Source organism: Medicago truncatula, chromosome 1, assembly GCF_003473485.1.
Source record: "Medicago truncatula cultivar Jemalong A17 chromosome 1, MtrunA17r5.0-ANR, whole genome shotgun sequence".
Classification (NCBI taxonomy): Eukaryota; Viridiplantae; Streptophyta; class Magnoliopsida; order Fabales; family Fabaceae; genus Medicago; species Medicago truncatula.
In genome coordinates this window covers 32,261,923-32,334,011 of record NC_053042.1, presented here as the reverse complement: position 1 = coordinate 32,334,011, position 72,089 = coordinate 32,261,923, and the positions used below count along the sequence as shown (strand labels likewise).

General features: G+C 32.2%; 6 protein-coding genes and 2 non-coding genes across 11 annotated transcripts; 4 read left to right on the top strand and 4 right to left on the bottom strand.

Moving 5' to 3' along the window:
- Positions 1 to 2,751: 2,751 nt before the first annotated feature.
- LOC25484009 (uncharacterized) lies at positions 2,752 to 3,954 on the top strand. The gene has a single exon (XM_013612750.1). It carries the CDS (start codon positions 2,752 to 2,754, stop codon positions 3,952 to 3,954), a length of 1,203 nt encoding a protein of 400 aa, XP_013468204.1.
- Positions 3,955 to 4,891: 937 nt separating this feature from the next.
- On the bottom strand, positions 4,892 to 7,672 carry LOC25484008 (serine/threonine-protein kinase-like protein CCR1). Its single transcript, XM_013612749.3, has one exon. The coding sequence runs from the start codon at positions 7,501 to 7,503 to the stop codon at positions 5,197 to 5,199; it is 2,307 nt and encodes a 768-aa protein (XP_013468203.1). The 5' UTR covers positions 7,504 to 7,672; the 3' UTR covers positions 4,892 to 5,196.
- A 13,549-nt stretch (positions 7,673 to 21,221) lies between these two features.
- On the bottom strand, positions 21,222 to 24,211 carry LOC25484007 (V-type proton ATPase subunit G). Of its 2 annotated transcripts, none has more exons than XM_013612748.3 (4): positions 24,104 to 24,211; positions 23,264 to 23,358; positions 21,667 to 21,767; positions 21,222 to 21,565 (listed from the first exon to the last, which is right to left on the bottom strand). In XM_013612748.3, the coding sequence occupies exons 2-4, from the start codon at positions 23,355 to 23,357 to the stop codon at positions 21,422 to 21,424; spliced, it is 339 nt and encodes a 112-aa protein (XP_013468202.1). In that variant the 5' UTR covers position 23,358; positions 24,104 to 24,211; the 3' UTR covers positions 21,222 to 21,421. The 2 variants fall into 2 exon arrangements, with proteins under 2 accessions (XP_013468202.1, XP_024634287.1); XM_024778519.2 differs by lacking the exon at positions 24,104 to 24,211 and adding an exon at positions 23,924 to 24,064.
- A 12,137-nt stretch (positions 24,212 to 36,348) lies between these two features.
- On the top strand, positions 36,349 to 36,420 carry TRNAK-UUU (transfer RNA lysine (anticodon UUU)). The gene has a single exon. It is a non-coding gene; the product is annotated as a tRNA-Lys (tRNA).
- A 2,833-nt stretch (positions 36,421 to 39,253) lies between these two features.
- On the bottom strand, positions 39,254 to 40,032 carry LOC25484005 (60S ribosomal protein L12). Its single transcript, XM_013612746.3, has one exon. It carries the CDS (start codon positions 39,923 to 39,925, stop codon positions 39,425 to 39,427), a length of 501 nt encoding a protein of 166 aa, XP_013468200.1. The 5' UTR covers positions 39,926 to 40,032; the 3' UTR covers positions 39,254 to 39,424.
- Positions 40,033 to 41,173: 1,141 nt separating this feature from the next.
- LOC25484004 (uncharacterized) lies at positions 41,174 to 43,881 on the top strand. Its single transcript, XM_013612745.3, has 4 exons — positions 41,174 to 41,615; positions 42,529 to 42,640; positions 42,963 to 43,031; positions 43,402 to 43,881. Exons 1-4 carry the CDS (start codon positions 41,488 to 41,490, stop codon positions 43,480 to 43,482), a joined length of 390 nt encoding a protein of 129 aa, XP_013468199.1. The 5' UTR covers positions 41,174 to 41,487; the 3' UTR covers positions 43,483 to 43,881.
- A 1,928-nt stretch (positions 43,882 to 45,809) lies between these two features.
- Positions 45,810 to 46,005, top strand: LOC112418826 (U2 spliceosomal RNA). The gene has a single exon (XR_003008906.1). It is a non-coding gene; the product is annotated as a U2 spliceosomal RNA (small nuclear RNA).
- A 16,932-nt stretch (positions 46,006 to 62,937) lies between these two features.
- LOC25484001 (auxin response factor 18) lies at positions 62,938 to 66,664 on the bottom strand. 3 transcript variants are annotated; one of them, XM_039827576.1, is made up of 4 exons: positions 65,926 to 66,664; positions 64,631 to 65,797; positions 63,453 to 64,333; positions 62,938 to 63,271 (listed from the first exon to the last, which is right to left on the bottom strand). In XM_039827576.1, the coding sequence occupies exons 1-4, from the start codon at positions 65,935 to 65,937 to the stop codon at positions 63,217 to 63,219; spliced, it is 2,115 nt and encodes a 704-aa protein (XP_039683510.1). In that variant the 5' UTR covers positions 65,938 to 66,664; the 3' UTR covers positions 62,938 to 63,216. The 3 variants fall into 3 exon arrangements, with proteins under 3 accessions (XP_039683510.1, XP_013468193.1, XP_013468194.1); XM_013612739.3 differs by having other exon boundaries at positions 64,631 to 65,791; XM_013612740.3 differs by having other exon boundaries at positions 64,631 to 65,780; positions 65,926 to 66,663.
- Between the last annotated feature and the right edge of the window lie 5,425 nt (positions 66,665 to 72,089).

The following is a 72,089-nucleotide window of genomic DNA, read 5'->3' as shown; positions in this document are numbered from 1 at the left end:
TCCTAATTTGAAAAGAGAGCACTGAGTCAAGGGATTGACTTAACCCATTTTATCAATTATCTTAAACTAGAAGAAAACTTACACGGTTTAGGTTCATATTATCAATTAGCGGCAAATGAGTGATTTGAAGGGTCTGGTCCTTTTTTTTTTTAAGTTTCTTATATCAAATCTTCATCTTTCAGTTATTTATACTAAATTTCAAATCAAGCCAATTGCCTTGGTGCACCCCCTGTTTAATTATATCCTGAATATTTATGAAATTGCTAAGTAGAGATTAGAATAGTCCCGGTGGATACGAATTTAATTATTACTTCAATAAGTATTGTTTATACATTTTATAAAAAAGATTGGGCTTTTTATACCTTTTTTTAAGCTTGGAATACAAAAGTCGTTTTATACTTTTTTTTAGACGTTGATTAGTTGAAAATTTGTATGGACTTTGATGGTGTATGTGCTGGCAAGTGCACCAAATCGTAGTCAAGTAATAAAGTAGCATCTCCATAAGGATTGCCATTCAACTCGTTAATTAGCGGAATTTATTAGAAATAACAAAATTAAAAGAGATGAAGTGGTTTGTAGTGTTTTAATTGTTGTGCCTAATGCAAAATTAGATTTTATGATTCAAGAGTATAATGACGATCAGTACACTTGCAAAAAAAAATAAAAAAAATTGAAGAAGTTAAATGAGCTCATTTAAATTGGCACCAGAGAGAATTGAATCTGAGACCTCAAAGAGGAGCACACTCTCATATCCCAAGTCAATACCACCAGGCCACTTGCAAAAATTAGTACTCCCTCAATTTCAAGATGAGTGTCACTTTAGCAAAAATATTTTCTTTTAAAATGAATGTCATTCTCACTTTTCAATGTAATAGTAATTGCTTTTTTTTCCAATAGTACCCTTAATTATTAGGGTTAAGAGGTCTTTACCCCCCTTTAATATAGGTCATTTCTGGTTTTTCCCCTGTAAAATTTTTATTTTGATTCAACCCCCTGTAAAATATTTTTGTTTTGATTTACCCCTCTAATAGGCCAGACAAAAACCAATTTTTTATTTTTTTTAAGAAATTTTCGTTTTGGTTTGGCCTATTAGGGGATAAATCACAACAAAAATATTTTACAAGGGGGTAAATCAAAATAAAAATTTTACAGAGGGAAAAATCGAAAATGACCTATATTACAGGGGATAAAGACCTATTAACCCTAATTATTATTATGTACACAACTTCCAAAGTTTCATTCTCTACTTTAATTTATAATGATGGGAAATGCACCAATAGTTAACAATGTTATTTTAGTAAAAGTGACATATCTTTGGATAACATTATTGCATTTCTTAATATGTGTGTAACAACTTTAAACGACATTCATTTTGAAACGGAGGGAGTAGAATAATGTTTGAAAATTCAGCAATCTTTAGAAACACTATTATACTTTCACCATTATAATGTGCAAGATCTTATTGAAAAGAAAAGTCTTTGAATTTTTTACTTTGAGATGAAACAAAGATTCTTGTTCATGGAGATAACCAATAGAAATAACTTAAAAGTGATGGTTTGGTCGTTATTATGGTGACAAAAGTTTGAGAGTGTTACCTCTCAATAGCACAGCACTGCTATAAAGAGCATCATGCTACTAAAATACTCATCTTTGTGGATCCAAAGAAGTGTTAGCTTTTTTTGTAGAATCTGTCATAGGAGAAGCTAGTGTTGTAAATTCAGGTAAAGCTTTTGATCAACAATTTTGGGTTAATAATTGTTGGAAATTAAGTCAAGTAAAAACTAGAATATTATGGAACATGACAAGGTATATTTTTCATCGTTAAGGAAGTAAATCATTTGACCAAGTGTAATATAATAAAATAACCGTTTAACCTTTATACTCTTCTTAACACTAAACACAATAAAAATGACAAGGTAAATCATATAAGTGGTACTTTTATTTCTTAATCACAATTTGCTCCAACCAAGATGCAATATCTATTGTAGATGGACGCTCACTTTAAAACAGTCAATTTTTTAGCTACATGGCTTCTTGACATAAAAAAAAAAAGTAATAAAAATATCTTGCCTCATAATTCAGTCCAAAAAATTGGCTTCTGATTATATACCAACGAAAATTTGGATTTTGATTATTTAGTCCAAAAATAAATTTTGGCTTCTGATTTATTTTCTTTTTACTATAGGCTTTTAAATTAAGTCATACAAATATTCTGCCCTCATGATTCAGTCCAAAAATATATTTTGGCTTCTGATTTATTTTATTTTTATTATATGCTTTTAAATTAAGTCATAAAAATATTTTGCCCTCATGATTCAGTTCAAAAATTTGGATTCTGATTATAAATATACCAACAAAAATTTGGTTTTTGATTATTTAGTCCAAAATTAAATTTTGACTTCTGATTTATTTTATTTTTATTAATGGCTTTTAAATTAAGTCATAAAAATATTTTTCCCTCATGATTCAGTCCAAAAATTTGGCTTCTGATTATACCAACAAAAATATGGTTTTTGATTATTTAGTCCAAAAATAAATTTTGGCTTCTGATTTATTTTATTTTGATTATAGGCTTTTAAATTAAGTCATAAAAATAGTTTGCCCTCATGATCAGTCCAAAACTTCGACTTCTGATTATAAATATAATATATCTACCTCTAACAACATACTTCTTCGTTGGTTCACAGTTTTAACCTCTGTTCCCCTTGTTTTTTTTTTACTGTCTGATTTTTAATATCTAACTTCTTGTCAATGGAGGTAGATTGTGGAAATTTAGAAGCTCTTCCTCTTAGTTTGATTTTTGAAAAGTTGGTAGAGCGTATCGATCACATCTATTTCAGCGTGGTATGCAAGAATTGGTATTCCATCGCAAAGTTTAATTACCAAAATCGGCAAGTCAAAAACAACGTATTGCCCATGCTCATGATTCCCACTAAGAGAAGGTGTAAAACAAAGAGAGGTTTATATGGGATTTCATTCGACAAAATTTACAACTTTCAATTATCAGTCCCTCATAACAAGAGGCTTTGTGGTTCGAGTCATGGTTGGCTAGCAAAGATGGATATTACTATTAGTTCCAGACTTGCAACTATAACCCTACTTAATCCCTTCAACAATATAGCTTCCATCATTCTACCAACCATCTACATGAAGAATATGCTTGCAAAGAATATGCTTGGAGGAGGTAGATCAGTTCCTGAACGTAATGTTCATAAGGTTATTTTGTCATCTAATCCTACAACTAATCCACGTGATTATGTTGTTGTAGCAATTTATGGTGGGCGTGCATGTCTTGCTTTCATGAAAGCAGGAGAAAATTGTTGGACTCATATTGATCCTTACCATCATTGCTTCACCGATGTTATATTTTATAGAGGCCTAGTCTATGCCGTGGGAGGATGGAATCACATAGTCTCTTTCGACATTTGCAACTCGAGGGATTCATTCGATCCTGAGAAGATCAATGTTGTTTCACCTCTTGCGTTTGATACTGATTATGCTCATCGAGCATATCTTGTAGAATCATTGGAGGGAGACTTGTGGCTTGTTAGAAAATTTATTGGTTATGGAGATGATGACATTGATGAAGATATTAACCCGCCTAGTTGTGGTACCGAAAGATTTGAAGTGTATAAGTTGGAATTGGATCTTAAAAGTGGTAAGCTTATACATATGTTAAGACTTGATAGTTTGGGAGACAATGTTTTATTTTTGGGTGATAGTGATTCTATATCTATGTCGGCTTCGTATTTTGCTAATTATCTACAAAAGGATTCAATTTATTACACAGATGATTTTTACGAAGAGGATCCAATTTCTTACCCTAATGGACCGTTTGATATGAAAATCTTTAATGTGAAAGATGGAGGCTTTAGTCAACATTGCCGTTACCAACATTGGTTCACAAGGATGCCACCTTCACTATGGGTTATTCCACCATTTCGGTGGGATTGATATTTGTTAAGAGTCCCACATCGGTTAGAAGTTGGTCTGACAATTTGTTTATAAGTGGGGACAATCCTTACCTCACAAGCCGGTTTTGTGGGGTTGTTAGGCTAGGCCCAACCACGATTTCAAATAATATTTAAACTTGAAGTATGTTACTATGTTTTATTTTAATCAGCTTTTGTCTTATCTTTTTAGCGTTTGTTTATTTAACTAGTATTGTGAATGTGTGCAACACACATGAAGGATATTGTTGAGACAATTAACGTTGGTTACAATTTACAGTTTATCATCATGTTTAATAAATGTCTATTGTGCAATTGATCTTACTAGAATTATTACTGCAATATGAGTTTGTGTTTATCTTGATAATAGTAATTTGTAGAAGGTAACTAATATTGAAAATTCAGCCATCTTTAGGAACATTATAATACCTTCACGATTTAATACACTTGCTAAAATCGATTTTAATAAGATTATCACATATAAAAAGATGAACTGAATAAGTTATTATTTCAACAGAAAAGACCACATGCATTCACATGTTGAAAGTGTCATTAATTATAATGTGCAAGATCCTATTGGAAAGAAAAGTGTTTGAATTTTTACTTCGAGATGAAACAAAGATTCTTGTTCATGGAGATAACCAATAGCAATAACTTAAAAGTGATGGTTTGGTGGTTATTATGGTGACAAAAGTTTGAGAGTGTTACCTCTCAATAGCACAGCACTGCTATAAAGAGCAACATGCTACTAAAATACTCACCTTTGTGGATCCAAAGAAGAGTTGACTTTTTTTGTAGACTCTCATCATAGCATGAGTATTTTAAGTTTAGTTGACAATTTTGTGTTAATAATTGTTGGAAATTAAATCAAGTAAGAACAACAGTTATCAACTAACACATGATTAGACTAGTGGTTGCAGATTTATTGAATCAACAATGCCTGACCAAAGAAATTCATGTTGTGACTTTTATTTTTGCCACTGATATACATGAAAATAATTGTATCTGTATCTTTAAGATGATCTCAGGCTTATATCAGAAGAAAGAATTGTAGATCAACAATGTACAAATAAACAATTTTGTATAGTGCAACAATGCAATGTTCTTCACTTTGTGAAGTTTATGAAAAATGAAACCAAAGAAATTCAAATGATAATTAAGCAATCTACAACAAAATCAAAAAACAATTTACAACCGAAGAAAAGCTTTACTCACATGATCAAAACAAGCAATGAATTGATCAGTGTTATAAGATCAATCCATCCTTCACAATTTGCTCCAACCAAGATGCTATATCCGACATTGATGGACGCTCACTCGGATTCTCTCTCACAGCAAGCTCTGCTATATCGCCAAGCTTAAGCAAAGGCTCGACATTTCTCGGAAGAGCGACATTGCGATCAATTACGGCAGCTGCCTTACCTTGTTTGATCAAAGGCACTGCCCACTCAACAACATTAGGTGGATCAAAATCTCTATCATAGGCCTTCCTTCCACTTAGAATCTCCAACAACACAATCCCGAAGCTGTAAACATCGCTTTCCAAGTCACTGATAAGATCTTTATCACTCGAAGTAAGAAGTCCAAAGTCTGAAACTCTAGCCCCCCACTCTGAATCCAAAAGAATGTTGGAACTCTTGAGATCCTTGTGAACAATTGGAGGCAATAGTTCTTTGTGAAGGTACTCGATACCCTTTGCAGTTTGCATAGCTATCTTAAGCCTTAAGCTCCAATTGAGAGGAGAAAGACCACCGTGAATGTGATCAGAAAGTGTTCCATGAGACATATACTCATAAACAAGCAACCTCTCACCCATCTCAGCACAGTAACCCAACAAGTTAACAATATTAACATGCCGAATTTTGCACAAAATTTCCAATTCCATTTCAAAGTCACGATTGTTGGTGTGAATTATCGTCGCAGCGTTCGCTCTCTTAACAGCAACAATCCTCCCATCAGCCAAAGCAGCTTTGTAAACAAACCCATAACTTCCTCGCCCGAGCTCATTAAACTCCTTGAAACCATTAGTAGCATCTTTCAACTCCGAAAGCCTAAAAACCTGAGGCAAACCAGGACAAGACGCAGCCGAAGAAGCCGAGTGAAGAAGACCATTACCATTACCATTGACCTCATCATCATTCTCTTGTTCATGTTTACCAATACAAGACTTGGATTGTTTCTTTGTGCCATGTTTTCTCCTTGAACCCGTCGAACATCGAAGAATACACCCACAAGTCAAAATCAACAACAAACACAAAACAGAAGATCCAATTATTAGAACCCATCTACGAATATGATGCCAATGCCAAAACCCATTTGAAGAATGAAGTTTACAAACATTCAAACAAGAACTGTTCTGACAAAGAGAACAGGCTGTGCAAACTCTATCAGAATTTTGTGTGCAAGGACTAGACAAAAAGAAACCTTGTGAACAATTATACCCACAAGGTGAACAAATCCTCAAATCTTGTCTAACACATAAACTTGTCAAATCTGGTTGATTAAGAACACTAACATTGAAATCAAATTCATTAGCTTCACAAGAACTTGACCTACAAAGACCAGGACTTGAAAGCTCTAAAGGTGGGTCAAAATCAGGCTTTGAAGCGTTGACCAACCAACAATCTAAAAGAAGATCAGCTTCCCTTATACCACAAGTAGTATAATCAGAAGAAGCAATTGCCATAAAGCCATAACCTTTAGGAACCAAAGATGAATTCAAATTACCCCAACATTCAATCACATGATTATCCTCTCGAACACCACAAAAATGACGCGCCCCTCCAGAAAGGGAAACAAAACGAACCTCCGTTTTCAACGGAGGTTCAATATCACCCCAACATCTCAAATCACCGGAAGCATTCAAAACTCCGCATACAGCGGTCCTCCCTGCTGCCAAAACAGCAAAACTATCAGAAACATTTGAAACTTTCAAATTCTCCGAATTAGGCCCCCAACAAACCAACCCTCCATCTCTAACCTCACCACAAGTAAACCCTTCACCGGAAACAACCCGGTTCATTTCAAGATTAGTAACAGATTGATCGTCAAAAGACTCATTGATCACCGCCATTAATGTACCATTCTTACTTCTTTTCGCGATTTCCCAGCAATCCACCGTTCCTGAATCACGATCCGAATAGTAAGATCCTCTAACAGCACAGACATGATTCTGCCCGGCTGCAACGTGAGAGTAGGCGGTGGTCCTGTATGCCGGTGGAACCAAAATGGGATCTGCGTTTTGCTTAGAAGTTGCAGCCCAACAAAAAACTTGGGAAGTGTTGGCTAAAATGCCGCAAAGAAAACCTTCACCACCAGAAAGTGCTGACATGGCAGGTATGTTATTAACATACGAGGAAGAAGAAGGAGTTTGTGGTGAAGTTGTGTTTTTTCCCCAACAAATAACGTCTTGTTTTCCACTTGCGTCGATGGAACAAAATAACTCGTATTCTCCGAATGAAGCAGAGATTGGTCCCATGGTTCCAAAAGAATTAGTACCATGAAAGAAAAAGAAGAAAAGAATGAATAAGAGTGGTTTAAATGGAATATGCATGTTTGGTTTTGGGTTTTTGAGGAGAGAGATGAGGTTGTAGTGTCATGGATGTTTAAGGAAGAGAAGAGGGTGTGTTTGTGGGTTTTGTGATGAAGAAGAAGAAGTGAGAATAGTGTTTTGTGTTTATGAGTGTTTGATGATGACGATGAAACAACGTGGGTTTCGTTTTGCCACCTTTTTTACCTTAAATTTCCCAATTTGACCGTTAAATTTAACTACCTTAAAAGTACCGAACAAAGTTTAATTGCTTCGTACTAACGAATATAACTGGTTTACTGTCATCAATCTTCAATTTTACTGCTACTATATCAGATTTATTGTTCAATTTAGTCTTTTGAAATCAAAAAATTACTTGAATTAGTTTTGACTTTTCTAAATCATAATAAATTAGCCTTTGACTCATTGTAATAGAATTAATTTGTTCCTAAAAATTGCAATAGGAAATAAAAGTTGGGACTAACAACAAAGGAAATATTAGTTTTGACTTTTCATAAAAATTCAATCTCAATCACAAGTGTTGACTAACGATTAATGTTCCGCAAATCGAGTGTTAACTCTTCGAATTTACTGAGTTTACATTTTTAGGTACCAAAATCGTGTTAACTTGAAGGTAAATTCGGTTTCTAATAAAATCGAAATGTTTGACGAATTTGACCGAGTTAACACTCGGTAAACTCATGTAAACTCGACCGAGTTTACTGAGTTTTGCGAGCTTACATCCAAAAAAATGGCCCTTGTTTTGGACTATTTTTTTTCAAAACTCAAATCCATTTCTACAACATTACAGTAACACGTTGTTCCTCAAATGAAACGTTTCTTTTTATTTCTTCACTGAGTTCTCAAACCATGAACAGGGGAGCACATAAAAGTTAGGGTTATGATTCCGACTATGAAAATTCAGATTTCAACGCCGGTTAGGATTGCGGTAGTGGTGTTTGTTGACCTTTTGAAGAAATTAACTAGTTTATTTTTTAAATAGTTTTATTAACAACTTTAGGAACTTGTGAAACTTGATTTTTTTTGGATGGTTTTATGGATGACTTAAACTTAGAGACTTATGAAAATTATGATTTTGTGCGTTAATTTTTGTATTTTGATGCTAAGTTGAGCATAAAGTTTTTTTTTTCGTCAGGTGAGCATAAAGTTTTATTATGGTAGTTTGGTATAATTTTTCTTTGTAATTAAGTCATATTTTGCACTATTGACATATTTACAATATTATAATTAGCTTATATATGTCATGCATATAATAAATTTTATATAATTTTAATTTTAGGTAAACTCGTACGAGTTTACCTAGACAAAACGCATTGAGGTAAACTCCTGAGTTGCAAAACTTGGCTAACAACAAAAGAAATAAAATTGTATAGAAAAGTTGGGCAAAAAGAGCCGTAAGAAGTAAATTTTTATTTATAATTGACCGTTTATTAAATAGATCAATAATGTCTTTTTCAATGTAAACAAATAGGTTATTTGCATGAAACTCATTGTCTACTCATTGTCTATTTCTTCTCTATAGTTGTTACTGAGACAAGAAATATCAAATCATTTCAAATAAATCTATCAATTGTGTAATAGTGTTTTTACATTCTTTCTTTTAAAAAATAATAATAATACATTGATGCTTATATTATTTCATTAATAATAATTTGTTCAATACACCGAGGTATATTAGTGTAAATAGTATGACTAACTGACGAGTGATGGTGAGATGCCTAATTTATATTTGTTTCTTTGTAAATTATTAACATCCTAGTAGAAGCTTCCTTAACATATGTTTAATGTCCGATATGTTTCAAATAGAAACACCTTAGTTTAAGAGAATCTATAGAAAATTAAAAATAAAATAAAAAATCACCAGTTATGTTACGAAAATTTAACAATCTGAGGATTTATAAAGGTGTAGAGGTGATCCACGTAATGTGTTTTCTTTTCTCACATCCCTATGTAGAATGACAGTGAAATTTTCGAAGAAACAAATAATAGATGCGAGATGTCGTGTGATACTGCCCTATTTTGGTAGCTTTTCAAACAGACACTTACTTACTGCATGCCTTTGGTAGATTTGGTTGTATCCATGTCCTAGGCATTACATGTGCCTACCAATGTTATTAATTTGATAATTTTGACTTAAAAGATTTGAAGTTTTTCACACTAAGCACATATTTTATCTAATTTTCTTCAAAAGAAAATATTTTATAACACTAAGCACATATTTTATCTATTTTTCTTCTTTATCATGACACTTATTACTTCTTCAATAAGAAATGTCAAATTGTTTGTTGTTTAGCACAATTTTATCATGACACTTATCACTTCTTCGATAAGAAATGTCAAGTTATTTATCACAATTAGCACAATTTTATTGTGACATTTATATCACTTCTTCGATAAGAAATGTCATGTTATTTGGTTGTTCATCACATTTAACACGTATTTTAGCAAAATTATTTAGATCTTTTATTTGTCTTTTAAGATCTAAATTAATCATCAAAATTTATTAAATTAACAGATAATCTTCAATTTTATATACTATGATTGCATAGTTTTACTTAACAGATTTGATAGTTACATTCTTATGGTTTCTACTAAAGTCCAAAAATATGGTTAAAACAATAATAAATGTATTCCATATTTGTTCTAAAATAATGATATTTTTTTAGGGATAAAATAATGATATATATATATATATATATATATATATATATAATTTTCCATATATACATTATTTTATTTTAGTTTGGTACAAATTTTTCATATATGCACTCTAACACCTCATTTTAATTTTTAGTTTTCTCATCCTATCCTACCACATCACTTTTTCTATCTTTTTTCTCTCACGATGTCATAAGATTTTGAGTGTCCATCAATCTTTTTCCTTTGTTTTATTATTAGATAATTTACGCTTGAAAAAAATTGTAACTAATTTTATACACCAATTGTAAAAAGAAAAGCTTGTACATATGAGTCAACTTACTTATTAAATTTGACTTTTAAATTTCAAGGAACAGGGTTCGAATTCTTTTGAGGCAGTTGTAAATGATTGCTATTGTTATTAATTTTTGGAAAAAGATTGATGAACAATCAAAATAGTGTGACACCTCAGAAGAAAAAAATACATAGATAAATTTACATGATAAATGTGATATATTGTTAATGTGATAGAACGAGAATAAGTATTGAATAAGTGTATAAAATTTAGAGAAGTTTTTGTTGTTAATAAAGTAATAAGTACATAATTGAATATTTAAATGTTGTTTTTATGTGAATATATGAAAAGGTTCAATGTAAGTGAAGTAAGAATCTAAGAGATTTTATATGTAGGAAAGATATGGGTCCCGAAACAAGTTAAGGGAGAAGAAAGTGGCGTGGGTGAGTGTGACTGTCCACTAGGGAGAATGAACAAGACAGCCAACTTCATAATCTATTGCACTTGTGGGCACTTTATAAAAGGACAAAGGGATCTCATCTCATCTATGTCACTTCTTTGGTGTGTTACTTACTGTACTTTCTACGTAATTATGCACTTGTACTTGAATGCGTTTAGTGCAATCAACATAACACAATTTATATCAAGTTGAATTAATATATAGTCAATGACTTTTCTTAGGTGTTTACTTTTTTTCTATCTTTCTATGTTAGGTTTAATCGTACTTTGACCTTCAAACATCGTGATAATATTATTTTGATTTTTCTTTTAAGCGATTTTGGTTTTTTATCTTCTTTTTCGTTGTACTTACGCTTAAGGTATTTTTAACTAACTCTTATAATCAATATGGCTTTTTTAAAAAATTAAAAAGCCAAATTATCAACTACACGCGAGAGTAAATAATTTTATTTTTTTTTTAAGAAACTAAAATGAGATATAATACCACAACAAAGGCCTTCCTAGCACAAGGCGTGCAAAGGAATAAAAGCCTTAACAAAGATACAAAGTATGGTAATTACAAGAAAACACAAAAACAAGCACCATACAGCTAACCACCAAAAACAACCATTATCCTATGCCAAGTAAAGTGAATGGACTAAGCCACCACCCATGATAGTTAAAAGGAAGAGTGACAAACTTCACCTTCAACCACCGGAAAGTTAACAACTTAATCCTATCCACCACCTGTTTAATAGAGCTCACTTTGGCATTAAAAATCCTATTATTCCTTTCCTTCCAAATCTCCCACATAGTCGCGAACCAGATCACCTGAAGGATAGATTGCTTCATCTTAGAGACACCGCATAAATAACTGAACTGCTTAAAATGCCTTTGGATGTTATGAGGCACGACAGTAACTAAACCAATCCATTAAAAAATAGCACTCCAAACCGAACCAAAAAAATTACAATGAATAAACAGTAAATAAAATTTCTTAATTAAGATTTCAAACGTTTTCACTCTTGCTAATGTTCTAATTTTTTTTTAAAAAAAGTTACACTAGCTAAATGAGAGTTGAGTGTCGCACCAATAAGTGACATTCACTTGGAGAAAATAGAGATAAGATACCAATTTACAAAAGATAAACATATAAAAGGGTCAAAATCTCTATAAAAAATGGAGGGTAAAAGATACTTAAAAAGTCAAATGCAAAACTAAAAAATTTTCAATCTTATTAACGACTGTCTTGGAACACTGCTGATTAAAGATTGAAAATTAAAAAATTATTTTTTGAAAAAAAATTCAATTTTTAATGAATTGAAGATACAAATTTTTGTAAAAACATAACGTTTAAAATTCTTAAAGAATGTCCTTTAAACATTTGTTAAAATTTCTCAATTTTATGGTATGGAATTTAAATAATCAAAGGGCGGCATTTTTTAGTAGCATATATGGTGAGTGATTGAGTGATGTATGAATTATTTAATACTTTAGTTAAAAAAAGTGCTCATAAATTTACGTTTGACAATTTGATCTTTTGTTTTCTTGAAAGGCGTTTGACAATTCGTTGAACTTTAACAATTATATTGTTGTTATTTAAATGTAAACTATAATCCCCACATTCACTATAAAAATGTATATAAGGTGATTTACGTTATCAATATCTTATAATTTTGAATAAGAGATGTGGTGTATTGTCTTTAAACTCTCCATTTTTGTCTCTTCTCTCATTCTCAAATCCTAGATGACAATCTTTTTTCTTCTTGTCTATCCAATAGGGGTGATTTAGAGTTAATCTTACCTAGAATCGCTCCTTCGAGTTGTTTTTTTTCCTTATATCATAATTAAATAAGTGATTTTCACATATTTTTAGTTTTCTTTCGTTTGTTTTTGTGATTTCGTCGTGACTCTGTTTATTTTGATTTCCCGACTTTGTGCGGTGTGTTTTTTATTTCCTGTCTTAATGCGGTATTTATTTGATTCATGTTGAAATATTAGCTTTGAGCAAGTGCAGATCCAATCAATGACTTTTGCATTGTCAACATTGCAGATCTGAAGACCTAAGTATTTCGGAGACTTGAATATAGTCATATTTGTAAGCATATGTACTTTGCCGTTTTATGCTATTAACATGGATGATGTGAGTTTGTTCACATTATTTTTGGCGACTTTGAATTTGAATTGTATCGATATACTCCATCAATTTAAATAAATGAACATTGTTTATTGTTGTAAAAAAATTAACTAGTAATAGACTCTAATTCAGCTTAAAAGAGGTTGTTGATATTTCAATGTTTACGATAGTCTCACATCGGTTATAAATAACTGAAATATTAGATACGGTCTCCTCTGTTTCTCCTTACACTTCTCCAAACTCTCCACCACATAAAATATGCATCTAAATGTTTAAGGTTCATTTTTAGCCAATGAAAGTTACCTCATGTGTTATTAATAAGTAAAATACTCACTCTTATGACATTAAAAATTGAAAGGTGGTTTATACTTTCAATCGAAATTGCGTGTAAAGTTAAACGAGAGGCTTTTTGTAAGTTTGTTTCATTTGGCTTTAGCAGCCAAAAGGTGACTAATACCTTGCATATTCAATATTCCCCGGCACTCAATTTGGCTTCTTGCATCTTTTCCTTTTTGGTTGCTCATGTGGATTTGTAAAGTACTTTGTCCTGTTCAAAATTTATGAATGGGCATATTATTGTTTCTTTTAAACAAATGGGAAATTTATACAACAGACGGTATAAAAAAACCAAAATGTATTTAGGTGTAACTAAGGAGTAGGGCGGATCCAAGATTATATTTTTCAGTGTCGGTAAACATCTTTATGAAACTTGTTAGCATTTTTCTTAAAAAAAGACATGATAATCGCATATAGACAATTACACTTATGAATCAATCAAAGGCGTTAATCGATTAATATGATAATTAATTAAGAGATTATGTTTTGACGATGATTAATATATAATTCTTAAGTATATTTTTTATCCAACTCTTGTGTATTTTTATTATGGAGTTTGTTCAATCATAACTCAAATTAATCAATGGAGATAAAGGATTTGATAATCATGACACATCAGAAAGAATAATGCTTCAAGGTGGAGGTTTTTGGTCGGAATCCCTAACACAAATGATGTCTAATAGTAGGGATGTACATGCAAACATTATGCTCAAGTCGGTATATGATTGAGGTGACTAGAGGGTTTAGAATGAGGTGGTATTGGGTATAGGTCAGTCCAAAGAAGCCATTCACAAATAGTACATCATGAATAAATTATCTTCACATAGATCTTAGTTAGTTTTGATTAGAATGTTGACACCGCTATGGGATGAATACTCCACAAATAGAGGTTTTTGGCCAAGATATATGTCAAAGATGATGAATGGGGATGAGAATAGGTTAGACCGTCTTACATGGACCTACAATCTAGCCTACGATAAGTTAGGTCAGGTCAGACTTTTTCTTAAATAGAGAATGCCTAGACTCTTTTAAAAGATTATTCATCTTAAAAGATTAGGCCATAGACCATTAAAAAGTCTCTTAGACCTATTAAGTATAAATTAATAATATTTATTATTATATTATATTTTTTACATTGAATTAAATTATAAATTTCTTAACCTTTTCAGTACTTTAAGCTTATTAGTATACATTAGTTTTTTGCATATTTAAATTATTATAAACTAGAATTGAAATATATATATATATATATTCAATTTATCTAAAAATTCATGTTAAATATAAAATAAAATAAAATAAAAAAAAGTTTAATCTTATTGATCTATAAGTTCGCTAATCTATTTAAACTTATACTACATTACTTATTTAAAGATTTTTATATGAAATAAGTTTTTAAACATGCTAGCAGGTCATGTCTGTTTTTCAGAAGGTCAGACTTTATCTTTAAATTTTTTTAATAGGTCAGGCTCAGGCCTTACAAAGGTTAGCTCGGCCTAGCCTATTCCCACCCCTATGCCCTAATGATGTCTGATTGTGTTGTACCTTCAAAAACTATGGTACTCAAGTCAATATATGATTGAGGTGTGTGAAAGATTTATAATGAGAGATAATTTGATAGGTAATGATGTGAAACTTATAACTCATGATGGAGATGGTATCAAGTTTGCATCAGTCTACTTAAACACAATAGTCCCCGGTGAGTTATCTTCTCTAAAAAAAATCAGGTTGGATAAGAAAATTGGAGTCATTCGAGAGAAGAATGGTTTATGAATATAGGTTTTGGACCACATTTTATATCATGCATGTTGATATATGGTGAGATGTGGGTATTGGACCAAATTTTATGACATAAATGTTGATCTATGATAAGATATACATGCAAATATTTTGACGCTCAAGTCATTTTTAAAACTTAAATATGTAGCATAAGATTTGGGAACTGCTAAAAAGTCCACTCTAAAAGTGAGTACTATTTGTTATTTGCTTTGTATTTTAAAAAAAATATCACATAAAATACATAATTTTGTGTTTGATTCATATAAATAGATCAAGTAGCAACAACAACAATCAAGAAATTTAACTTCACAATTAATTAAGAATTTCTTGATGGAATGACCTAGAATTTCCAAACCGCTGATTGGATCACGTGAATGTTATGTCAGAGCTGTCTGGCCTCCCCAATTTGATTGTCTGTCAAACAATTAAAAAATACTCTTCCATTTTAAAAAAAAAAAAAAAACTCTTGATAATAATAATAAATGATAAATGCAACAAAGAGGTCAAATAGACATGTTTGAACTTGAAACTAGGACGGTCCCTTGGTTCTGTAGGGTACAGCCACTATTTCTACTAATTGGGGTGGGGGGTGGGGGTGTTGCTATATGGCCTTGTTCTACTGCTTCTGCATGTGCACCACCATCAACTATACATGTTTGATATTGGTCAAACCCTAATAAGAAGGGTCCCTGTCCTCAAGTGCACAAAAACAACGAGTCCAATTGGTTCCAATGGTACAAATTTTTGTGGATCCTGTGTAAGATCTTCAGCAGCAGCCAACTTGTTGATAAACAATTAGCATTTTCCTTATATAATAGCATATTGTACGATTGCAAGAAGATGGTAGTGGCTGGTTTATCGATAGATTAAAAAAAATCGAGTAATTTAATATGAATTTATTTTATTTTATTTTATTTTTGTTTGTAAAAGGATTGATTTTATACTAGTTGTTTGTGATATGGGAAATTTTTAATTAAAAAGATTTGGTATAAGTGGATGATTTGGTTTAGATTTACTTTAAATTGAGTTGAGAATCAATTTTGTGTACAAATTTTTTTGACAAACTGATCATAAGTTAGGTGTGGTCTGTGGATGTAATACTATTTTTTTTTTTAATGGATGTAATACTTATTTTCATGATAGTTACATGTAATATTATTTTATTTATATCAATAATTATGTTAATTAGCTTATGTTATCTCTCTAAAGCAACAACCAAGCAGCCTTTAGTAAAAAACAATATCAACCAAATCTTATTTCTATTTAGTAAAAAACAATGTCACAATAGAGAGAAACACAAGCATTGTGACATTGTGATTGGTCAATGTCACCAATGTCACTCAACTCTATGTTACCCAAATGCTACCCCACATACTCATACCCAATACTTTTTTTTCTAAACGGCAAAATTTATTAATAATCAAGTCTATGTATAAGTCAAACAAGGATTGGCAAACACAAACTACAAAATAAAGACAACGTATGTAGACGGAACATTCGAAAGAACCCATAAAAACATCAATACATACACCACATAAACCGATGGCTACCACAAACACGGATAAGAACGCTAACCACCAAAAACAAAGTCAACACTTAGATCACCATCAAACCTCCACAGTACCTTGCAAGTTGCGATTGACCACGGAAACCAAATCCAATCACCCATTATCCGCTGCTCACCATAACCCTTTCCAAACGATCAAAACCCTTGAAAACATAACACCATCTTCTAATCACCACAATTTAGTCCAATTAAACATCAAAAAATGACTTATTCCAACATTAATCCTCAATATTATCTCATTTTCACATATAACTTTATATATTCAAATAAAAACAATACTTTGATTATAACTTATAATACCTGATTCAACCAACAAACCAAGATTTTGGTTTTGGGCTTTTATTGGTGCTCTTTTGGTGGACCGGAGGTTGTGGGTTGGTGGAAGGTGAATGATCTTTAGAAAAGGAGTTCTTCGAATTTGGCTATGTTTTGGTGATGATTGGTGTTATGGATATCGTTTTTCGGTGGTTGGTTGTTTAGGAGTCAGTTTTAGGGGGTGTTTATTTTGGTGGGTTTAACCCTTATGTGGGTTAATCGCAGGGATGTCTTTATTGGTGTTTGCTTTCGGGTATTTCGTCTATATACGGCACCTTTTAGTTGTATTCATGTATCCTCGGTCTTTGTTCGTTTTGTACAGAGATTTGGTTTTTAATAAAATTTTGCTGATTAAAAAAAAAATTAGACTAAATTTTTTTCGAGGTTTACATGTTCGAACCAATGATCTCTCTTTTACGTGTGTGGGTCTTTGGATGGTACTTAAAACTCTCTGTCTGGGACAAATAAATAAAGAAAAACTTACCTTACACAACATAGTGTTGCATGAATAAAAATGTTTGGATCATTAACCGAATTGTATGCAAAACCACATGGTCTTTTACAGGGGTTTTCAAATCCAACCACATCCATTAAAATCAAAAATCACACAAAATCAAATATTATTTTTTTGACGTTTGAATATTATCGAATATTATTGAATAAGCTTCTTCTGAAAATGATTTGAATTGGATTTCTCTTCACTTTTTTAAAATCAAACCGAATCAAAATTGTGTGAGTAAATTTTGACACTTACTTTTTTTCTTTCTATAGTCTATTCATACTTTGTGTTAAATACGACAAAGACTTCTTCATCAACTTCAAATGTGAAATGGGTTGGAGTGGAAGTTCTTCAAGTGTTGGTATTGTGAGTAATATCGTTGCCCCTCATTGTAAAAATATAGGATAAATGCACATTTGTACGTTGCACATATGCACAAAAGTTCCAATAAATATTTCTTCGGGTATTTCCATTTTAATGTAATCTTTTTTTTTTCCCCTTATTTTTGGTACAATATTTTAAGGTAATCTTATATGTTGAGTTTGTTTTTTTAAGGAGTGTTGAGTTTGTTTTTGAAAGTTTTGTTGTTCCTATCAATGATATTCATCCAAACCACGTTTTTTTTTTTTTTTTTTGACAAAATCCAAACCACGATTTTAATGTTGAACTTAAATACAGTGCAACTAAAATGCACTTTCTTTTTTTTTTACTCAAATAATTAATCTAGGATAATTAAATAACATATTGCAGATGCATTTTGACTAGTGTTAAGTTAATGATAGAAATGTTATCGTGAGCTTATCTCAGTTGGTAGGGACAAATGCATAATATATGCAAGGTTGGGGTTCAAACTCTGAACAACAAATTTCTCCATATTTAAAATGTGTGAGCTACAACCACTTGACTATTTAAAAAAAATATATATAATGATAGAAATAAAACCATCATCTAGTGAAGAAGTTTACTCTTCAATATTTAACCAATCACCAAGTCAATCCAAATAGCAACTTCTCATTTAAAATTGACATTTTTGTGTTGTATTTCATTAAAGTGAAGCTCTTATTTGACTCCACATTTGGGAATGACAAAGGGTATATGGTGAGACACATTTCACTCCTTTAATATTGCTTGTCTCAAGCTAATAATAGCAATTGTGGAAAGAAATCATCATGCATGTACTGCCACCTCCTGAATCTAATTAATATCTTATATATAGATTCATGTCTCTATGAGCTCCTCCTACTCTTATGAATATAGATAATCATGGTATGTACAATATAATATTATTCAAGCCGGAAATAAAGTGAGGAGAAATAAGGGCCCTTTTAGATTTGTTAATTCATGGGAGTTGATGTAGAGTTAGATAGCACATGTCTTGTCTCTGGAGTATGAAACGAAATTGAACTTATTAGCTTAGATTTTGATCCTCTAAATATTTTCTCTTCCCTTATAGGAAAGAGTACAAAATGTGACAATTGGTAAGCTGTTGGAAAGACATGTAGGGCAGGAAGTGAATGGCAAAAGAGTGTGGGTGACTTAATTACCCCCATTTCTCATATTGATTAGGAAATACCCCTCGTGACCCAATTAATCATTGTTTGAGACATGAATTATCCATATGTCGTAGTACTTACTTAGTCTAAGGAAATTCATTGGCATAAGGTATGAAAATGGTTTATAATTGGAGAAAATACCCATCTTACAAACCAATTTTAGATGGGTTAAGTCCTACTCATTATCATTATGTCGCGGTATTTTATAAATCTTTGAAAATTCATTCGGTTTTGTTAAGAGTCATACATTATATACGAGATCAAGTCTAAAAATGAGTTCATAAGTGGAGTTGTTCTCAGCTTACCTAACCCAATTTTAAAAATTTCTCTTTCTTTTCTCTATGCATGCACTCACATACATCTCATCCGTCCGATCTCAATATAGATTTTAACTTCCTTTAAATCTAAAAAAAAAATTCTAATAAAACAAGATACGTATGATTACATGCAGTCATCTATGACCGCATACAACCCAGATCCTAATTCAAATATATTCTAATAAAACAAATTTTCATCAACTTAAAAGATTAAGGCAAATACTGCAAAAAGTTTAATACGAACCCTTTGAAAATTATTTCTTAACTTGTGATATGAATACCTTTCTGCGTTTATTCTCAGGTACTACTTAGAACTAAGAAAGCATTAAACTAAGCTACGTAGAAAACTATTAGTTTCTTCAGCAGGTTCGTTCAGAAATCAAAAAATAAACAGTGAGTTGTCGTTTAGAATGTACATAAAACAACTCATAAAACTTGTTGTATTGATTCAACATTTTGATCGTGTAATAACATCGTTTAGATTTTAGAAACCTATTATGCTTGAAATATCTTAACAACTTTGATTCTCAAATTCAATTTCATGATGCCTTCAAAAGATGTGATTCTTGATATATAAATCATTTAAGCTATTTCTAAAATGATTGGCTTGATGTATGTGCATGATAAGATCAGAGCTCCTTTAACTTTTTTCTAAATTTGGTAAACCGCTGTGTTTATCCCATATACACATCAGGAGCTGCATCTCCGCCTTTAATGTGTGTTTGGCTTATTGACCAATCACGTTATTGCCTCGCGTTCAACAAATTCTCCACCAAGTTGTAGCTTCTATAAATTCACGGTCAAGATGTATGGCGACCCAAAAAAAATCCAAAGACTACGTGTATGTTTAGAAAAACAAAATTCACAGAAAATATGTGCTTTTAGTTGACACGGGAATTTGGAGCTTCGCGTATAATCACGGCAAATTCCATCTCAGGACGTGAGAATGGCATGGGTTAGGTCAAAGTGAAACCAAACACATACTATAGGCCAAGACCTGAAATATTTGGATAACTAAGAGCTACAACTCATGATCAACTTGTGAAGGGTTAGCGAACTCGTTAATTTAGCCAATGTTTTGTGACGTTAAATAGAATTGTGTGACTCTTATGAGTAATGATATGTACAGCGAAAGGAAAATCACGATTCCTTCCCGAAATACATGGCAGAACATTAACCCTTAGATTTTAGTTTTATTTGATTACTGTTTCATCAAAATAAAATACATATAACACACCATCCCATGATTTCCGGCCATGCACAAATTTTATTGACTAACATTAATTTCGGGAAGAAATCGTTATAAAATCTTTCTTGATATATAGCACTGCTCGACTCATATAGAAGTGGCTTGTGAGCAATGAACTTTCTCGTGAATAAATTGGACCAAATGAATGTGAATGGAGCGACCAAAGAAAGCAATATAGGTACCCTTTCCGATACTGTAGTAGTGTAAATATACATCAACAGATTGTGAGATAACTAGACTTTTATGCACCTAAAATTATAGCAATAATGAAGCTCCGTTCTTGTTAATGGGAGAGAATACTCACCTTCGTATGATAATGTAATGTAACACTTTCTGTGATTGGGATGGATGGAGGCTTTCCTATGCTCCCTGATTCCTCTGTTCAGGGAGAGATCTGGATTTCATGTAACCGAAGAAAAAAACTGGACTGAATTTCGAAACTAGAATGGAATTCAGGGCTTGGAAAGGAGATTACTGAAGCAGATACACAATTCCTCCTGTACTTGCATTAAGAAATAATGAGAGGGGCTTGTTTAGGAAGAAATAAACCTTACATTTCGACTTTTAATCTTCACTCGTCACGCATTTGTTAAAACAACACAAATAGAAATGTCTTTGAATTTTGAACTGTTTATTTGAACAAACACGAAATTATTTATTTGAATACATCGCAGCAAGGTTTTAAATAATAACAACAATATCATCCGCACCAAAATATCTAGATCCAAAAATAATTTTGAGATATGACAATCAACATAATTTAGGGGCCTGCTCAGCTGCACCAACAGATCATCAAAGGTTCCTACTTTTTCACAGTTGTTACATGCTTAAGGAGCATGGCGACAACATCATCTGAAATTCTATCAGCCTCTGTTTTCAGGTGATGGATTTTTTCTTCAGTTTCTTGGTCAAGTCGCTTGACATTAGCTCCAGAATCACCACTACTCTGTATTCAAAGGAAAGCATGCATGTAAGTTGGAGAATTTGAATCATAGAATAAGATAAAGCGGTAGTATAAGAGTTGTATTTATCAAAGAATATGCTTACATCTGACACTTTCTTTTGAAACTCGGCCTCAAGCTTAGCCCGGTATGCAGCAATCTCCTTTTCAGCCTCTTCTTTGGCTTGTTTCAACCTAGCCGATTTTTCTAGTAGTGGCGATCCAGAATAGAACATTGATTAGTTGTATAAATATAAGTGTTCGAAAAATAAACCCTATTACTAAGTATTACAACAATCACATATAAACGCATGAGGAGTAGAAAAATAAACCCTTGCTCATTGCACATCAAAAAACTAAGTATTACTAAAATTAAAAGACCAATATAAAAAGAATAACGAGAACATATAACTCTTGACATAAAATGACTGTATCTTGAAATATTTTCAAATAAGCGAAATAGAATGGACCAGAATGCAACAAAGCATCCATACCATTTGCGGGAATAGAGCAGAGTAAACAAAATTGAGTGAATTATTAAAAAAAATAAAAATAAAACTAACCCTTATTTTATGTAGAATTAAAATATTTACTCACTTTATATATTGTAACTTTATCTAATGTCTCCACAGGCTACTATGTATTTTTAGACCTTAAGTCATTGCTCTTTTTGTTGACAATTTTAATTGTTTTCTCTAAACAAAAAATTTTGCTTTGGTAGTACCACTATATTCTTTGTTGCAAACGTTTTGCTTTAGAAAGCATATGCTCATATATATATCCATGTTATTGTACTATTATTGTTGAACCACAGTAAAAAAAGAAACGAGTCGTAAACACTGTAGCAGGAAAAGCTAAAACAACAATTCAAGACGAGGAAAATACTGCAGCCATTGAAGCAGAGACAGAGAGGAAGAATGCGAGATAGGTTTTAGAATAGGTGTATATGACAGCCATTGTTGTAGAGCCAAAGAGGAAGAACACAAGATCGGTTGCATGACGGATAATAAGGTTATAAGGGAACTAATAACTAGAGTGAATGATTCCATCCTATACATCCCAAATTTGGGGAAGCAAAATGAAGGGATATGATGGAATGTGTTGGAATAGATCCCACCAGGTTCCAATCCAGTCCTTCCATTTCTTTAAAATCCAAACAATCTAATGTCATTCCATTCCTATTCATCCCAATATGTTCCATCAATTCAAAGACACACTAAGGTTATAAGGAAGAATATGTTTTAATAAGTTATTTTCATAAATTGTTTTCATAAGTTCTTCCAAACTGTGTCACAAGTGTTAATGCCAATGGCCAATAGATATGCTCAAATAATTCAATCCAAACAGGCCTCAAGTATAAGCTATTTTGATAACAAAAGATAAATAAAGTCAAATTGTTTTCCTATAAACTATTCTAGAGAACTTATGGAAATAAGTTGACAACATTTTATAAACATATCATAAGTTGTTTCCGGAAGTTCTCCTAAGCAGTCTCACAAATACTTATGACAAATAAGTCAATCCAAACAAACTTTTAGTTGAAAACCTCCTAGTCCTAGAAGTTCAAAGCTAGTCTAAAGTGAGATTTAGTTGGACATATAAAATTGACTGAATGAAGACCCATAGTATAATTGGATGAAATCATCATGGCAGAGCAAAGAACATGGGTACAGGACATGATAAATAATGAAAAGAACAAAATACCATTTTTCGCAGCATTCACAATCCGTTGTGCTTCTTGCTCAGCAGCCAACAATTGCTGAATTCCTCCTTGACCCCTGTTGGATGTGGACGCCATTCTGTACAAAAAGGGAAGGAAAAAAAAGAAAGAAAAAAAACTTAATTGGTTAAATGTAACTGTATGATCAGTGAAGTATATACATCTATGGATTATAGCGACAAAACAAATACTCAGAAAAGAAAGACTTGAAACAAGAAATACATAAAAGCTTTACAAAATAAAAAACATTGTTTTAACAAAAATCAAGACCAAATTGAATGTACCAAGGGTATAATCCTGTCCAATTCAACTATAACATAAGCAAGTAATTTGTGTAGAATTTCGCACTGATGCAAACATCACATGAATCAAAATGAATATAAAGCTGATCCAAATAAAACTTTGACATAAAATATGTGGTTAAAGCTGTTCAGTTTATGATTAATGAATATAACAAGGCAGGGCAGCTGTAACTAATTAACCATCGAAATTGAACTTTATTATTATTTGATCATGGTTAATTGTATTGATTAACCATCTGATCTGATGAATTAATCATCTAATGAAAGCGAAATTACTAGAAAACCATCGGAATCAGAAATCTGAAAGAAGAACATTATGAATCGACAACGGTTGTTACTTACTAGTTAGTTACTACTACTAGTTTCTTTGATGTGAGAATTGAAGGAAAAACAGATTTAAGCAAAGATCGACGATGGAGAGATTCAGTTCACGAAACAAAGGGATCTAAATATGAAAGTGAAAAGGTAAGTAAAAGAAAAGGAGTTGAATTGGACGTAGATTTGAAAAAGAGAGAAGCGTACCTATCGTATCGGGGGTGAATTATTGGATTCAGATGAAATAATAGGAGAGAAAGATCACCAGCAAAACAAAACAAAACAAAACTTGTTTTGCGACTTAACTTCTTAAATCTATGATGTGTTGTTATGTTAACCAATCACACGCGGACACGACGAAGGATATTTTTTTATTTTTTTTACTTCTTTTTTCTTAGTAAAAACAGTTTTTTTTAAGGGTAAATTTTTTCATTTTAGTAAAACAATTATAAATAAATTTTAAGATGAGATGATGGATTTCGTCTAAGATAGGAATACATTAAGGGGGATTTATTGGATTAGGATTCTATGGGATTTTAAAAGACTTTTTAATTATGAAAAAGTCTTATGGTATTCAATCAAGACTTTTTGCAATTTAAAAAAAGTCTTTTGGTATTCAATCAAGATTCTTTGTCATTTTAAAAAAGTCTTGAGGTATTCAATCAAGACTTTTCATCATTTAAAAAAAATCTTGTGGTATTCAAACTCATTCAAATTTCGAAGGATTGTTTAATAAATTGGATTTTGATGGATTTTGTGGGATTTTGTAGTTTAATTTTAACAAAAAAAAGTCTTTCATAAAAAGATGAGATTTCTTGAGATTGTTTTTGTTTTAAAAGTTATTATCTCTTTCTTCTCTCTCTCCCTATTCTCTCCTTTCTCTCCTCGTTTCTCTATCTCTCCATTCTCTCTCTCTCTCTCATCTCTCATCCCCCTCTCTCCCTCTCTCTATCTCATAAAAAAATAAAAAAATTGTATTGAGAATATTATGATAGAGAGTATGTCGTAATCAATGTTCCGCAAATCGTGTGTTAACTCTCCGAGATTACCGAGTTTACATTTTTATGTACAAAAATTGGAATGTTTAATGAGTTTGACTGAGTTAACACTCGGTAAACTCGTGTAACTCGACCGATTTGTAATGGCTGACACAATTTTTTTTTTTGAAAGATTTGTAAGTGCTGGCATAATTTTAAATATGTACAATTGAATTTTGTGGGAATAAAAGTTTTAACAAATAAAAAATGTGTATTGAGAATAATGTGTTAGAGTGTTTTTTAGTCCCTTAAAATCTTATAAAATCCATAAAATTCTTAAAATTTGAAAATCAATAGTAAAAGAATTTTTTATTGGTTTTATTTTTCTTTATTCAAACGCTAGAATTTATTTGTTCATTATTTTTATCATTCACGCTTGTAAGTTTGTTCTTTTTCCCCTAAAATTTATTGAATCCTTTGAAATTTTAAAATCACATAAAATCTTTTGAAATCCTTAAAAGTCTGTGTGATAAATCCTTTAAAATCTTGAGTGTATAAAGTCTTTTACATAAAAAGTCTTTTAAAATCTCACAAAATCAATAGAATCTCACACAGTCTTTTAAAATCTTAAAGACTTTTTTTTATTAAAATAGTCTTTTAAAATCCTAATCCAATACACCCCCCTAAGATTCAATGAACGCTTATAAATACATTCTCATTATTCAATGAACGCTTATAAATACACTGTCATTATTCATTTACCTATCTCTCCAAAGAATTTTTAGAGAGCTCAGGGTCGGAGACTACAAATCTTTTTATTGTTAGACCAAATATTTTAAGTTATTTTTTATTCTTTATAATCGTAAAAATGATTCATGGAAAGTTGATGTATTTGGTTTAATATTTAATTAAATACATCAATTTAATTTGATTTAGATTTGCTCATAATTGGAGACGAAGTACTAATGTAACCAAGCAATTAGTAAGAAAGTAAAAAAAAAAATTAATATGTTAAAAACTTAAAATGATGCATGAGTAATATTATATAAACTTAAATGCATCTTTGCTCCTCTTATTTTCAAAAAAAAAAGAAGAAAAAATGAAGTGTTTATCCCCTTGTTTTTTTGTCCTCTGATTAATTTTTGTTTTTAAGTTTTGTCTCTCATCTTCTTCTTTTTTATGATGTTGTCTATTTATTTATGACGTGCTAAAGTTTATTAACCATATTCGTTCTGTCATGAAAATTCATTATGGCCTAATAAGCTCAATTACACTATAAATGAACATGTCACGTCATCAAAAACGACTCAAATAAGATAAGAGACCAAAATTCAGAAAAATATTAAATATGGAACCAAAAAACCAATTTTTAAAAAAGGTGATCATTTAAAAAAAAAAATAGAAGGAAAAAATGATTTAAGCCTATTATATATCAACAATAATCATAGTGTGGTAAGATCGATAGATAATGGATCTCTTAAGCACATGAACATGTGTTCAATCTCTGAGCGATACGTATGGAAGAATATTTATTGAGATATACTAATCCCTTAAACAGATCTTCATATCTAAAGAGATAGTCCCTCACTTTCGACGAGGGGATAGTTAAATGGACGAATTAATATGTGTTTTAATAAATTAAAATGCAAATAAATGAATGAGTGTTTTCGATTCATACACCATTCTAAAAGAAAAAGTCGTTTCATTATAATCAAGTGTGTATCTAATTACTTTGGATCGTCAATGATTGCAACTTTTTACACACCATTTTACTTTGCAATCTGGTTTTGAGTCTCGCGTTGGATCTGCTGGGTTGTGTTGATGTGTAATTTTCTATAAGACATATGGATTCATCACTAGATTTTCGTCTAGTTAGCTATTATATACAACTTTTTGTTAATTATGGTGTATTACTCTCTTGGGACTAAGTGTTGTTACCGGGTCAGATTGATATCCCCCAATTTTTTTTTTGAATAAAAGATGCTTTATAACATTTCATTAATAATAATAGTTTCAATACAAAGAGGGATTTCATAATAAATATGGGGACTAGCTAAGGAAGTGGCTTCTCTTGCTAAGGCATGAACTGCCGCATTTGCTTGTCGCCGGATAAACTCGACTCTAGAGTTTGTAAAAGAATTGGAGAACAAATCTCGACACGCATCAATAATACTACCAAATTCTGAAACATCTGTCTTGCGGGAATGGAACGCATCTCTCGTGATTTTGGAATCAAGCTCAAAGTCGATGTTATCAAAACGCATATCTTTCATCCATTGGATAGCATGATAAAGGCCAAATGCTTCACCTATTGCGACTGGATAAATATGATCAAATTGCTGCACCTTAGCCAGCACAAAGGTTCCCGCATCATCTCGAACACAAACCCCTATACCTGTTCGATGAAAATGGTCCGAAAAAGCCGCGTCTACGTTGCATTTGAACCTGCCATACTTGGAGGCTGCCACTGCGGGATAGCAGGTCCTATATAAGGCCTTTGCTGCTGCACAGCCAGCTGCACAGACACAGCAGAATGCTGAGCAGACGCAGCAGAATGCAGCTGCTGATTGCTCGTCTGCTGCAGGTCAGCTGGCCTTGGAACATTGGCCTCCTGTCAATCATCCATTAACTGTCGAGCTATGTCAGCAACTTGCGCGCTATTCTCCGTTACCTCTTCCCAAATTTTGAGATTTCAATGCTTCCATAAACTCCAACAAATAGCAGCAAAACGTTGTTGAATATCCATAGACGAGTTTTGGAGTAAATAGAGAACTGTGTTGATAACAGAGTCTGAATTCATGGCCGCATTTTGCACATCCTGCCACATATCAGCTGACATCCAAACTTGAAATGGGCACTCGAACAGAAGGTGGTTGAGATCCTCATACTCATGACTACAACTAGCACAATTCGTCGGACAAGAAACACCTTTGTCTTGCAACCGAACTCTAGTAGGCAAACATCCCCTACACATACGCCAAACTAAGTGTTTAACCTTCAGGGGGATCTTAAGGCGCTAAATGTCTCGCCAATTACCCAGCCGATGGAGGTGGGAAACATCAACCAGCTCTTCAACACAAAGACGGTAAGCTCTACGTACCGAATAAAAACCGTTCCTCTCCACTTTCCAAGTAAGACGATCATTCTGAACCTGTTGATACAAGGGCGTATTCAAAATGGCTTCAGCAATGTCGTTGCTAAACACTTGCCTAATAAGAGGCACATTCCAAACCTTACCATTCTCAGCTAGTAAACTGTTAACTTTAAAATTACGAATATAGAAGCCTCCCGCTATATTACCATCAATAAACTCACCGTTAGACAACCAGGGTGCAACGAGGAAAAATAAATAATGAGTGTTTTAGTGATGCAACCGTGCAAGGGAACGAGTTATAAACTTAGAAAAGTAAATGAAGCAAAGAAACTCTTGCTCGATACTACAACCAAAAACTGAAGGAGTTATGGTGTCTAACATGGTGGGACAAATTTTTATTTTTTTTTACTACTAGCATTTAGACGGGCTCTTTGTGTCTATCGGAAGTAGCGGTTACCATATTTTTCAATACCTAGGGGGTTTAGGGGCACTGTAATAAGGGCTCCTTAATGCATTTTAGAAATCACATCCAACGCATAAAACGATCGTCAAATATATTTACATGATTAAGTATACCAATTTTCTTTTCTTGGTTTATTTTCAAGTCATTTACTTTCTCTGCATTTAAAATTTCTTGCACATTTACTTTTCTTGCACTTTAATTTTCTGCACATTTACTTTTTAAATCTTTTTTTTTTTTTTGTAGATAGACAAAATAGAAAATAATCGTTGAAACTCGCATACATGCAAGTGGAGGGGCTGAGATTCGAACCACCGATCACGGTGTCTGACCTATCAATTTTGATATTTTTACCAGTTGAGTTAGGACTTGTACACTACTTTTTTAAGTCATTTACTTGTTATGCATTTTACTTTCTTCATTTTACATTTCTTTGCACGTTATTATTTTTTTCAAAACCTTGAATTTCAAGTTCTTTGTAGTACAAGAACTTTTCTCATAAAAAAAACACTTTTCTGCACACAAAATACCCTTATTTGGGTATTCAAAGACACCGCGACACTGTTAATTTCAATGATATATGCGAGAAACATGACACCATATAAAATAACTTGTTTATGATTTAACACGGCATAATATTACTTTTTAACTTATCAAGGACATCACATCAAACATTTTTTGTTTTTCTGGCTTTGCCGATAAATACTTGAAGAAAACGTTCACCTATTTGGAAGGCAATCCTCAAGACTCATCATGTTTTGGTACATGATATCTCATATGATAACAACCTTAGATTGTTTTTGACATATGGAGTGATGAGAGATTATCTAACCAAAATTGGATTACAAAACTAATAGTCATCATACAAATAGATAATCAATCAACAAACAAAACCTTTAATAACGTACCACAAAATTGACAACAAAAACACTTGGTCGATTGTGGAACTGCACTAATATTTGTACAAGAAATGAAAGTGAACAACATTACTTTAACAAAACAATATAACTGCTAGTTAATTATATTGATCTTCACCCTCTTTTTCTTCTGCAATAGTTGCTAACATTGGAACACTTGAAACCTTTTTAAGTGGAACCACTGGTTTGGGTGCAAACTCAACAAATGATGCAGAGAATTTGATTTCCTTTGCCATGGAATTGAATTAATTAACTAGAGAAATCAACTCAAATAATTTATAAGAGTGTTGATTAGTTCTCTAATTGCAAATAGATGAATGAATTTAAGAAAAGTGTGTGTGGTTTGTTGAATGAAGTGCGTGCGGGTTGTCCTTTTATAAGTACCAAATGAGAACACCACACGAGGAAAATATTTGTCAATTTTGGAGTTTTGGAGTGTACTAGATTGTGGTTGGACTCGAGGAAATTTCCACTACTAGTGGTAATGTCCAAGGGAGTGGAACCAAAAATATATATGAATAAAATATGTTTCAATAAAGAGTATTAAATTCACGTGAGTAAGTTAAAACCACATATAAATAAATAATTAAAATATTTTTGTGTTGTGTCCTTTGTGCCACGGGTGCTTTTTGGGGACATGGCCACTCAAGAAAACATGAATATCATTAAGACATAGTCGCACCGACACCAGAAGGAATATGCTAATCACAAATTTTTGCAACTATATAAAATTAAAGTGGTTGTCACGTAGCATAACTCTTAATTACTAATGCAAACGTGTTTTAAGTGGTTGGAGGAAATGAGAAGGAAACCCACTATGGAAATTGGAAATGATGCAAGAGGGCAAGTAGAGTAACATACTTTTACTAATAATAATCAAGGGCTGCTCAAAATAATAAACATAAAGATGTGACCATTTATGGCCTTTGGTGAGATCTTGGATATGCTTTGATGGTGCTGATCATTGTGCTCATTTTTCATTTTATACAGGTGGTTTGAAATCAAGAAGATCATTTTTTCAGCTTATTTAGTTACTCACGATGTGGGTTATATGGAATAAAAGAAATAACATGCTCTTTAAGCAAAAAGAAAGTTCCATAGTACAATTATTAGATAAAGTAAAATATCATTCATTGTGGTGGATGAAAGCCAAAAGGGTTGTATTTATGTTTGGTGATCAGATGTGGTTGTCGAATCCATTGTCGTGTTTAGGCATTGGTTAACCACTTGTTGTAATTTTGTGAACTGCTTGTTTCGTTTTTAGTAGTCTTTTCGGTACATCTTGTGCTGAGAGGGCTGCTTTAGCAATGTTAATATAATCCATTTTTATTTGTTAAAAAAAAAGTTAAGCAGGAAGTATAGTATACCTAACCAAAAAGAGTCCTTTTCAAATGTTAAATTGATATTAATTTTTTTTTTAGATAGACAAAATAACAAAACCATTATAAACTCACATATAAGTGGAGGTGTCGGGGTTCAAACCCCAATCAAGACGTCCGTCCTAACAATTTCGACATTTAGCCAGTTGAGCTAGGACTTATGGACAAATTGATATTAAAAATATATAGTCCCAAACAAAATGATATCAAATATATCAATCAACATGATACATATTGAGTCGTAAATCAGTTAAATTGGTGGTGCAATTCAAATATTAAAAATGGATCTCTTGTAAAAAAAATACAATTTTTTAAAAAAAAATCTACTTAAATCGTAAATAATATCAATAACTTCAAAAAATAATCATCCTTATAACTAACGTGAAAAAAGTTATATTTTAATTGATAACATCATAATAACATAAACCTTCACAAAAAATCATAATAACACGAAAAAGAATGACATCAAAATAACTTCAATTTGTAAAACTTCAAAATACAACATCAAAATAACATAAAAAATTAGAACCTGAAATTTCTACCTGTTCTTGATCGATTTCGCAACATTGAAATTGAATAAGATGGACAATATTAAAGTTAAATCAATAAATAAAATTAACAAATGATTAATGGACTAGTATGAAGAATCATACCACATGGAATTTATTAGACATTGACTATTCAACATGTATAGCTCAGCTTGAGCGTTCAGGTCATGGGAGCTCCCCCTTCAACGTGCTTAGCTCAGCTTGATCATTAAGGTCGAGCTCCATCTTTCGACATGTCTAGCTCAGCTCAACCCTTCAACATATTTTTCTCAGCTTCACCTTTCAGGTCATTCCTAGCTCAAATCGACCCTTCAGCATGTCAAGCTCAGCTCTGTTGGAACAAAATGTGTTTTACAATAAACCTTAATGAGTTTTGATGATAACAAAGTATTAAAAATTGTCAATTGGATATTGCTAATATTTGTTCAAGTGTACAGGACCATAGACAAACTTGATCAATTTAATAGGTCTTAGAAGAACAAAAGAGAGCAAAGGAATCAACAAGAAGAGAAACCTAGAAGCATCTGAAGAAATCTGCCTCTGAAGTTGAAAGTGCGTCTGAAGCCAGAATGCATCTGATGACGTCATCAGAAGCAAATCTATCATAAGCAAGACCTTCAGAAGCCAATTGTTTAGAAGTTATATAAACACCAGAAACTGAAGTTGATCAGGAGATTCAATCTGAAGTTTCAAACAGCTGTCTATTGGATTCAACCTCGTCTAAGAAAGCGAAAGACTAAAGGGAATGTGCCAACGTTCGTTTGAAAAGCATTGAGTGCTTGTCCTTCTTTGAGAGTTGACAAAGTACAAGTGTACAACCAGTACCTCCACGACTCTAATTGTGTCTACGCTACAAGACAAGATAACAGCTCTGCCTGCAGAAATGTTCCTTCAAGATAGGAATTGATTTGAACGTGATCCTTCATAGGACAACATCCAAATCAGGCAAAAGATCATTGGTATTTGATCAAGGTTTCTCAACGACTCTTTTGACGTGCTTAAAGATCTCAACGTCTCTCTACACACATCTATATAAAGGAGTGAAGACTTGAAGATCAGTAGAGACAATACAACAAATTAAAAGCGCCCAAACTCTGCCAAATTTGTTTCATACAAAAGCACTTTGAATTTATGTGTCTATCTGATAAATCTTAGAAATTCTTAAGTCTAGAGAGTCATTCATTTGCATTGTATTGTGAACACCACTGATTGTATATCAAGTGTTCAAACTCAAACAATTTCCTGTGTAATTCTGTTTGAATAGAAGTCTCTTGCTTTAGTGCTTGAGCATAGGAAGTCTCTTGCTTTAGTGCTTGAGCAAAGGAAGTCTCTTGCATGTGTGCTTGAGCATTTGTGAAGTCTCATACTAGGTGTAGTATTGAACAGTTGTAATCTGTGTGATTATTACTTAGTGAAAATCTCCTTGGAAGTGCAAGGGGGAATGGACTACTTCCGGTTTGTGGAAGGAACCAGTATAATTGCTTGTGTCTCTCTTTCTTTTCTCTACTCTGTTTTTTTTACTTCGCTGCGTATCCGATTCTGAACAATACATCAGAAGCAATTTAATTGCATCTGAAGTATTATCACATCAGAAGCACTCTTAAACAGCTTCTGATGTGATATCAGAAGAAGATTCATTTTTTGAGAAAAAGAAAACACAATTCAACCCCCCCCCCCCTCTTGTGTTTTTCTCACCTTCAAGCTCAACCCTCCAGCATGCCTAGCTCGGCTCGACCCTCCAGCATGTCCACATGTCTAGCTCAGCTCGACCCTCAAACATGCCTAGCTCAGCTCGAGCCCTTAGCATGCCTAGCTCGGCTCGCTCCTCCAATATGTCTAGCTCAACTCGCCCCTCCAGCATGCCTAGCTTAGCTCGTCCCTGCAGCATGCTTAGCTCAGCTCTCCCCTTCAGCATGTCTAGCTTAGCTCGCCTCTTCAACATGTCTAGCTCAACTTTACTCTTAAGCATGTTTAGAGAAGCTTGATACTTTAGGTCATGGTTGACTTAACACTACCATTAAAGTTATTCTTAGCTTAGCTTGACCATTCATGTCAAGTAGAGTTTCACCTCTTCTTCATATTATTGTCCAAGTAAAAGTTGTTGTCCTCGTAAGAAGTGTTTCATGGCATGCCAATTAGGATTGTGATTTGAATTACCCTAATGGGTGAATCGAATCATATGTTGAAGGGTGATTTGAATCCAGTGATTCAAATCAATTAGATGAAAATCTTTATCCAACCATGCTTAAAGTGATTCAACTCATCATGTTATAATTGGTTTCTAGATGTTAGTCAAAGAGTTGTTATTCGAATCATCATACAAGGTGATTCGAAATAACTTGGTTAAAAATGTTGATTTGAATCATCCCTAGTGTGATTCAACATATGCACGCACATTTTCAGGTTTTAATATATCATCTTCCCATATGAAATTCACTCATTCATTGAGTTTTAAAAATCACTTTTCTCTCTAAACTTCTTTCATCACAAAGTTCCATTGAAAACTCTTTAGCCCTTTTATGTGAGTGAAGTTTATAATAGAATTAGAATAAGGTTTTTATGTACAGTGAGTGTTCTAGATTTCTGCAAATTGAAGGGGTTCAATTGCACATAGTGTATGTAACCAAAAAAAAAATTGCACATAGGGTGAAAGAAAATAATTCATTTATCATGACCTAGATTGGGATTTATAGGTTTTTGGTCGTGTTGTTCTTCAATTGTGATAGGGGGATCAGTTGCAAATCCAATCAAATTGAAGAACAAGACCAAATTTTAAGGGTTTCAAAATTTGAGGGTTTTCTTCATTACAACAATTATTGAGAGCAATGGCATTGCTTCATAAAGAGTTGGGATCATAGTTTCAAGGAATCATCTTGTTGTAATCATATATTCAAACACATATAGTGAGGGGACTGAATTAGGCCACAAACAAGGACGACATGATTGAATGATTTATCTTCTCTAACCCTAATCTTGTTAATTTATGCACTTTGTGAATTTATGTAATTCTATCAAAATCAATCTTGAGAAACTCCTAATTATCAGAGGGGTCATTCCCCTTAAAACCGAGGGTTAAGACCAAAACAAATTAATTCTATCAAAATTTATTCTCTCCATCACATAATCAAACATATGTTTAGTTAATGTTTACAATACAATAATAATATTTGTTTATGGATTGCTGAAAAAGATTTAAATCAGTTGGAGAATACTAACCAATGCCATTGTTTAAGCAGCTAAAACTTTTATTTATAAACTTCTTAACCATTGCTCTGGAATACTTGTTAACAAAACCCAAATTTATTATGTTTGTAAAGAAATAACCATCATGACCGAAGAAACTTCAACTTATATCATTTCTTAAAGAAACTGCTGCTTTAGGCAGCAGCGCATAGGTTATTACTTATACATTCTTTTTGTTTAGAAACTTATATATCCTAAATAATAATAATAATAATAATAATAATAATAATAATAATAATAAAAGAATGAAAATTATATTTACAAATTCAATTCAATGTATGATGTTTGGTATCATAGTGGAATTGATAGAATTACATTGAGTCACCCTAAATCCAAACATTTACATTGTTGTTCAAAGTACTTGTAATTGCTTTCACAATTGGACGGACCCTCTTCATAGTTCATATGATAGAACCTTCAAAACGGGCTTCACTTAATCACCAACAAAATCTCCAGCAACATTTGTTACTCCACGAGATTAATTATTTATGCTTAATTTGAATATCATCATATTCCTCAGCAACTTCTTTAATTGTCTCCAAAGTAGGAGAATTAGAAGGCCTTGTTGGGAAAATTATGGGTGCAGGAGCAACCTCCATCCAACAACTTAGATTCCTCATTCCTTTTGCCATTGATTGATGATGTGAGTATTAATTGTTTCCTTGTTGAATACCAAAACTTTGTTATGGAAAAAACAACTTAGTTAATTTCTCTCCTCCTCCTATGTCTAGAAAGAAGAGAGTTCTTTCAAAGAGTTTTTGCTATAGAAAGAATGTTGAACCAAGAATTATGATGGTTTTGGAGATTTGTGATTGATGTGTGCTAATTAGGCCTTAATTGTATTTATATATGTTTAAAGATTTGGAGATGCTAAGAATAAGGAGGTGAAATCACGAATTAAAAGGAGAAAATATCTGAGGACTAAGATTATATGGAGGCAAATGTTACACGTGTGAATAAGATCAAAAATGATTCTTGACATGTTCTTGAGAAGCTTCCATGAAAATTTAGAGTTTCCTAACTTGTGGGGCGCATAATTAAACACATTCTTGAATGTGCAATGCTAAATTCACGGTTTGCCGTTCAAAAGGACCTACACTACCTAAAAGAAAGGTCATTACAACAACTCATTTTTCATTGTAAAAGACAAATCCTACCTTGACCAAAAAAAAAATTATTACTACTTTTTCTCTTCACCAACAAATATTTGCACTGTTTATTTGGGATACTTGACTTATTTAATTTTACAATCCAAAAGAGTTTTTTTTAATACATTTATTAAAATTTTAGTCTCCTTATTTTCATCATTTTGTTGAAGAGTGTTGCTATTCTTTACAAAAGAAACGTGCAAGAATATGCCTCGTGTTGTTTTAATATTTTAAAAAACTAACAAGTTATTCATTTACGGAAATCATGCTCGTGCGAATGCAAAAGACAACGGACTGCATCACTTTGTGTGTTTGTAACAATCAATATTACTCTTTGTAGAATTCGCTAAGTTTTTAAATGAATTTTGTTACAATTTTATTGATGTTGATTTTTTCACATCATCATATCATATACCATGTCTTTCAAAACAATTCATATCACCAGTAAAAAATATAGATGGGTTAAAACTGACATATTTTATGATAGGGACCAAATATGCAATTGATGAACATAGGGGGACTAAAATTACAATCAAGCCTTTTTTTAATCAAAATCCATAAAGAATAATATTTTTTCAGGGAAAACAAATAATAATAGTAGTATATATAGTAGGCATGGCCTAACTTTCTTTTCGAATATTATGAATGTTTTAAGTAGTTTAAGTTCAAATTATTGACAAAAGCAAGCCGACTTAGCTCAGTGGTAGAGCGCGTGGCTTTTAACCACGTGGTCGTGGGTTCGATCCCCACAGTCGGCGTTGTTACACGAAATTGATAGGAAGCTAAGGCCTAATTCTTTGTATGAAATTAAAACCTTAAGCTGATTACTGATTAGCAAAGCTACATTTTATCTCGTACATGTTTTGTTTAAAATAAAAACGGAAGTGAGTCAAAACTATTTTTGTTTAAAATAAAAAAAATCTGATGGTTGTGATGTGTTTATGCACGGTGCATAAAGAAATAACTTATGCACCATAACTTTTGCCCATAAAAACAAGTTGGGAAGTCAAACACAACGTAATATACATACATTTTGATGTTGTTCAAGTAGGAACACGAACACAAGAATCAGGAGAAGAAACCTCGAATAAAATGATGTGCTTCAAATTGGAGGAGAACTTGAGTCATGCATAAAAAAATTGTTTATATTTAGTACATAGTTAACCATTGTCCATGGATGAGAGAATAAAAGATTGTTATTTTTAGTTTTAACAAGTTAGAATTGGTTTTAAATTGCTTCCAAGTTGGTGGTGCAGGGCAGCTTTTGTTGTGTTTCTCTACGGCTTGTTGTTCTAGGTCTCGTCACGACGCTCATGTTTTCACTTTTACTTAGTTTAATTTATCTCAGAGAGCAGTTTGGTGTTGTCAATTATAATCCAGTACGATGAAATGTTTAATTGTTGAAAGTTGACAGTGTAAAAGAAGTTCCTTCGTTGTATTTCATATCAATAAAAGATGTTCGTTAGTGACATGGAGTGAGTTCTAATGATACTAATTTTTTCTGATCCTTGGTCAATTTAATTGGTTGGCTCTTTTAATGTTTTGTCCCATGTTTGAGGTTTAGTTTTTCTCCCTTTTTGGAGTTTTTTCGTTTATTGTTGGGGTTTTGGTCGTGGTTTGTCTAGGAGGTTTTAGAGTGGTTGTATTGGCACTCTAGAATTCTTGTGGACTCGGAACAAAAATCGCAAGCTTGTTGCAAGTTGTGACTCTTGAATTTTTCTAATACTACACTCATTTTAGGATAAGAGTAGTGCTTACCAACACTCTTTTTTGAAGACTCAAATACGCATTACTCCAAATTTTGTTATTACAAGCTTTATTACATGCTTTTTCAGCCGTTATTGCATTCTTATCTAGTTCGGCATATGATCAACTCAATTTGTCACCTAAATCTCTTCAAATTTACATGCAAACGAAATCAACCAATAGCCATTTTGGAATTAATAACAGCAACTAACAGCAGCTTGTATAAACTAATGGAATTTGAACAACTAACTGCATAAACGAATTAATTTTGGAACAAATAACCCAATGAAATTTGGGCAAAATACATATAGTGAACATATAGGTATTTTTTTTAAACAGTAAACACATATGTATTATAACTCAAGTCTACCAAAGTATATACACCAGTTAGTTACTTCTCCAAAATATAAACCAGTATGTACACATACTGGGTAATCTAAATAAAGCCACAGCTAATAACAAACCAGTATATATATCTAAAATTATAAACAAAACCGTAGCTATATATCAATAACAATAACAATGTATTGCAGTAAAAATTTCCAGATGAGTGAGAAGAGTGACCACAATGAAACAAACAGCACACGAGCAACAAGAACGACAACACAAACAAGGAGAATGATGGTGCAAAGACTGACAAAAGCAACAGCAAAATCAACAGTGTGAAAATCAACAAGCAATGACGAGTGACAAAAACGAGTTACGACATGACGAGCGTCAACACCCACAAGTGATCAGGAATTTAATGTACAGCATAGCAATGATCAGAAAGATAATGTATAGCAAGAATGAAAAGATTTCTGTGTTGGGGATGTGTTATTAAAAGGGTAAACAAAACATGTTTTAAAGGATCAAAATAGAACATTTTTTCTTCAAGCAATTAATGGAGTGGAGGTTTCTGATAATTGGAAAAACAGAGGGGAGGAAAAAAATCAAAGATTGCATCTTGATCAAAAACATCCTGCCAAAAATAAACCAGAACATGGCAGATTCAAGTGTGATCCCTGCTCACTGAGTTAGGTGGGTACATACAATCTAATCCAAGACATAACTGACCCTAGCCAAGATTATATCATGCAATATTGATGAAACATCAGGTTACTCATCTAACCTCAGCTATACATATTGATGAAACGTCAGATTACTCTTATAATCTCAGCTATATTACTTCATGCAATGTCACAATTCTCAACAAAAAAAAAAAAAAAAAAAAAAAATTCAACGAACAAAGTAACTTGCAATCATTACTAATCTCAATAATAATATGCTGCAAGTTCAATTGCAGTTCCTTTTAAAAAAACTCTATGGTAGTTCATTACTTCAAAAACAATCAGTAGAAGTTTCAAGTCTTATTCATTGCAGTTCTGAAACACTAATATCCTAAGCACAAGTTTGGTTTTTGTCGAAGTCAGTGATTAAATCATGAGATCGAACAAGACCACAAACTTCTAAATTAATTCCATGAATGCAAGTTTCAATTTCCTGAATATTCCAGTAACCTCGGAAGCACAAACACCACTGATTATAGGTGTGCTCGATGTCAGTATCAGACCAAATGAGATTATTATGTCATTTTTCAAATTATTGTCAGTGTCCCTGAATGTACACTAACCTCAGAAAGCACATACACTACTGATTGAAAGTTCTCAATACTTCTGATTGAAGGTTCTCATTGAAGGTGTGAACGGTGTCGGAATGGGTATCCGACACCATTCGACACCTACACAAGGCACCAACAAATGTGATTATTATGTTGTTTCTCAAATGATTGTCAGTGTCCCTAACTTTTCTAAATTTACCAAATAAAATATCACAAACCTAATTGAAAACTAATAAAATAGGAAATCGCAAAATTATCTCTTGTCAATAAAAACAATCATCCAATATGACAAAAGCATAACATTTTCAATTCCATTATATGAATTCCAAACTAACTTCATTCAACAAAATTGCCATAAAAACAGATACAGAAAAAACCAAAACGAAAATTCATGAAACAAAACAACATAAAAATGATTATTCTAGAGGAATCTCAACATCACCATCATCAATCTCTTGTTGCAAATCCTTTGGATCTTTCCCATCAACAGTACACCCAACAGAAACACAGGTCCCAAGAATCTCCTTCACAGTACCCGCAAGCTCCTTCGCCATAGATCTCGGCTTCATAATCTTCGCAATCTCAATAACATCATCAAGCGAAATATTCCCATTATGCTTAATATTCTTAGTCTTCTTCCTATCTCTCTCTGGTTCCTTCAATGCCTTAATCACCAGCGCCGCCGCGGAGGGAACAACCGCAACCTTCGCTTGACGATTCTGGACGGTGAGCTTGACTGTGACACGGAGACCCTTCCAGTCTTTTGCGGTTTCTTTGGCGATGTCTTCTCCGATCTTTTTTGGAGAGAGACCGAGTGGTCCGATCTTGGGAGCGAGGGAACTGGCGGCGCCGACTTCGCCTCCGGTGACACGGACGTAAACTTCGACGATCTGTGATGGGTCGAGCTTTGGAGGCATTGTGAGGTGATGGTAGAGAGTGAGTGAGGTTTTTGGTTGTGGAAATGAAATTAGGGTTTTGCGGTGGTGGAAGAAATGGAACGAAGATGAAGGAGGAATATAAACTAGGGTTTTGGTGGTGTTTGGGTTAACGAGAGGTTTGTGGGCTTGGGTTATATAAATGGACTTTTAAATTGAAACCCAACTTCCTCCACTATAATTTTCAGAATATGGTGTGGCAAAAAGAAAATATTGATAATGTAACATAAAGTATAACTATTATTCCCTTCAAAAGTATAATCAACCAAATGATTCGACTCGCGTGGTTGATGAGATTTACTTTAAAACAAATCGTTCAAGAGAACATGAATTTCATTTTTTTGATGAAACAGTTCATAAATCGTTGGTTATACTAATACTCCGATAAGAAAATCCTAGACAATTTATATTTCATTTTTGGTGAGGTTTAGCATGGGAAAGCTACTTTTTTCCCACCATGGGAAAGTTAGTTTTTGACCATTAGATCAAACCAAAAACACATCCTTATCATACTCCCTCATCACTAGATTTTCTTCTTTTCTATTCATAGATGACTTTTTTTTCCTCATTTTTTGCACCAATTTCTTTCTTTGGTTGAAGGCTAATTGGGTGACCAATTCTAAATAATAAATACTAATTGAAATGTTCCCATTTTTTTATTTTACATTTATCATTTTTTTTCTATTTATCAACATTTTTTTCCCTTTCAAAAATAAAAACAAAAGATACTGTTAAAAATATGTTATGCTTTCATTTTAATAAAATTATAACAGTTTGTGTTATTCAAATATAATTAATAAATTCCCTCAAAAAAAATAATTAATAAATTCCCTCAAAAAAAATATTTAATAAATAGAAGAAAATCTAGTGATGAGAGAGTATGATAAAGATGTGTTCTTGGTTTGATCTAATGGTCAAAAACTAACTTTTTCATGGTAGGAAAAAAGTAACTTTCCCATACTAAACCTCACCTTCATTTTTTTATGAAACTTTGAGTCTCCGTATATAATGATTTGGTTTACCATGTCTTCCCTCCGGATAGTCTCTTATATCCCTTAAAAGATGAATGCAACTGAGACTTTTTTTTTTTTCTTCTAAAGAGTAGTTTCTAATTCTTTTATTTTTTATTTTTCTGTTCTTTTCTTTGTTTCTTTAGCATTGTAACCAAAAAAAATTCTCTCCCGAAACTCATGTTTTTTCTTTCTTCCTTTTTTCCAAATCTTCCCTCTAAACCCCGGACCAAACCTTGGAGGTAAAAATGGAAAATGAAGGGCTTACACGAGTAATAAAAGGGGCAAAATAGCAATTTTCACTCCAAAAAGCCTAGACAGACCTGTCACACTGCCTGACATAATGAATAGTAAATGAATGGTTTACCCAACGAAACACACAAAGTTAAAGAAGCAAAGGTAACATTAATTATCAACGAAAAAAGAGGTTAGATCAACGAAATTCAACAAGAAGCATAGTTGAAACTTAATGTATGTGTGACTTTCGGACACAGTCACCGAGTAGAAGAAGAAGAAGAATCAAATTGAAAGGGAATGTTTGGAGTGAAAAGAAAATCAACTTTAGTGGGTTTGGCTTTTCTAATGTTCATGGGTATTGCTGTTTATTTCAGACTTTGGGCTATTGACTACAACATTTCAATCGATGATTCTGAGCTCTTAAGGTACGTTCCTCTTCTTCCCATCATTTGATTTGAAACACAAATTGATTCGAAACGAAATTGTGATCTTTGAGTTCCCATATCTTTATACTGATTTGAATTCACACTGCTGAAATAAAGTTTTGTTTTGTGATTGATGGGATGCTTCAGTCTGTATTTCAATTATAATTACAATGACTGCCTTAGTCTATGAATGTAACACTGACATTTCAGATTGAATGCGTGTCTGGTGTCCACCACTGCCTTTGTCTCATACTCACATGATGCCGAAAAATCTAGTTACATTCAAATTAATGTTGTCAATCGTGTACTATAGTGCCGCTATTGTGTTAGCTGTCGCAAATAGCGGTAGAAAAACAGCGCAGTTGCAGTTGCGGTGCCGTAGCTGTTTAACCGTTTAAGTGACCTAATATTGTAAGCCACATGCTTGATTGTTCGATTGTGGCCGCTCTCTTTCATCATGCCCTCGTTCATCTTGATTACATTTATAACTTATTTTGATGGGAAATGACAGCAAAAAAAATTGGAGAGGGGGAAATGACGAAGTTGATTATAATTAAGTACGATTGTCCCTTTAATATCATGTATTTTTCTATTTTTGAGTATTTATATATCTTGTCAGAATTTATGTTTACTTTGTACATTGTATTTTAGTCTTCACAATAGTGGCCATCCCGCTATCCGCCATAGCATCTTTAGTGGTCGGTGCTACGCGCCACTATATGAGATTAACAACATAGCATTGAGTAACTTCTATTTTCTTAAATTATTCACTGGATACGTGTTAGTGTTCTGTTCGGTGTCAGTGTCTTGTTTGGTGTCCGTGTCTGTGATTCATAGTGTATAGTGTTAGTTTTTTCCATCGTTTACTATAGATTATAATACTACGATGCTTGGTCCACTCAACTATACATAGGAGACAGTTTGATATTGCTAATAGGGAGGCAATGGATGAATCTGCTGAGTGGAGGCTAAAGTATGATAAGGAGGTTGATAGGATGAACAGGTGCTTAAAGGAACTTCAAGTGGTATGTATTCTCTTACAATTTTCACTTTCTACCTTCCAAAGTGAATGACCAGAAAGGTTCAGGTTCAGGTTCAAGTATTATACCATTGTAGTTCTTTAGTACTTCACACCTAGCTGCCTTAATCACAAATTCACAATCTGTGTGAATGGGGTTCATATATTTGTACCAAGATATAATTGGTACATGATTTTTTTGGTATGTATATAATTGGTGCATGATCAAATCATGAAACTGACTTATAGAAATCAAAATTTACATTTTCTAGCAATAAAAGTACAAACTGTTCCCTTTGTCTTTCCTGTAAAATCTTTTTGTGTGGCAGTTTCAGAACTCCTCTCAGATAGCCAAGGATGCTTCTGGCATTAACCATAAATTTGCAATACTACAAAAGGTATGTCTTCATAATCTTGATAAATTATCAATCAAACTCCATTCTGCTTCCCTATTGTAGTGTTTCTATTTGCTAGCCATCTTAGGGAAACAAGGATAAAATTGTTAAAGGATAATCAATCACACTATGAGCTGCTAATTTTGTCAAAGACGCAATGCAGATCCAACTTATAATCAGTCCCAAATTTTAAAAATTAAACTTATTGCCGAACCCGCTGATTTTACTTAAGTCAATACTACGACTTTATCTGTAATTCTGATTTTCTACCATTCTGATTTTGGTGGAAATTATTTTTGGCTTTCTTTTGGCATGGATAATTTGTTTTCGTAACATTATGTGTGTTCTAACGACCTTCAACTTTCCATTCTAGGAGAATGCAATCTTACTTGAAAGGGTGGAAACATTAAAACGACAGCTTGAAGAGGAAAAGCTGAAGTGCAATTCACAATAATTGAACTAATCATGAAAGCATTGACACGGAGTGAATTATTTGTCACTTTGTCCTCAACTGTTCCATGTCTAAGCTCAGATATTTGTGGTATATCAGTTTTTAACTATGGAAGAATTTTGATTGGATGGTTTATGGTCTCAAATTTTCACCTTAGAGACACTGGCATCCAGGGAAATACATGAGTCAGACTTATCATCCCCTCTCCCCCATTATATTCTTTAGGTACATTTTATTATAGACAAATATGTTGTTTCTTCATCTCCAGAGATGTCTATTAGGTTCATTGTTTACCTTATTTAAAGAAGAACAGTCGTCCTCTGTATGCCTTGATTGTATTGTAGGCTTGTATCCTGTAAATGCAGCATATCTCTGGTAATAGATATCCAGGTTTTTTAGTCACTGTTATGATTTCATATAATATAAAATCTGGAGCATGCGGCATGTTTAGTACCTTTATATTATTTGTGGTGGATTAATGGAAAGGACTTGTCTTCTGTCAAACTTGAGAACCATGTAAAGTTCCACAGTGTGGGGGTAGGGTGGCAAATGTTAATCTATCTATATCTATATGACTATATCTATCCATCTATCTATACTACATAAAATTGTAATGTAGTGTTAGAGGAATTTTCTATGTGTCAACCTCAACACATGGCTTCTTCAGCACATCGCTTGCTCACTTTTTATTCTCTTTAATTCATATTTCGAAATTCAAATTCAGAGACCCTGCTCTCTCTCGGTAGTCTCTTCTCTTAACTTTTGCTCTCTCTCTGATTTTATTCTTCTTTCTGTAATGCATCTTCTTTAACTCATCTTTTTGTCTCTTCCACACTCCTCTGCACCTCCCTCTCTCCGCTGTTCATACCTATCTTCTGTCAGGGCTCCTAACTAGCTCACATGCTTCCTCATGTACGCATGATTGTCTGCGACTGATATGCAGATGAACTCAAGAAGTTAACCCTCTATCCGCTGCTCATGCCCATCTTCTGTTAGGATTCCTAACCAGCTCATCTGCTTCCTCGCACTTGCATGATTGTTTGCAACTGTTATGAAGACGAACTCAAGAAGAAAATTGCATGCTTGATATCATTTGTGAAGCTTTTGTGTAGCTTGCTTCTTAGCTCTCAATAATAAGATATCTATTATTTGGATCAATATAATCAAGCTACATAAATAGAATTTACAATTGATTATATGTGCATTTGACATAGGCCCCTGGTGTGCAATGCATCTAACAGGACAATTTTTTCCATAAATTCCCAAGCTTTGGGTGTCAAATTGTCGATCATACTAGTACGTATACATGAGACGCTAAACATGATCTTGTTAAAGATATTTGGATCTAAAGCACGATTCAAAACATTAGGACTGTATTCATTTTTCTTAGAATTTATAATGACTTTACAATTTACATATCATTACTTGTGTAATATTTTACATATCATCCCCTTTTTCTTGAATTTAGGGATGCTAGAACTTAGAAGAGTTGATGATTGGTAATATGGTTACAAAAAAGTAGTGTGTAGTCTTCTTGCCCTGCTATGAAATTTTTGTTTTATTCTGCAAAATGGATTGGCTTCTTTGACATATTTTGGAGGTTCTTCTTTAAGCTTTCATATATTTTAATGAATGTGTGTATATAGACTGAGGTTCGTGTGGAGACTTTCAGGGATCAACATGTTGGTTTGAATATGTTTTTATAGTTTGAGCAACCAATGGTTTGCACAATTTGCACTTTTCAAATTGTCCTTTTACTAAAATCCCTCTAATTAACACTTTGACTGTTTGGAATTGATAGTACTAAACCAAGACAGCAACACGAATGAAAGAAAAATATCACATGTTCACCTCTAAGAAAGTACTAAAATAAATTGTGGTTTCATATGCTGGTATTGACTCTGATGAGATGATTATGTTTAGGAGTGAAGATATTTGTAGTCTATATATTAAGACTCACAACTAATAAGACAATGTCCTGATTGAGAATTTTTCGAGCATCATTAAACAAAAATAAAATTCTAGCATTATTTGTGGCTGGCTTAAGAGAAGTATTATGATTCCAGTTAAGGTACTATAGTTTGAGAACTGATATTTATTTAATTCCAACAGTAGTGATATTACATTTCATGAAGCATTTTTTTCTCCTTGTTGGAAGCTCAAATCATGTATCGTATCCTTTCCTTTGCTTGGAAATTGGTCTCTGTTGGCCATGAGTAGAAGAACCGGCGAGCCACTAGTTGTTGCACAATAGTCCCACATCGAGAAGTCTACAGAACAAGTGAGTGGGTGTTGAATATAAAAGCAGATGCGAACCCCTCTTTCAACTCATACCTTTCTCGGCCTTTTGGCTAAGATCAAGTGTAGTATCTGTTCTTATCAGTTTAATATCTGATATGTGACCCCAATGGGTCACACGATATTAAATTACTTTTTTAAGGGGGAGAGACTATTATAGTAGCTTGCTACTAGGTCTTTCATGTGTCGTTTATGCGTTGCACTATTGCATTGGCTGGCGCATCCCACCAATTAAAGTTTCAAGTATTTTTCCTAAAATAAAAAGAAGTTTTTGTTTAGTTAAGAATCTTTGTATTGTAAGGCACTAATGTCAAATTACGTTGTTTATTAGTCCAATCGTGAACTAAACCCACATTAATATGGGTGGTTGGTATCAGCGTCAATGTTCCAGTGCTGATTGAGAGTAAATATCCCTTGCACATAGAAATTACTCATAGCTTAATCGTAAAAAAAAATTTAAGAAAAAAACTTGGAAAATGTATTGGATTTCTGAACCTAATAGACCCATTGTTTGTACAAAATAAAATAAAATTAGACCTGTTTTCTTAATATTTTTAGGAGTTTTTGTGTTAATTAAATATTTTTAGAAAAATTATAATTGTAAAAAACCCAATCTTTAAAGAAGAAGGTGTTTTGAATGGTTTTTTTTTTTCTTTAATCAGAAATTATTTTCCATTGATTACTTTTTTGTTGTCATCCTTCCACAACTATATAGACTAATTTCTTAAACCTTGTGGGACAAAAGTGGACGGAAAACTATAATTTGATCCCCGATTTGATTGTATATGATTTTATTTGATTTTATCTACACCGTTTCAACTCTTCGTTTCTCCTTTGAATCAGTTTTATGATTTTATTTGACTGTTTTACCTCAAATTTTTTTTTAAAAAAATATTGTTTTAAATTTGATTATTAATTAATATAATGATGAAAGGTTAAATGTTGCTATGCATGATGGTCCCAATTATCACATAATGGATTCGGTCAACAAGTATCACACTTTTACCCTCAACATTTATTTTTCTCGGAACTGTTATATCTATAGTCATGCTAACAAATACTCTCAATATATTTTAAGTAATAAAAAAAAAATGTTATGAGAATACAAGTCACACACTTGTCATTGTCATAATCACACAACATTATATATTTTTTTTTTGGTCAACACACAACATTATATATACAAAAGATACTTCTTTTAGTTATTTAGACAATGGCTTATAGATATACTAGCTAACATTTTCCTTATTCTTATTTTTTACACCACATATGCATACACCCCTTATGACTTATGTGCCTTTTGAGCACTCAGAATCTGTAGGGTTAGCTCCCAATTCATGTAAAAATCTTGTTAGTGTCTTCACAATTTCGTCATTGCTCTTTGGCTGGCTTAAGGAACCAACTGCTTTTGCATTAGAAGCGTTATCTCTTGGACTCTATTTACGGTGTGAGATATCAGAATGAAGATATACGTATAATATACTAATTAATTGAAAAATAATATTTTTTTGTTTTCACAGAAACAAACATTAACATAAATACTTAAAAACACTGACATAATATTTTTTGTTTTCACAGAAACAAACATTAACATAAACATTAACATTAACATAAATCTAAAATGCGATCAAATCTATTTTGATCGTTTAGAAAAATAATAAAAGCAACTTTGAGAAATTTAAATCAAGACAACTTAGTTCTTATCTTCTTAAAAAATTATGATTAGGACTAAATTGTTCCTTGTCCCAAATTATTTTTCTTAAACCTCAAAATTTATTTTTGGATTGATTAAATTAGATCTCACATTTTTTTTTAGACTAAAATGAGTCTTCACTTTTAATTTTATTTTCTTTTGTCTATGATTTATTTTTATTTATTTTTATAATAAGAGTTGAATAAGATCATACACTATAGATTGGCATTAGATTGAATATGATAAAAAAGTTACCTTTTGCCATTTGGGAATTGAGGTGAAATTGTCCATCATCCCTATTAGTTCATCAAACTGAAACAGTGGAATCACAAGAGTGGTTAATTTTATTTTTACACTAATATTCAAGTTATATAGTAGTAAGGAACGAAATTTTGAATTTTTTAGCCTAAAATAATTACAATTTAATTGTTGACATTTCACTTGAACATCAAACAATAGGTTGATACCTGTTTCACAATGATTTCATACTTCCTAGCACACTCATATAATCTTCTATCATCATCTTCATCTTGTGATATCATCTCTGTAACTTGGTGTTTTTGGTGAGCCATAGTGTTTGAGATGAGAGGAGGTTATTATATACAAAATTGCAAAAGAGTTTGGTATTATATATACATATATATTTCCTCCTCCACTCAATTCTAAGTAAAAATACTTACTTCACATGTAGTACAAGATGGTAATTAAATGTATTTTATTTTCTTGATTTCATGTAAATAAGAAATCACTTTTACTAGCATATCACTAATTATAATGAACATCTTCTCACAACATTAATAATTAATGTACGGGTGTTTTTTAAATAATAACTTTAAATGTGTAAAATAATTAACTTTTGCTTGTACGAGCTCAACAACTTTACTAATTTTTATTTTTTTAAAATTGAATCCGAAGTAGTGTGCATCGTGAACGCGCGCACATTCACATTTGTGTGGCGATTTGTGACAAATACGAGAATATGTTTTGTAGGGTTTAGACATTGTTTACTCGTTATGAAATTTTATTAGTTGAAAGTTATATTTTGAAATTTGGAAATAAATTATAAGAAATGATTCTAACAAACAAATGATAGATTTTTTTGTTAACAATATTGAAGGAGGTTGATATTATTTAAATGGAGGTTTGAAGTTCAATCTTCTATTTTAATCTTGAAATACAAAATATTAGAAATTGACACGTTTATACACTTACTTTAAAAATTGAATGTACAAGTGAAAGTCATTGTTACAAACTTAGGTAAAAGTTTGCAAATGAAATGTTATAAAATGATATTTGATTTGATTGAAGACTCGTGCAATGTTCACGTAAATTTAGCTCAGTTAATATTGTATGATATATGTATATATAAAGCTTAGAATTTGAATTCCAAACATATCACTTATTGAGTTTAAAAGTCGAATTTCTAACCCTTATGCTACTTAAAATAAAATAAAAAAACTCAAATTATGGAAAGTTGGAACTTGGAGCATGCCTGTTACCTTAATGAATGAATGATGATGATACGGATATCAACGAAAAATGTGAATCCATCATCTTTGTTTGTGACCGACCTTCCTTTTTTTCATGCATTGTTCTCGTGAATTTCACATGAACTTATTTTGCATGCCGTCACTCACTCGTATGCACAATAGAAATGGAAACCGGTATATTAAAATTAAAATAATTAATCCCCTTGAACATAACTCAATTGGTAGGGATATTGCATATATATACAGGGACGGTGTTTAAACCCCTAACATCTCCACAATTACATTGTGTGAATTCTAGCCACTAGACTATTTAAAAAAAAAAAAAAAGATAAAAGTTCCTTCCCCTAAAAAACAAGGATAAAAGTTCCTAATTAAACTTGTTTCAATATTATCATGAATTTCACGTCAATTAAAAAAATATTATAATGAAGTTAACCAAGTGCTAATTTAGTTCGAGTATTTCTGAATTTCAGTTATGATAAAAAAAATCAAGGATTAATAGTGTTTTTCACCCCTGTAATATATGTCATTTTCGGTATTTGCCCCTATAAAATTTTCGGTTTGATTTGCTTCCTTGTAAAACTTTTTTTTTTCTTCCGGAAAACACCCCTCCCACATATAATTGTGCATATTTGCTAACGTGGTACACTGTATGGCATGCTGACTGTGCATATTTGCTTATGTGGCGTGCTGACTGTATAATTAATTTTATTTTTTAAGGTACACGTGGCATTTGTACCTTTTTTTTAAAATTATAATAAAAATTCATTTATATTAATTTAGAAATAAAAATAATTTAAAATTTTTCAAATAAAAAAATTCAGGAATTTTTTATTTATTACGAAAAATATTTTCCAAATTTTATATTTTTTGTTTAAATTAGGAAATAATTTTATCAAAATCTGGAATAAAATTTGAATTTTTTAAAAATTTGCATCCAGATTTTTAAAAATAAAATATTTTCCATATTTTTTTTATAAAAATTTTGAATTTGTTTTTTCTAATTTTAACTTTTTTTATTTTGAAAATTAAACTCTAGAATCTTTAAAAAAATTAATTTTGAAAAAAAACTGAATATTTTTTCTGATTTTTTTAATATTTGAATTTCGAAAAAAAAAGCCCGAAAATTTCAAAAAAAAAATTCTTCTCCTTTTTTCTGATTTTTTTTTTATTTTGAAAATTAATTTTTAGATATTTTAAAAAGTAAAATCTGATGTGGACAATTAAAAATAAATAAAAATTAAAAACAAAACCAAGTCAGCGCCACAGATGCGCATTTGATGAGTTGGATGGAGGAGGGGTGTTTTCGAAAAAAAAGTTTTACAAGGATGCAAATAGGGACGTGAACCGAAAATGACCTATATTACGAGGGTGAAAAACATTATTAACCCAAAAATCAATATTTAACCGAAATGATTATTCAACAAACTATATTTACCTTCAAGTTAAAATTTACATTAACTCTTGATCATTAAAAATAAATTTAAAGAGTTTAATTAGAATACGTAAAAAAAATTACACAGTCAATAGATTTAAATCATTTTTTAAAACACATTAACTTAAGTGTTAAAAAAGGAAAAATCAAATAAAATCTTAACTAATAATTATAATACCCGACCTTTCTTCATTTACAGGTTTGATTGAATCTCCTTTCAACTTTTAGAACACTCATGCCCTCCTCAAATCTAAAATTGACATATTCATTCTTTGCAAGACAATGTTTGATTAATTCCTAAAATTTACATATTCATTCTCACATCTAAAATTGAAAAAGTTACATAATATTTCCAACTCAGAATTATCTATGCATAAAATTTAAATTTAAATCGAAGGGTTTCATAGTTTAAATCAAAATTACATTACATAGAGGCTTTTGTAGAATAAAAGAGGTTAAGAATGAAAATCGGGTGCCATGGAGCAGAATTGTTTGAACAGAGCCTCTATCATTTATTTAAATGGTAACATATGAATTTGAAGGAAGAAGACATGGTTTGTTTTGGTGAGGCTGAAATTGAAGATGATGAAATTGGGGTTGGAGATGAAGAAGAAAAAATAGAGGGATGAAGAAGGTCTAATTTTTAATTTTTAAATTTTGATGTTTACGTTTTTTCAATTTCATCCCTATGTAATTTTGTGTTTTTGATTTTGGTTCCTCAAATCTAGTCACTTATCATCTCGCATGCCACATAAGTGTGTTTGCCTACTTAGCAAGTGACACGGGTGCCTCCGTTTGTCAGCACATCTTTTTTTTTTTAACTGAACCTGACGTTAGGGAACAATTCCAAAAAGTTAAGAAGATACAAGAGTTGTTTCGCAACAAAAAAAGATACAAGGACTAAAACCAAAAGTGCGCCAACTTACAAGGACCTTTAACATATTTAAGCCTTAAAAATATCATCGCTTTAGATGACACCGATAGTAAATAAATAACTTAATAGGGCAAACTTGTACCGAAAAATGTTTGATCAAAAGTGATAGTTACTTTTAAAATCACATTATATTATGGTGTGTGTACTCACACACATCTAAAAATGATCATCCTGTTAGGCGGTTAATGTTTAAGCGAGGTAATCTCTCAGTGATGGAAGGTTAGACGAAGACTAAGACAAAGTACATGGTTTTTGAGATATCAAGCTATGTCAAAGCTTAGTTGGATTGGACAAAGTACATGATGCTTAAAACCCACACTCAATCTTTATAGCACCACTACCTGCAAAGGGAAATGAGAGAGGAAGCACATATGTGGGGTAGGTAGGCACCAAGGACCTTATCAATGGATCATATCATAAAGGAAAAAAATAAGAGCCAAACGTCGGGTACCACAATCCCATTAATAAGGGTAAGTGGGAAACTAATGCACTACGCGCAAAATTAGTTGCGCAGATGTTAGATATTATAGACACGTCGTTTGACTAGTAGGGATAATTTTTACCTATAAATACTCATTTTGTAAATTGTAATAAACATATCCAATCAAACACAAAATTATTTTCCCTATTTATATCTCTTTATCAATTTGTCTTTATACATCTTTTTTATACATTTCATAGTCTAGTAACTCAAAAGCTAAAACAATCTTACTTAACACAAGGAACTCACATCTCAAGGACAAAGTTTTTCCTTCAATGTTAATTACTTGAAGAAAAGGAAATCAGAGTTGAAGACATGAGTCGCACCTTTTGCTAAGTTCTTGCTCTATCAACCATATTATATATGTATATTTATCAAATTTGAAGATTGTATTTCTCACCTACTTTGTTATAAAAAATATTTGAAGCTTGAAACACTATCGCTTTACAATACCAATAAAAAATTATGTTACTTTTCCTATTATATCCTTAATCATTTATTACTCTCTCTTCTTTCAATTCCTTCATTTATCTTTCCCATATCATTTATTGAGGAAAATTTTGTAAAACAACTCATAATATCTTTTTTCCACACAATATTAATTACATTTCTTAATATATGTGAAATGCCCAAAACGTCATACAATTTGGGACGGAGGAAGTACCATTTTATCTATTTAAATATTTCATTATTATATCATTTATATGCATTCTGGAAAGAAAAAAAAAACATTAAATATAAAGAAGAGTACAAGGGGCTCTTGAATCATAGTTAGTTGTAATTTGAAAAATATATAATTTATTGAAGAAAAAACTACATGATCAATTAATTACCATGCAAACTCGTCCTACTGATCTAATTAGCTCAAGTTGTTCCTGTCGTATACAGAAATTTCGAAAAGTTATTCTTGTTGGCGGAAATGAACTTCAACAGAGCTTTATTTCTTTGTAACTAGTATTGATCTTCAAACTCAAAATCTCCTCATTGTCTTTGTTTTTATCAATAGTCTATTCGAGATATTAATACCAATAAATCCGGTGTCTCCCTATTGTCCTTGTTTTTGTGTGTATTTGATAGGTTAAATACTTCATCCGGTCCTATTTACAAGAAACAATTTACTTTTTAGATACATTAAATAATTTATGTATTTGGTTTTGGTTCTTGACTAGATACATATATTATTCAATGTATCTAAAAAATCAACTTTCTCTTATAAATAGGACCGAAGGGAGTATTCTTTCCGGTCCTATTTATAAGAAAAAAATGAATTTTTAAATTCATTGAATAATTAATGTATTTGGTCTAGAATCAAAAAAGTGGGGTTGGTAGTGTGATACAAGGAAAATGAAAAAAATTGATAGAGGCGGCATTTGTTCTAAATTGTAAAGTGGGCAAAATTCTGTTCTTGTATCTTGGTCTCTCTGTTGAAGGTGGTCCTAGAAAATTAGCTTTTTGGGAACATGTGGTGTCTACTATTAAATCTAGATTATCGGGGTGGCAAAGTCGTTTTCTATCCTTCGGGGGTCGCTTGATTCTTCTTAAGTTTGTCCTAACATCGCTTCATGTCTATGCTCTTTCCTTCTTCAAAGCTCCGTCAGGTATAATCTCTCTCATTGAATCTATTTTAAAAAAAAAAAATATTGGGGAGGGAGTGAGGATAACAGAAAAATTTTCTGGATTGCTTGGAGCTCTGTGTGTTTAAATAAGGAGTTTGGAGGTCTGGGGTGAGGCAGCCCGAGGGAATTTAATTTAGCTTTATGGGTAAATGGTGTTGGAGATTGTTGGTAGATAGAGGCGGGTTTTGGTACAGGGTGTTGGTGGCGAGATATGGTGAGGAGGCAGGGAGGTTGGAGGTTGGGGGCCGGAGTGTCTCATCTTGGTGGAGGGAAGTAGCGAAGATTAGGGATGTAGTAGGAGAGGTTGGTGGGGGCTGGTTTGCAGGGAGGGTGTCGAAGGTGTTGGGGGATGGTTCAAATACTCTGTTTTGGTTTGATAGGTGGTTACGAGATGTTCCTTTATGTAAACAGTTTTCTCGCTTATTCGATTTAACGACGAATAAGATGAGCACGATGGCTGACATGTATAGGTTTGACTGGGAGGATGGTGGGAAGGCATGGAGGTGGCGTAGAAGATTGTGGGCGTGGGAAGAAGAGATGGTAGAGGAGTGTAGGTTGTTACTTGACAATGTTTTTGTGTAGTCTACTGTTTCTGACAGGTGGCAGTGGGATCCAGACTCTAATGATGGTTATACAGTGAGAGGGGCTTATCAGATTCTGACAACTCCGGTTCTAGCACAATTCTTGCAACAGATGATCTGGTTTGGCATAAGCAGGTCCCTTTGAAGGTTTCCATTGTTGCTTGGCGATTGTTGAAGGACATGTTACCGAGCAAAATTAACTTGCAGAGGCGCGACTCCCTTCAGGCTACGGACAACACTTGTGTCTCGGGATGCAGAACGGCTGAGTTGGCATCCCACTTGTTCTTGCATTGCGGGGTTTTCAGTTCTTTATGGCATCACATCAGGTCTTGGATTGGTATATCTGGAGCAGATCCTCAAAATATTAGTGACCATTTCTATCAATTTATTCATTATTTCAGGTTACTCAAAGGCTCGACTGTCGTTCCTCCAATTGATTTGGCTGCTTTGCGTTTGGCTTGTGTGGACGGAACAAATAACATGTTATTTAATATTATAGAAACACCTGTTGATCAGCTCTTAGAAAAGGCACAATTTCATTCTTTATGGTGGCTAAAAGCTCATAACACCATTTTTGTGTACAGTTCTCATAATTGGTGGTCAGACCCCTTACATTGTTTGGGTATCGACTGATTTGTTGTAAATTCTTTGTATGACTGTTGGTTTCCGGGGTGACTCCTTTGGTACACCTTGTACTTAGGAGTTTTACACCGCCGTTGTTAATATATCCCATTTTAATTTCTTAAAAAAAAAAATTATAATTATGGAAAACAAATATTCATAATTACTTCGTTTTTTTTTCAAAAATTTACAAATTTATTGGTGGAATTTCTTATGATATTCTAACCATGTTAGAAAAGCTAGGGATTTTTTTTTACCCATAAGTATATGCTTATTCGGAAAAAAATAGCAATTTTACATTTTTTGGTTGAAAAATCAAAATAAATTGAGGCGTAGTCTGAATACTAAGAAACTTTGTCGATCCTCTCTATGTATTTATATAGAGATGTCTGTAAAAAAACCATCTCAAAATTCGATTTATATGTCGAGATTTCGGGTTTTTTTGTTTTTAGAGTTTTCGACGCTTTAAAAGTTCAGAATTAATCTGTCTCTAGTCTGAAAATTCAAAATTTACGTTGAGAGTCATATTTTAACATTATAAACATGGTTTCAAAAAATTGTGAAAAAAATTCTACCTCAAGATCATTTTGCTAGACTTTATGTCTACAAGAAAGAATTTAATGTCATAAAATAAGAAGAATCTCAAATTGCGCAAGGTTAGAATCTCTCTTTATTTTTTACAATGCCATTTTTCAAAATTTGCATGTATTACACGATCAATTTAAATAATTAACCCATTAATTTTTCACATCGATAATCAATGGTGGTGGAGCATAGTTGCGGTTGGTAGTGGCCATGGACCCGGCAAACATTTTAAGTTTCTTTGTATAACCAATACAAGGAAAGAAAGACCATTTTAAAAAAGAGAATGTATTTTACCACGCTATCCGCTTCTCGTGCGCTCTTCAGAATCTTTATTTTATCTTTGTTCGAATTATATAATCCAAAGTCTTTTTGCAATATTTCAGATTATATAATCTCAGATTATATAATCTGGATATTGTAAAAACTAAAAAAAAACCTATTGGATGATACAAAAGTCTTTGTTGACATCGTATTATCACCACAAATACCGCAAAACAGTTTTAGGGATAGTACAAATGGTAACCAGTGAAACCATGAAGAGAACGTAAATTGGAATGAAATATGGTGAAGAATGAGTGGTTTTTTTATAGACACAAAACAAACATTGACATAACAGCACTAAAAGGATATTTGAACATGTGGCCAACTTGTCAAGCTGACTAAAAAATGCATTTATCCGTCCAACCTTGTTGGCCAAGCCACTGTCCATAGTTTGGATGTTTTTGGATTTTACAATCTGAAATCATGCACAATATTTTTGGATTTTTGAACATGTTTAGATCAACCTACTTTTAAACGTGATATGTCAAACTACGCGAAAAAATAACTCCAAACAAACGTTGGGATAAACTACTCCGAACGTGAAACTATAAAAACAACCTCAACAAGATTTTGTCTCCCCGCAAGGTTGTCCAAAGATATGTTCTTCGACATACATCTCTTCGATGAAAAATCCCTATGGATATAATCTATTTTCGGCACACCATCGAACATAAACAATCCTAACGAATTTTCAACACATGGTTTAGAACAAATTATCCGTTCAGCTCGACACATCCACTTTGTGTTCACATCATACAAAGCATCACTTCGAACTGCATAATGACGATTTGGAAGCAACTCTATTCTAGATCGATCCAAGATTCAACAATCCTATAATAGAAATGACTTACACCTCGGGAAAAAAATCAATAGGAGCTTTTCCGCTGTTGATATTAGTTGGAAAAACAACTTTCAACGAAAATAAACTAGGTTCGACTTGCTCCTCTTTTCAAGCTCTTTCGCGCAACTAGGAGAAAATCTCAGTTCTTTCCCTCGACAAGTCTATTCGACATGAAGGGTATCACTTCTACAATGATACAACCCTACAAATCCATGTGTTCTCGCCTTGCAGTGGGAACACCACCTAATGATTTGGTAAAACTACGCCACCCCTTGAGAAGAAAAATATTATCTTTCCGCCACACTTTCAATAAAAGTATTTGTTCTTCTCCTCGAAGCACAATACAAATCCGCCTTAGAATATTTTCGAATACAAAGTATAGCAACAATCTTCTCTAGACCATTTCTAACACAATCAAATCGACATCCCCTTTTTTGCTCGTCATCATTTTAAATTATCACTTCAACACTTCGAACTGATGACTTTAGGGAATATGTCTGGACTAGTTAAAAGTCTACCCTGTCATAAATTAGGGACCACTTCTACACAATCACAAGTGAGTAGAATCTCCTTCTCACCTCGGATCTTCTCTAACTCAATGAAGCCACATAATGACTTAACATCCATCATTGAGAACATTTATAGGTGCTATTCATAAGAAACTTCCCATCATTACTACATAACCGTCCTCCTTGATCCTACATATGGAACTCTTGACAGACTCACATGATATGTATCTTTCTATGCTTTACTCTCACTCTTGCTCATTTACTGACTTATAAGTGTCGAAGCGCCTACAAGTACAATCCCCCTTCTCCTTCTTGTATTTAGGGAAGCATCACATCTTCCATCCTCGGAGCACATCCTTCCGTCGATCGACTACCATTGTGAATATCTTGGCTAAATTATTTGTTTGTTCGGAACAAATATCATATATATAACAACTCTATAATATCAATAAAATATTACTTCTGTTTGTTTTCTCCTATAATATTAACTATTTATTACTCTCTTGTTTTCTAATTCTTATAACTCTCCCATATTAATTTTCTTGATTTAATTTTATAAGATGAAGAAGCAACTGTATTTGTTTATTTTAATTTTAGGGAAACTATATTTGTCAATTTCTGTGTCATTTGCCAGAACACTACTAACTTATATTGTGTTGGATATAGTACTAGTAGTAGTAGTATGTAGTAGTAATTGTTTACTCTATTAATGTTAATAAAACCATTTTTTAATCATGCATTTCGAAATTGACGTTTCCTTGACCAAATCGTAACAAGCAAAGACACCCCATGATGTCTCATTTATTCAAGTGTCTTCTTGTTTAATTTTTTTGATAGAAACCATGCCATATTTGGTGGAAACTGGGTCCTGAAAACAAAGTGATCGAAATTGAAAGCAATCGTGCTTCGGAAACGGTTCTTGTCACCTCTCCTCTTCATTCTTTGCTGTCTTTGACTACTCATTATAATTGTTTTTCTCCCAATTAATCTTGGAGTACTATGTTTAAGTGATTCAATTTAGTCCCCGTAAACATATCTCAGTTGGCTGGAACGTGCATTATTATATGTAGGGGCCGAGGTTCGAATCCCAAGACCCCAATTATTTATCTTAAAAAAATTTAAATTCTAACCGTTAGGCTACTTGATAAAAAAAAAAGTTATCCGAGTTTAATTTCACTCTAATCATATGTGTATATTTGGTCATACTAACAATTTATTTTTTAGATAATGATTGTAAAAATGTCTTGGTTGAGTTTTAAGTATAAGGTTTTTATGGAAGAGGTTGAGTGGGAATATAAGATAAATTTGTCATCTTATTTGAAAAATTGTTTTTTTTTAGATTATTTTTGTCAAGATTAATAAGAGAATAATTATTATTTTATATATTTTTAATTGCGAGGTTACTAAAAAACATGTTTTTTTTTTTAAGAATTTATTCGGGCCTTTCAAAATTCTTCTCAAATACATTTTTTTAGTTTCTCTATGTTAAGAGGTTTTGTGTTATAATGAAAGAATACACTCATCATGTTCAAGTTTTTTTTGACAATACTCATCATATTCAAGTTTCCTTTCATTTTCCTTTCTTTTTATCTAAATAAAGTCCTCCTCTATTAAACTTTCAACCAGAACCTTAAAATTTTATAACAATAATAAAATCATTGATGTTTCAGAATGGAACCTCGAGGACCTATATATGCTAGTAGTGTGCTCAAGGTCGGGTGTCTTTGTGTTCGATTCAATTGAACTGTCTCACCTTTTTTCTTGGTCTTTTCTCATTTTTAGAGTAATATGAGCCGAGTATACTGATTCGAACACCCTTAGATAGCATACCAAGAACCCGGCCAACATGATATTTTTGTCTTTTGGGTCTAGTCGAGCTCTAAAGACCATGACCCGGGTAAAGGGAAATGGATCAAACAGAGACAAATGTTAAGTCTCTTTTAAGCTAATTAAAAATCTCATGATGTTACAATTGAGCATATATGATAAGATAAAGTTCATTTACAAAAGTTTTTTTTTTTTTTGACAAAGACAAAAGTTTATTTATTAAGAAAAGATAATATAGTAAATTCTTGGATAGAACGATTGTTAAAAGACTTTACTTATTTTTGGTTGAATTTTGAATTATCTTAACCCACTTTTCCTATGAATCAGGTTAAAAAAAAAGAAGATGGTATCCCAAAAAAAAAAGATGGTAGAGTAGTCAAATGAATTGCAATTAATATTACACAATTGTAGATTTTGTTTTTTTTTTAATGAAACATAGATATAGATTCTGTGTTTATAATACGTATCTATAGCTTTATGATTAAGCCAAACAAAGAGATATCGTTGGTAATACGATTTCAAGTCACATGATCCAACTCAAGATACGATCAATTATGGGGATCCTCATGTTTCGGATTCTGTCTCTGAGTAGCATAGAGACAGAGTTATCTAAGTATACTTAAAAAAACAGTTGTCCATGAATACTAAAAATGCTTGAACATGGAAGCTTCAAACATGCATGGTTTGGCGAATTTCTTTTACAAAAACTTTTTTTTTTGAGGAATTTTTTTGTTGCACCTAGGTCTCATTCAAATTTTGAGGGATTAATTTGATATTTAGTCTTTAGAATGGTGGATAAGATTTTTAAACTTCTTCCTCTAAAAAAAGTTTTTTTTTTAACCTTTTTAGTTATTTAAAAAAAATAATATTAGGAACTTAGGTTGAATTCCATCTTGATTTTGGTTTCCAAGAGAAATGGAAATTTATTGTAATGATTTTTTATGAAAATAAATTTAGATTAAAAGTGCACTCCGATACATCAAGAGAGAACCACATAACTCAACAATCAATTTCCCTTCAAAAAGAACTCAACTAAGAATTTGTAATGAAATTTGGGTATAGCTTATTAATAAGAAATTTCCACACTTACATCCAAAAAGTAACATTTTAAAATGAATTAAAGTTGAGGTGAGTTAAATTTTGAAGTTCATCACAATATGTTAAAAGATTTAAAGATCATTAAAAAAAAAAATATATCTATAAATTATATATCAACTGAGACATTGTATCGACAATGAAGGTAGTCTTATATAGGTACAATCACAAATTAAATTACTTGAACACACATAATAAATAAAGAAATTAAAAGATCATTAAATTAATCTTATCATTCAACATGATCAAACCATGTGATCTTTAAATAAAAAAAGTATTTGTGTGAGTGTGCCCAATTTTTTTTAATTTGAGCTTGTTTCTAAGGAAGCATTTATGTCGACAATGATAGAAATTTTAACATATTTATAAAATTTGTGAAATATGAGTCCGCTCGTTATCAATCCAACCAACCTCCATTAAATGTTTCTTTGTAGGATACCTCTAATGACATGTTGACATCACTGGAGTATCCCCATTCACATCAAAATATGGAGTTAATTTGGCATAAACCGGTCCCTCTGAAAGTCTCTAATGCTTGGGGAATGATTACCTACCAAATCAAATTTGACTATTTGTGGCATTATCCCTTCGGAAGTGCGTTTGTGTGTTGCTAGTTGTGGGCATGTCGAGGACACTACTCATCTGTTTCTGTCATGTCCAACTTTCGGTGCTATTTTGGCTGTTGGTGCTGGCGTGGCTTGGATTTGATGGGGCGAACTCTCAGATTATTTAAGATCACTTATTGCAATTTATTAATTATGCAGGTGGTCTGAAAATTGCGGTGATCCCTTTTTCATCTGATTTGGCTCTCGTGCGTATGTGTCTTGTGGAAGGAACGAAATAACATGTTATTCAAGAAGCAACAAAGCTCTATTCCACATTTGTTAGATAAAGTAAAATCATATTCATTGTGGTGGTTGAAAGCTAGTAACGCTACCTTTATTTTCAGTACTCGTTTGTGGTGGTCGAGCCCACTTATGTGTTTTGGCATCAGCTAGCCTTTTATGTATTCTTGACACGCCTCGTGCTAATACGATTGCGTTTGTGTGTTAATATAATTCATTTTAATTTATTTAAAAAAAAAAAGTCAACATCATTAATTTTACGGTCACCATTAATACTTCTATCCGGCTCTCTCATTTTATAATTCATGATCAATTTATATATTTCTCTCTCAGTATCCGTGCATTAACATTTATAATTGCAACTATTGAAAGCTGAAACAACCGATGAAGGTGAAACAGTGGCAAGACAACAAGAAAACAGTCCCGGTCGCCAACACGCCGTAACACATGCGTAAACCCTCCGTTGATGACGTCACCCACACGTGAAACTATTGTTGTCTTTTTTCTTTACCTTTACTTTACCATTCCATGCATGGCCCCACGTTCTCACGTGTGCCAAGTTTATTTACTACCAACTCCATCACTTTCATTCACATTTTGTGTCTTTTCAAGATAATCTTAAAAAAAACATTAGTTAAATTTAAGGTGAAAAATTGATGTCCCATTCTAGAATAAATATGGTTATAAGGTTAGAAAAACATTTTTATAGCCTAAAATTTTCACATTGCATTGAATAGTTAGATGAAATGTTTAATTAAATGTAAGCATAAACATTGTTGAAAAAGTTAACAAATATTGGCATGATATTTTAAAATGAGAATTAATTTAAAACAAAAAGATAGTAAAAATAAGACATTTATAATAAAATTGAGATAGTATATTGAACAAATAAATTAATTTTACATTACATTTAAGTTTGTTTTTTACTGTTAGATCAAATAAGTTAAATCACATTTCATTTTATCTAACAATAAAACCTACACTCCTCTGATCATATATAATATCTCGTTTAAAATTTGAAATAAATACATTAATTTTTGTTGATTCAGTTTCATATATAAAACAGAAAAGAATCTTGATATATTGATAAAAATAAGTTTGTGCATGATGCAAGATTTGTCTCATTTATATATTATATACTTGGTCGAAAATTAGTATCTGAAACAATATTGTTTTTATTGTTTGTTTTATGTAGTCAAATAGGAATGTGTCCTTGCTTTCCAGCTCTTCCTTTCTTGTTACTATAAAGTTATTTGTTTAATGTTAGTAATATTTTATGGATGTCACGCTCCAAATCTAACATTATTTGACTTTGTGTTTGACAACTCTTGTTTTGCAATCCCGATAACCCCTAAAATAAATGTCATCACACTAATTAACATAACTATATTAAATTAAACTCTCCCACACTTTGCGCCATCAGCATGAGACTTATGTTTTGGTTGAATTTTCCGTTTTTGATTTTTAGGTAAGGAAAATTCCATGCTTTGGAACCCTTTAAGAACCATGTTTCATGACTTCTTCCTTTGTTGTTGTTTCATGCCAATGTCTTCCATGTGGCACATTATTACTAGCTGCCTTGGATTGAAGTCATGGCTCGTGATGTGTGTAAATATATGTTGCCGTGTGAAACATTTGATGCTTGACTATGCATGATGTCAACTTCACCCTATGTTTCTTCCTTGTGATTAGACTTTTTATTGTTTGTTAGGTTCTTGTCGATCAAGTATCCTTTGCGCACGACATTAGAGATTAATCTTTCAAGTCTGAAAGAATCACAAAAGACGATAAAATTCTCACTAAAAAGATTTAACGATTATATATTCTTAAAACTATATTCGAACTTAAGACATATGATTAAGTTGAAAGAGACTCGAAATATCTGCTTCGATTAAACTTTCACACAAACTTTGTCTTTTTTCTTTCTTTTTTAATTGGTTTTAATTGTTTCCTTTTCTCATCTATCACGCAAGAGAATATCAATTGGGAAGATTAGGGGTGCATCCTTCCAAAAATTAAACATGATGTGTCTCTTGAATGGAAACTTGATCACATTTTTTTAATTTCTAGCTTGTTGCTATTCTCACACTATATAAGAAATATACAATCATGCACCAATTTCTTACCAACCAAAATAGAATCTCCATTATTTTGTTGACATGGTCTAATTAGTTTTATAGGTGATGATGTTGCATACATTTTCGGCCTTAGAATTGCATATGATTCAAGATTGATTAAATATAATTGCTAGTAATTATATGCATAAGGTAGCAACAAGAAAATCAATGAGGCAGATTACAATCTCTACAAAGTTGAATGCTTCAATTAAGTATTCAAGTTGAATACTTGTGTTTTTTTTTTTCATTACATAAAAGACCAATCATATTTATCCTCTTCCAAAAAAAAAAAACACTAAATTGAAAAGAGAAATCAAGTAAGCAAAGTTAAAAGTAAAGGATTTCACTACATTTCAAAATCCAAACATTCAAAAATTAGATCACTCTGCCTCCTTCTGTTGCTCAATGGAGGATTTCATTAACCAGCTGTACAAAATTGAAAGAATGGTTATTTGCTTGAATCCATTAGAATTGTCAACCTCCTCGCTGTTCTTGTAAAGTTACTGCAACAACATTAAAGAGATAATAAGCAAACATGTCAAGTATTGACTCACTCGAGGTTATCTACTAGCATAAACACTTGTGAGATTGTTTGAAAGATATTACGAAAACAACCCAAAAAGGGTCTAAAGATGTGATGAAATGTATTGTAAAATTCAGGAGGGTAGTGTTTGTGATTTTTACCTGAATGGTTCCTCTCCAATGTGTTTGACTGCTCCAGATATATCGCGGTAGAGCACGCGGCTTACCTTCTCATATTTTTCTATGCCAAACATGTCTGCCAGCTTTCTGTACAGTTCATCATAAGATCCAAGTAAAGAAAGGTCGATTGTCCGACCGACGTCTTCTGATTCGAGAAAAACTTTACAGTGATCCGTACTCTCCAAACTTGCTTCTGTTTCTTCGTGGTTATCCCTATGCCATTGGAAACTCTCACAAGAGGAGCGTTTTTGTAAGACTTGTTGATGATGAGGAGTTCCCGAACCATCGGAAAAATTACCCATTTTATTGGTATTTCCATCTGATGAACGGTCATTAGAGATCTGTTGCTCGGTGAGAATTTTTTGGCCGAAAAGAACAAGCTGAGGTTTCTTCTCATCGTCGAATTTCTTTGAAGACTGAGTAGAACTTGCCATGGATAGTAAGCAAGAGACATTCTCACTCATGCTAGATTTTTGCATCATTAGGTTATTAGAGACACTAGGTAGTTTAGCAGCATGATCAAAAGGCACAAAACCGGCCGGAAATAGACCTGCCTGAACTTTACTGAGGTGGAGATCCGATATCGGAAGACCATAATGAGCATGCCTGGCTCCCTGCATGCCAGCAGGAGTACTTTCGGGTAGACAACGGAATAGGTTGCTCTGACCTAGAAGGTTACTAGGAAACGATGGCACTGAAATTTGGCCGTCGAGGGGGAAATCGTGGTGCGGCGACAATCTCAATTTCTTCCTTGGTTGTGAGAAAGGTGAAAGGTTTATGGATGGAATGTTTGCTACTAATTCAACCAACCATGGACTCACCCTTCTCACATTTTGCAGTAAATCTGGTTCATCCCATTTAACCTACAAATATCATAATACTAATTATTATGAGTAGACACAATGCAAATATTCCTATGATCCTATCAAATGAAATCATACAAAACAAAAAAACAGAAGCACATTCTTAAATGGATTAACAAACAAAATCATAGAGGTCATTAGTTAGTAATCAAGTGGTAACTCAATGTGTACGCATAATGCATAGTGCGAAGGATAACATTTATTAAAGATTAGCAAGAGTGAAGATTACCATATTTAAGAATTATGCAATTTTCTGTTCTGTTAATTGACATCGAGTTTAATAAAATATGGTGTTACCTGAAGAAGCCTCCAAGGTGAATTAGGCCAGAGAAGGGGATCAACAAACTGAACTCCAGATACAATTCCCATAAACCAACTTATTCGAGACGAATCCTCGGTTTCAAAGGCCATCTTGAATCTTATTCCAGAACACCATCGAATCTGCATTGCCGCCTCTACTAAAGGCGCCTTCACACAAAACTCTGGTGTACTTGCGCGAGGGTAGTAAATAACCTCAAATGGTTGCCTATTAGCAGCTAAAGTTACTGCTTGAAGGACCGCTTCTGGCCTAACTTTTTCCCTCCCAGTCATATTCGCGCCTGAGTTCAAACCATTGTTGTTGTTAATGTTTCTCCCCATTTGATTCTCATTCTGTGTAAACCAAGGAAGAGGAAAATTTTCTCCAACAGGATTCCACCCTAATGGTAATGGATCCTCATGTCCACCACCAATACCCTTCTTCGCTCGTCGAATCCCAACACAAAGATCACCATTTTCCGCTCTCAAAAACACAATTGAATCCCCAGCAAGAAGCTTCTTCTGATTAACAAAAGTACTCCAACCAGTAGTCAAAAGATGCCGCCTCGGCGTCCCTCTATAAATATGCCTAAACTTCCAAGTTTCCCCATGAACATCTTTAGCCAAAATGTTCTGAAGAGGGGGATCAGCCGCATAATCCAAACGAGGGAAAATCGTCTCGGCACAATACCTAGGAACAGAAAAACCTCCACCATTGTTAGCATCAGATTGAGTCAATGTCTTTGCAAATGAAACAGGCTTATCTTGATTTTCATTTCCTCCAACAGTGTCATAATCTGCAGCATCATTTCCATTTCCATTTCCATTTCCACTCAAAGGAACAAGCTTAAGCTTAGCATAAACCTCATCTGTTTCAGGATCAGCCATATACTTTATAGACAAAACTTTGCATGGAATCAAAGGTGGAACCTTTGGACAATTCATGAAGTTAACAGGTCCACATGCATGTTCAGCATGACCTTGAGGAAAGTAATAAACTTTACTGTTCACTGTTGGCATCTGAACCATTCCACCTGCACAAGCATGCCATAGCTGAGGATCTAAACACCTTTCAACTTCTTCTGATGAGTTGTTATTATTGTTATTATCTCTTGAATCCATAAATATATTCATCTTCAAAAAACTTTCACTGCAAAATTTCTGCAACTGTATTAGTTTACCAAATTAAGTAATAGAATTGATGACACAAAAAAATAAAAAATACACATTAAATTTTTATCTTCCACCATGAATTAAAAGACTAGTAAAGTTGCAATTTATGAACTTTTTTCTACCTGAAAAGTCATATATGATCACAGTAACCGCTGGAACAAGAAGAAAATTGCTTGCCACGTGTCAACAAAATTCAGAAACAAAAATCCCAGTTGCTCACTGCTTCTCTTGAGTCTTCAATTTTGCTGACAGACTAATAATAATTCAGATTTCATAAAGTTTATTTATTTTTTCTTCAATTTTGATGGCAATTAACTACTTTGTCTCCAAAACATTGACACAATGAAAATCCTAATGTCTTGAACAATTAAATATCTCAAAGGGTTGCTTCCATGTTTATCAAAATTTGAAATTTCATGAAAATTGTTCATACCCACCAAATTATTTTTTCTGTTCTGTTTTTTAACAGAGAATTTCAAACTTGAAATTTTTTACATATATAAAAATGAAAAAACAGTTCAAGATCCAAGCTAAAAAATGAAGAGAAGAAAAAACAAGTAGTGACAACAAAATAATATGTATTACATATATGTAACAAGATCTTCTTCTTCAAAGTTTAGAATATAAGAAAGAAAGAAAAAGGTAGAAATTAGAAAAGAGAATCTTGAGGTGGATTCAATTCAAAGGAAAGAGATGATGGCCGACATGGATGCAGTGCAGAGATAAGAAAAGAGAGAGAGAGAGACAGTTTATGGATGGATGATGCAATGCAATGGCAAGAGTCCAAAAGCATACACGCACAATGACACCACACAACACACGAAAACTAACAGAAACAAATAATAAAAACCAATGACTTTTGTTTACTTTTAACAACAAAAATATCAAAGTGTAGTAGTAGTGGTGGAGTGGACTTTAGTAACATCCATTATTATTGTTTATTTTTTGTGTGTGGGACTATTTGTTTTCTTCTCTGTTTTTTTACTATGGTTAAAAAGATCTGGTTTAGAGGTTGATCTCTTTTCATATATGTTTTCACCGGTTAGATAATTCAACAATTATCTACACAAATATTATACTTGTGTAGAAAAAACCTAGTGATATAAATGTTCATGTGCATGGGTCATGCATTGTTTATTATCTATCATATTTTATTTAAATGTTATAGAGTAAAAATATTTAAAAGCTTGTTACATGATAAGATATTATTAAAATGTAAATTCTTTACATACATAAATATAAAGGTTGTTCATTTTTTATCAAAGGGTTGTTCAAATTTTAAAAATACATTTCTTGATTATTTTTTTTTTATCAAGTAGCCTAGTGGCTAGAACTCACATAATTTAATTGTGGAGAAGTGGGATGTCCGGGGTTCGATCCCCGACCCCTACATATAAATGCAATATCCCTACCAACTGATCTAAGTTCACCATGATAACATATATTTTTTTAGTTTCAATCAAACAATTCTTCATAAAATGTGAGACTCTACAATCTAGAGGTGCCAGTACGGTGAAACAAATGTTTAACAAAACAAAAACAAAGTGCGAGTAAGTTAAAAATATATATATTCTTTTCTTATGGCTCGTCATAAACTAGCTGATAGCTGAAAAGCTCTTTTATTAAAAATAATGTGTTTGGTAAAATTAACTGTTATAAATATAAAATGACTTAAAAGTATATGACAATTTAATTTAAAAAAAATCAAAATTATGTCAAAAAAAAAAAATAACCTTTGAAAAATATTCATCAAAATCTATAAAAGTCATATATTGTCTTTGGTCCCTTCTTCATACATCAAAATGAACATTCTATAATGCTAAATTTAAAAAGGAATAAATTCGATCGTATACGTTAATTTAAGTGACTAAATTATCATTTCACAAATCTAAAGAAGTGACTAAATTATCATTTCACAAATCTAAAGAACTATACTATAGACTTTGTGTATCTTAAGACATTGATTTAAAAGAAAAAAAAAATGACAAATTTACTTCCTTTAAGAAATTTGGCCGAAGAGGATGTAAATCAACACCAATTTAAGTCATTTGATTATTTCCTACATTATGCAATGGTTGCCATTAAACATGAACAATACATTCAAACTACCAAAGTTTCAATTCTAGACAAACCAGAATCCATTCAAATTATTGAGCATACAAGTGATAAGATAGTAAATTATGATAATTAATTTATAACGAATGTAATGATCATGTCAGGCTGAGATTTCCACAGCCATATTTTATAGACATGGAAGGACAAAAATGATAAACTCTAATATATATACTTGTGGGAAAATTGTGGCCTTTGAAGTGTTTGTGACAAAAATATCTGAGAAGAAGAGGAAAACAAAACGTGAGTGAGTGGTGAGTGAGTGGGACAATTGCTTTTGTTTATTGAAGGATGCAAAAGTAATAAAAATAAAATAATAAGATTATTATTGGAAGAAAATGTAAAAAGCTATCAGCTATAATCTAAAAAGCTATTTGAAATAGCTTCTAAAAAAAAACTATAAGCTCATGAAAAAAACTTGTTACCAAACACATCACGTTTTCATCCAACGAACTTATAAGTTACTCCAACAAACTATAAACTAGCTTTTTGTGTTAGCAAACACAGCCATGTAACATAATGTGAGAGAGCTAAATTTTTCAATTCACAACAAAAACTTTATAAAAATAGTTCAATTTTGTTTTGAAAAAAAAAAAGTGTTGTTTACAACCAGAAAGAAACTGAAATACGCAAATACTATATAATCATTGTATTAATTTAAGAGAAAGTCACTCCCAATAAAAAAAAGTGAGGAAAAATGAAATATCAAACAAGCTTCTTTCGAATATCGACATCAAACACGTATCCGGTTTCCTCTATTTTGTAAGTACTCATACTTCATAAGTGGGACTATTTGGTTTCTTCTTTGTGCTTTAATTTAATTAATTAATAATAAATGGCTTTTCTTGTTAGGTTTTCACTTTCTTTTCTTTTTTAGTTTTCGTTTGAAAAGATATAAAACAGTGAACCGCATGTCCTCGTGAGCATAACTCAGTAAATAGGGATGTGTAATATTATATGCAGAGTTGGGATTTAAATTTCAGATACCTCACTTATTCACCTTAAAAAATGTGAAATTTAACGACTAAGCTGCTTGATAAAAAAAATAAAATAATGGTGAACCCCATATTTTAAAAGCCAGCAAAACATTTAAGATATATGTTAAAGAAAGATGAGTTGTGATGTCTGATTTGAAAATTTATTATTTTAAATTGACATTTCTTTTAGGAAAGTAGACAGTTTCTTAAATGTCGATGAAGAAGATTAAACAAACTTTTTTCTAAATTATTCTAGGGTTTTTTGGAAGGATAAATTCTTCAAGGGTTATTTGATGTTTTATTTAAATTTGTTCATAAAATCTAAAAATTGATTGAGTGTTATTTTTATGCAAAAACAAATATTAAATAATGAGCCATATAATATCTTCAAATTTAGAAGAAAAAATATATTGTCTTTCATGAATCAAATAGGTAAATTTTTGCACCTAGTTCTATCGGAGGGCTAGGTAAATTTTTGTACCTAGTCAAAAGTGAATGGATGTCAAGGGTGAGTTAGTAACATGTATCTCATCAACAAAGATAAAAAAATACACATAATTTTCCTCCATTAAAGTTTATTCTCACAATATAGCGTCGAGAGAGTTTGTAACACATCTCTCATCAACAAAAAAAAAGTTGATTCATAAAGTCGCCTATTTAAAAGGTAATTCAACCACATATAAAAAAACTGATGTTTTTGTACACAAAATAAATAGATTTCTTGTTGTTGGCTTAAGGACTAATCTCAAAGAGTTTAAGCCATTGTGATATTTTAAGATATCTATTAGAGGTAAAAGATCCAAATTATGGTTATTAGGAAAGAAACAAAATCATCATCTTCACCTGCTAAACCAATCGAAATACATATTTAATATTTATTACATCCTTTTTCATCTTTAGAATGGAAAACCATTGAGGAGTTCTCTCAAAAACAAAAATAAAAACCATTGAGGAGTTTGACTTCACATCTTAAGTTGATCTGTCCTACTTAATTCTCTAAAGAAATGTGATCGTGACGGGGCAGATTGCTCCTTCAAGTCGGTTTTAAAAAAGAATCATGCTAACTAGTGTCCCATGAACACTAGTTAAGAAAGTTTAAAATAGAAGTTTTTTATTGAAAAGTAACAAATTTTTTACTTTTAAAAAATTGAATATAGTACTACTTTTTGACACTTCGAATGCAATATTTTTATATTGCATTCCTTAACCACTTTTCCATGAGCACGGATTATCATTTCTTTTTTAAAAAAATTGTTTCAATATTTATTGAATCAGCGATAAAGTTGGACTCAAGTGAACAATTTTATGTTTTATTACTTGTGTAATATTAAATTATGTTGAATTAATTGTCTATTTTGAAATTTATTACTTTAGTTTTGTTCCATTTAGTGTTCAATTTTTACCAACAGCCCAATGAAATATTGTTATCCCATTGCCAAAACTTTCATTCTTTGGCAAAGCTTCCATGACAAGCTACCTACTGATGAAACTTTACCAGAAGAGGATGCAACTTCCCATCTATGTGCAATTTTTGTGGCTCCAATATAGAATCCTCTCTTCACCTTTTCTTTGATTGTAACTATGCTAAATTTATTTGGCACTAGTTAAGTTATATTCTTAATATACATTGAAGCTTCACAAACCTCTTTGATGTCTTGAAACTTTGCAATAGAAATTGGTCACATCAATGCAAATATTTCATTTTTGCTACCATCACCAATTGCATCTCTGTCATTTGGTATTGCAAAAACCAAAATAGATTCAACAATAGAGCCATCAAACCTAATTTTACTATCAACCTTATCATAGCAGAAACTTCTCCTTACATCAACCATAATAACCTTCATACCAATTTTTCCATTACTAACTTTATCATCTTGAAAGGTTTCAATGTTAAAATTAAACACCCTATTTCCCACATCATCATAGTAGCTATAGCTTACACATTTTAAATGTGGAGAAGTGGGGTACCTGAGGTTTGAACCCCGACCTTACATATAGTATTATGCATTGTCCCTATCAATTGAGTTAAACTCACATGCATAAAGATAATATTAATAGCATACAACTATACAACTAACTTCATAGTATTTATGCCAACATGTGATCTTTTTCATTACAACCAACATGCGATTTCTTATTTTCTTGTAAACATTAATTTCTAGTTCAAACAAAGAGAACCATGCAAATAATAATTGATCTATACTCTAGGGGGTGGACCGTACATATATTAAGTAACGTAGCTTGGTCCAACCCTAGTAGAGTTGCCAAATGTAGCGGCACTAATTTTCGACTATTGTTGAGTCTGATTGTAACAAACATGGAAAAATATTTAAAGTGAATGAGAATTTAGAGAAAAGAAGGATTTTTGTTTGTAAGATAGGCAGTCTCTGTCCCAAAAAATAGGGAGTCATTAGGTCAGTCGACAGACACTATGGGAAAATAAAAGAATTTAGAGATACTTCATTGGGTTGTATGGTTCAAAAACCAAAATATTATGTAGCGATTGATAAATTTAAAGAAAAATGCTCAAAGTTTTCAAAAGAATATATATTTTGTATAATTTACTTTTTTAGCAGTTTAAGAGTCTTTCTTTAGTATTCAATGAACTGTTAAACATCGGGTGTGTTTGGTTTACAAAACAGTAAGTATTGGACAGAACAGTACAAGATAGAACAGTACAACACAAGGCAGAACAGTACATGACAATTTTTTTATGGCATTGAGTAATTTTTTGTTTTATACGATTTTTGAGGGACAAAATGCTATTTTGGTATTTTAGACAACTTGTACGTGAGACAAAAAGTTGTGCTGTGGTTTGATGAGGGACAAAAATATGAGTTTTTGTCTTGTCCCTTGCCTCCAGTTTGTCTTGTACCTGAAACAGTTTTACAAATCAAACACTGGACAACTAGAGTTGTTCTATCCTGTCCTTATTTTTTAGCAAATCAAACGCATCCTTAAGATTTAAGATTATATTTTCATTCTATCATTCAATGTGTGATTTTTCTCATAATATTAACGGATATATCTGTAAGTTTTAATTCATTAATGACTTTGATACAAGAAAAATGCTAGCAACATATTTTCTAATACAGTTTTTTTCCACACACTGTATTATTGGTTAAAATTATAGAAGTCCATTAAATTGCGTTGATTTCATATAAATTTGATGAGACTTATACAAAGTTTGACCA

Excerpts from the sequence above, each read along its gene's own strand:
- LOC25484009 (XM_013612750.1), top strand. The coding sequence starts at position 2,752 with ATGGAGGTAGATTGTGGAAATTTAGAAGCTCTTCCTCTTAGTTTGATT.
- LOC25484008 (XM_013612749.3), bottom strand. The coding sequence starts at position 7,503 with ATGCATATTCCATTTAAACCACTCTTATTCATTCTTTTCTTCTTTTTC.
- LOC25484007 (XM_013612748.3), bottom strand. The coding sequence starts at position 23,357 with ATGGCGTCCACATCCAACAGGGGTCAAGGAGGAATTCAGCAATTGTTG. Across the intron at positions 21,768-23,263 it reads TGTGAATGCTGCGAAAAATG|AAAAATCGGCTAGGTTGAAA; the intron begins GTATTTTGTTCT and ends CGCCACTACTAG. Across the intron at positions 21,566-21,666 it reads TTCAAAAGAAAGTGTCAGAT|AGTAGTGGTGATTCTGGAGC; the intron begins GTAAGCATATTC and ends CTTTGAATACAG.
- LOC25484005 (XM_013612746.3), bottom strand. The coding sequence starts at position 39,925 with ATGCCTCCAAAGCTCGACCCATCACAGATCGTCGAAGTTTACGTCCGT.
- LOC25484004 (XM_013612745.3), top strand. The coding sequence starts at position 41,488 with ATGTTTGGAGTGAAAAGAAAATCAACTTTAGTGGGTTTGGCTTTTCTA. Across the intron at positions 41,616-42,528 it reads GATGATTCTGAGCTCTTAAG|GAGACAGTTTGATATTGCTA; the intron begins GTACGTTCCTCT and ends AACTATACATAG. Across the intron at positions 43,032-43,401 it reads AATTTGCAATACTACAAAAG|GAGAATGCAATCTTACTTGA; the intron begins GTATGTCTTCAT and ends TTTCCATTCTAG.
- LOC25484001 (XM_039827576.1), bottom strand. Across the intron at positions 64,334-64,630 it reads CACCTTGGAGGCTTCTTCAG|GTTAAATGGGATGAACCAGA; the intron begins GTAACACCATAT and ends TGATATTTGTAG. Across the intron at positions 63,272-63,452 it reads ATTGGAGAGGAACCATTCAG|TAACTTTACAAGAACAGCGA; the intron begins GTAAAAATCACA and ends ATGTTGTTGCAG.